The 72,089-nt window shown below is 37.2% G+C and overlaps 1 protein-coding gene and 2 pseudogenes across 1 annotated transcript; 1 reads left to right on the top strand and 2 right to left on the bottom strand.

Annotated features, from left to right (window-relative positions):
* Nucleotides 1–15,141: 15,141 nt before the first annotated feature.
* On the bottom strand, nucleotides 15,142–26,247 carry LOC127164185 (NACHT, LRR and PYD domains-containing protein 3-like; annotated as a pseudogene).
* Nucleotides 26,248–36,225: 9,978 nt separating this feature from the next.
* LOC127164517 (uncharacterized) lies at nucleotides 36,226–44,205 on the top strand. The gene is made up of 7 exons (XM_051108494.1): nucleotides 36,226–36,253; nucleotides 36,508–36,828; nucleotides 36,913–37,227; nucleotides 37,371–37,457; nucleotides 43,777–43,830; nucleotides 43,993–44,073; nucleotides 44,159–44,205. Exons 1-7 carry the CDS (start codon nucleotides 36,226–36,228, stop codon nucleotides 44,203–44,205), a joined length of 933 nt encoding a protein of 310 aa, XP_050964451.1.
* Nucleotides 44,206–63,974: 19,769 nt separating this feature from the next.
* Nucleotides 63,975–72,089, bottom strand: part of LOC127164189 (gastrula zinc finger protein XlCGF57.1-like) — a 9,988-nt pseudogene continuing 1,873 nt past the window's right edge.

Consider the following 72,089-nt stretch of genomic DNA (forward strand, 5'->3'; position numbering starts at 1 on the left):
GTTCAGTGCCTTGCTCAAGGGCACTTCAGTCATTGAAGGTGGAAAGAGCACTGTTTATTCACACCTTCAATTCCTGCTGGTGCGGGAATTGAACCAGCAACCTTCGGGTTACAAGCGCTACTCTCTAACCATTAGGCCATGATTGCCCTAAGTGTGGCATCGGTCACCGATCATGAGCCGACTCAGAGCCGACCTTTGATGAGCTGGCAAAATAGAGCACCGACCGAACTACACCAGCCTATGTCTGGCCGATCCTTATTAGATGTTATAGTTCATGAGGCCGACGTTCTGCTCATGAGCCGATGTCGGCCAGACGTACATGTGCTGTCTGGGATGCTATGCTACCATAATTTCAGACATTTCAGATAATTAAGGAAACATACCATAATCACAGAGGTATAGACTGTGGACTGTGAATAATGTTACTTAACCAGTCTGATGCAAGTGTCAAACTTTTGATATAACTGACAACAAAAGAGAGAAATGTTGGACGTGTCACTTCCTCTCCAGCAGCTGATGTTTTCGCAGTTGCAATGGTAACTCCCGCCACCAGTACTATTCACAACAATACAAAAAGAAAAAAAAAAAAAGTTTTTTTTTCTTTCTTGTAAACATCCTGTGCGTGCAGAGTGTCAGTTGTGGAATCACGCACACTGTGTGTCACGTGACTCACGTCACGATATATATTAAAGGGGTCATCGGATGCCCATTTTCCACAAGTTGATATGATTCTTTAGGGTCTTAATGAAAGTCTCTAATATACTTTGATTAAAAATTCTCAATGGTTTTGTAAAACACCACCCTTTTTACCTCAACTATCGTGGGAGCGGACTCTGTTGGTGTGATGCCACACAGACAGGTATCTAAGAAAGGCTCGATTTGAAAAAGGGAATATTATTTTTACAGATTAAATAAAACCACTGCATGGATTTTTATCATTATAGGGTAGATTTGTACATACACTGACAACACACATTAATGTTCAAACAACATGAAAAAGTCAACTTGGCATCCGATGACCCCTTTTTTTTTTAAATCACTTTATTAAACCTTTAAATAACAAAAGGCATCGTCATCTTTTCATTGTGTCACACACACACACACAGGAGGAGACGAGAGGTGAGTGACAATCCAAACCAGCGTTTATTGAACAAACGATAGAACACAGAGTTTGAGGCAAATGGTAATGAATAGCTTAGTTGACAGTCCTTGTGCAAATGAGCAGATCATAGTCCAGTCAATGAGCCACGAGGGATCCGGAGAGCACAGGAGAGTTCAACGTAGAAGAATTTCATAAGGTCAGGAGAAAACATCACAGGATGTGAACGGTACACCCAACAAGAGAAGAATGCATGAATGTCCTTTATATAGGGTGTGGCTGTGGCTAAGTCAGGTGCAGGTGATTAGAACTCAGGTGATGATGAGCGGGTGGGCGGTGCTCTGGGTGACGTGGCAAGTGAAGGTGGCTGTGGTGAATGCCTGACACATTGTTAAACACATTAACAATAAATCCAAGCAGCATATATAATAAACAAAATAATACTAATATAAATAAAAACAAACATTAAAATAATAATAAAAGCTATGACATTAATTATAACACCAATTTAAATTACAGTTTTAAAGCACTCTTCATTTTTAAATATTTTATGGATTGAAATACAATTCTAAAATCATTTTTATATGACATAAAACAAGGAGAAACTTTGACAAATCTTCATTTGTGTATATAAAACAACATCAACATATTATTGCACAGGAATTCAATCACTTTGTTTTGCACTACATATTAAGCAATAACCATATTTTGATTTGGTGAAAAGAACATTTTATCTCAGAAGAACGTCCAATCTTGTGTCTCACGCTTAATTACATGTAGCAAATTCTGGTAATCAGAACATATAAAGAACGTGTTGGTCATGAATTTTGTGAATGCGATGTTGCACCAATAAGTCATGAAGTTACCAATACATCACCAATAGTGTACGTATCTGGGATGTCCAAGGTAAAATTACGACGTTAGGAGGATGTACTGACAACGTTGTCAGTTGGTAATTTCATGGTAATAAAATTACGGGCATGCATTGCAGTTACGTTGCCAGCAAATCATGAAGTTACCAATATATTACCAGTAGAGTATGTATCTGGGACGTCCTTGGTAATATTACAACGTTAGGAGGATGTACTGACGACGCTGTGAGTTGGTCATTTGATTGTAACAACATTATGGGCATGCAACATCGTAGTTACGTTGCCAATTGGTAAGTCATCCATTACGTAACTGTTACGTCATGTGGTAGCAGGGTATATACGAAGAGTTCAGATGCAAAACCATCTAAATCCATCCGACGTCTTTCTTTAAAAAATGCATTTTTTATCAGGCTCAGATGTATAGGTTTCTATGTAAGTACTGGTACTTCTGATTGGGCTAAGACTGGGATTTTAGTGAGTTTGAAGAAAAAGTATTTGAGGGACATATAATATGTGTTGAGAGAATTTACTCAGTATCAAAATCTCATTTTTGACCAAGATGGCTTTTAGCCGGTTTTGCATCTTAATTCTTCATATATTCATGAAATATACACACACATACACACACACATTTTGTCAAGTAACAATGAAACATGTAGAATAATGCTTTTATTTGTTCAAGGTCATAAATTTAAAAGAGTATAAAAACAACACAATATCACAAAATAATTATAGAAAACAACAACAGCTTCACTGTAGTTACAATAAAGATATTTTATTAAATGCTGTGAAACCGTCCTGGGGCTCGTTTCAGTCAGGATAGAATCTCTCGTCTGTCTGTTCTCATTCATCAACACAGTTTCGCTGATCCAGAACTAATATAAAACCCAGGATAGAGCGGCTGAGTGAATGTGATCTGTTCTGTGTGGATGAGGCTCATTGTGTTTGAGACACTGTAGAAGGACAGAGTTCCTGCACTCACATCCACATACACTCCTACTCTATAGAAATAATTATCATCATCATACACTCCTATTCTACGATTGATGCAGTTCACAGGGAGATCAGTCCATATGTTATTGTGTCTGAATGAGTAACTGGAGTGAGAGCATTTCAAACTCCAGGACTGATCATTACATCCAAACAAACACCCATCATCTAGTCCCTTCCTGCTGATGCTCTTATATGACACTGATATATCCACATTTCCACTCCACTCAATCTCCCAGTAACAGCGTCCACACACACTCTCTCTACACAACACCTGACGCACACGACCAAATCTCTCTTCATGATCAGGATACGACTGCTGCCCAAATGTCACCTTTCTATTCTCCTCAGACAGTCTGAGTTTAGTGTTTGCTGTGTTTGGATCCAGTGTGAGAAAACAGGCATCTGAACACAAGAACAGACACATTTATAACACAACAATCATCACTACAGCTGTGTGTTTGTACCTGGTATTTATCATGTTATGTGGACCAAATGTCCCCGCAAGGATAGTAATCCCAGTAAATTTTGACCTTGTGGGGACATAAAAAATGAGGAAACATGAGGCTCATGAGGCTTACAGTGTGTTGTGTTACGTACATTTCTTCAGTCCTGCTGTAATCCTGGATTCTCCTCCATGATCCACACTAGAAAACACAGAGACAAAGTGAACAAGAGATCTAGTTAAGTCATTTTAAAAGACTGAAGTTTAGACAGACAGATTTAAAAACCTTAAATAGAAATTAGGGAGTTGCTGTCTTGTTGCGAAGGCCCTTGGGGTGGTTGCTATGTGGCTGATAATGTATCCTGGGTGGTTTCTACAGTATTGCTATGTAGTTGCTAAGGTACTTTGGATGGTTGCTAGGGTGTTACTATGCGGTAGAAAGAGAGCAAGATAAAAAGGAAACTACTCTATAGGAGTGTCACGGTTGGGTGTGGTAAGGAAACGCACAAAGACGAGATTAACACTAACAGGAATCTTTAATCAAATCCAAACTGGTAATTCCAACAAGGGCAGGAGAACACACAACCAAAATAACCTTGAGATCGGACAACAGAAACAGAACTGAGAACAACTTATAAAGGGTGGTGATTAAGACAGACAGGTGGAGCAAATGAACTAATCAGGACAAAATGAGGACAGGAAGAACCAAATATGGGCACAATGGGAAAAACAAACATAAACAGTCCAAATGGCACGCAGATCTCTGACATTACTCCCCCCTCCCGGAAGGTGCGACCTCGCGGCGTGGAAAGGGAGTGGAAATAAAGTCATAGTGGGAGGAGGCTCTGGTGGCAGACGGACTTCCGGGAGGAGGACAATAAACAAAGTCCAGGGTGGTGACGATGGAGGGAGGAGCCAGGGAGAACTCAGGAGGGACCCGGAGCAGGAGGAGCCATGCAAGACCCAGACCACAGCCATCATGCCGACCCACGGTGGAGCCGACGGAGGGAGGAGCCATGGCGGAGGAAGAGCCAGAGGAGTGGAGTCCTGAGGCGAAGGCGGGACAACGACCAACCAAGGTGGAGCCGGAGGGACGAGGAAGCCCGGTGGAGCTGGTGGGCCAACGGGCGATGGTGGAGATGAGGGAGCTGAGAGCCGCTGGGTCGGAGGACTGAGGCGGAGTCTGGGACTCAGAGGCCGGAGGTGGAGATGAGGGATCCTCCAACCACGACACTGATGGGGACTGGCAGACCAGCAGCGAACCCTCAGCCCACCATCAGTGCGGTGGGTGAGCAGATGGGCTGCCAGGAGACAGCGGTGGCGGGACTGAGGCCGCAGAAACAATAGACAGAGGGAGGGAGGGAAATCCAGGCAGAAATTAGTCAAATCTTGTTCCAAGTTGTCAGGCAGTTTAGATGGTGGAAGAAGGGCGGGCATGTCTTCATATAGATCTTCAAAGAAATTAATTAAATCTTGTTCCAGAAAAATTAGTCCCAGATCCAGGTATTGCTCACCCTCAGCGGAGGTGCAGTGGGCAGGGCCTTCGTTGGCATCCTTACACTCCACTGTAACTTCCTCTCTTGCGTGCATTGTAGCCGGCTCTCGCACCTGGTCGGACGTGACGGGCTCTGGCTCCGGGGTGATCCTCAGCTGTTTCGCTCCTTTAGGCGATGGCTCTTCGGTCACGCTGGGCTCTGGATCTCTGTCCACGGTGGGCTCGGGCTCATGCTCCACAAATTGAGGTGATGGTTGGCTGGGCTCTGGGTCAAAAGTGGGGCTGGTGTCGTCATCCGCAAAGTCCACGGTCAACGAAGAGTTGCAGGACACCAGCACCCACTCAACATAGGCGGCGAAGCTCTCTCGAGGACCATCCCCGGACAACTGCGCTCGTGTGGTGGTGTTCAGTCCAGCAAAGTAGAAAGAGCAAAGGCAGTTGTCCGGGTAGTGCGTGTAGTTGGTCAGAAACACGAAGTCCGTGGTGTGGTCCTCGAGAGAGCGGTCCCCCTGCTCCAGCAGGAGGACGAGGACGGCCGGGTCATCCATGACGTAAAAACAAAACCAAAACAAAACAAAAACTGACACAAAACGCAAACAAAAAACACAGGGTTAACACACCGCTTACTTTTTTTTTTTGATCTTCTGTCACGGTTTGGGTGTGTTAAGGAAACGCACAAAGACGAGATTAACACTAACAGGAATCTTTAATCAAATCCAAACTGGTAATTCCAACAAGGGCAGGAGAACACACAACCAAAATAACCTTGAGATCGGACAACAGAAACAGAACTGAGAACAACTTATAAAGGGTGGTGATTAAGACACAGACAGGTGGAGCAAATGAACTAATCAGGACAAAATGAGGACAGGAAGAACCAAATATGGGCACAACGGGAAAAACAAACATAAACAGTCCAAATGGCACACAGATCTCTGAAAATGAGTCTATAAATGAATCTATATGACTTAAAAAAAATATTAGATAGATAAACAGATGGATAGATAGATAGATAGACCGATAGGTAGATTAGTTGGAACGAGTTAAAATGAATTAGAAATACATTACATAGAAGATCGGGAAAGGTCTCGCTATTCACTTGTCATTGGTCAGCTGTCAAAAAGGCATTTGATATGGGGCGTTTTTTTTTTTTTTTATTGAAAAAGACGCTCTGAGCTACAGATAAAGATGCCAGTGGTAGCGTTTAATAAAGCACTCAGAACGTTTTTGAAAACATGGTTTACTTCATAGGATTAGAATGCAACATAGACGCTGGAAGCTTAAAAAAAGATGCTAAGTGTGAATATAGCTTAGATGGTTACTCCACCCCAAGATGAAAATTTTGTCATTAGTAAAATATCCCATGTCGTTCCAAACCTGTAAAAGCTTTGTTCGACTTTGGAACACAAATTTAGGATATTTTGGATGAAAACTGGGAGGCTTGTGACTGTCCCATTGACTGCCAAGTAATTACAGTTTTTTTCAATTGCTAACAAGCATTTACCAATACTTGAAGTACTTTTTCTAAACTCTTAACACAGCAACACACCTACATCACACAATTAGCCAAATTGTTCATTTTCTGGCCAAAATCATATTTTGTTAAATAAATATAAAACTCACATTTCAAAATGCTGAATACCATTTTCTACCTACCTATACCAACTATCTAACTATCAAGACACAGCAAACCCGATTCAAAAACGAGTCATTCGGTCAAAACATTAGCACTAGTTTCTATCCAACAGGAACATATAGTCAATCATAGCACAGTGCCTGTCAAAATACTAACATTTGATGGCTTTACAAAAGCTGCATTGATTGTTTCAGTTCTACCCAAATATAAGAGACAATATTTAAATCTATTGTTTTGTTTGTTTGTTTGTTTGTTTTGTTTTGTTTTGTTTTGTTTTGTTTTTGTTATTTGTAATTTGATTTTACCCTAAACAGAAACCCATTTTACATTTGTAGGTGTTGAATGTGTTCTTTCTTGGCAATATACCATCTAAAACAGAACGAGTCATCATTACTTTATAGAATGTACAATAGAAAAAGATAGGGTCCTCTATGCATAAATTCGATTGGAACATTGATTTCAATTGCTTTCCAGTGGGTTGGGGTTGGATGTGGATAGTGCCCTATGATAGCTGATGCCAGTGATCAACAGAAATTCCAACATACGTGGCCTTTAGTTACTATGCAAGCTTGTTTCTGTCACAGAAAAAGAAAGCAAATATGATTATTATGACAATTTTTATCTCACAATTCGGGCATATATTCTTGGAATTCCAAGTTTACATCTTGCAATTCAGACTTTATCAGAATTGTGAGATAAATCCTTGATTCTTTGTGTTGTTCTGCATCCACAAAACCAATTCAAAGAGGTCTTTTTATGTTGATGTAATGGGAAGAGCTTCAACACCTGTTTATTCCTTCATGAGAATGAGAATGGAAATATTTCTAAATATTTCATTGATCTGTTACTTAAAAATGCTTATTAGTTGTTAAAATATTTTATATAGAAATATTTTTCAATACTTTTGTGCTGCTCTTGTCGCAGATGTAGAAGATTTATACTGTATTTAAGGTTTGGAACATTAGATCTTCATTTCTGACATGCTGTGTTTAAGCATTTGTAAAAAAGATAAGAAAGATCTATGATTTTGGTATGAAGTAAGCTTGTGTGAAAAGAAAATTTAAGTATTTTAGAAACTTATAAACTGACTGAATATTGGGTGAAAACAACATGAATTGTGTTAATGATATGGCCACAACAGAGAGATGTTGTGCTAATTGTGTTTAGAGTTTTGAAAATGTGACTACAGAATGGACAAAGGGATGTTAGCAACTGAAAAAAACTGTAACGCTGTCAAGGCCCAGAAAAGTATAAAAGACATTGTCAAAATAGTCCATCTGCCATCAGTGGTTCAATCTGAACTTTATGAAGCCATGACAACAACTTTTTGTGCACAAAGAAAACAAAATATTGACTTCATTCAGCTTCTTCTCCTCCATGAAGCACGTTCGTGTGTTGACAAGTAGATCACAATGTACGTGTACAGACCAAACATGCCTCAGGTCATGCTCTGTCTGTACTAGGGTTCAGCGATGCCTACCAAATGTGGATTTGGCAGCTCTGCATCCAACACAAGCTGCAGGTATCAGATTTAACTGATCATGGGTCAAGACAAAAGTAAGAAGAGATCACTGACAAATCATGCTGCAGGATTTGCTGCTCAGCAGATAATGAGCTTATATCTGATCTCTTAAGATGTGCTCCCTTTATACCCCTTATTCAAAAGAGATTTAAATACTCTGCATACTATAGCAGCTCCCTGATGTATGAAAATTATATTAAATATTAGAATGATTGTGTGAGCAGGCGGTAATGGCCCAAAATTTAGCGGGAGCTGGAAGAATTTTATGAAATAATTTGCAAGACCATGTCATATGTGTTTTTAGAGAAGGCTAATAATGTCACGCCCACAAACGGTCTTTGTGTTTCTTTTTCTCCTGTTTGAGTTTATCCATGTCTCCTCGTTCCATGCAGCAGCAGCCAACCCTGACAAATAAAAGGCTAATAAATTATATAATAATTATATTATAAATATCATTTATAATAATATGTAAGCTCTCCTGCATGCCATTGCCTTATATCTAGCCCAGCAAATTCCCCTTTCATGTCCCTATTGTTCTCATTTGATAAACCTTTCACACCTCTGCCAGGTATGAGACATAATCATCATTATTCCTTTATCATTATTCTTTTGTTTTTATTCAGCCATTATTAGCCTTTATTTTGGTATTCTGGCAGACCCGCGGCGAGCCCACCGCACAGATGGTGGGCTGAGAGTGAGCAGTAGGGCTGTCAGGAGGCAGAGTTGGCATGGCTGAGGCAGGGATGAGTGGATGAGGCAAAAAAGGGATGGTGGGTGGGAAATCCAGGCAAGCAGACAGATGAGGGCAGACAGAGGGTTCAGGATTAGTTGACAGTTCTGATAATGGTGGGATAAGAGGGGGTATGTCTGCATATATGCCCTCATTGAAATCGATCAAGTCCTGTTCAAAATGCCACAGTCCCAAATCCAGTTGCTGCTCACCTTCAGTGATGGTGCGGTGGGCGGGGCTTTCCACAGCACCCTCACGCTCCACTGTAACTTCCACTGTCGTGTGTGATATATCTGGCTCTCGCACCTGGTCGGACGTGATGGGCTCTGGCTCCGGGGCGATCCTCAGCTCCACTCTGCGATGGCTCATCAGTTGCGCTGTGCTTTGGCTCTCCTTATGCGGTGGGCTCGGGCTCATGCTCCACAATGCGGGGTGACGGTGGGCTGGGCACTAGGTCTCGAGTGGGGCTGGTGTCATTGTCCATGATGTCCACAGCTAGATGTGACTTGCAGGACAACAGCACCCACTCGAAGGTGGTGAGTCTCTCTCGAGGACCCTCTTCGGACAGCTGCGTTTTGTGGTAGTGTTAAGTCCAGCTTGGTAGAATGAGCAGAGGCAGCTGTATGGATAGGCTGTTAGGTTGGCTAAAAACACAAAGTCCGTGGTTTGGTCCTCGAGAGAGCGGTCCCTCTGCTCCAGCAGGAGAACAAGGACGACGTTATCCATGACGAAAAAGAACCAAAACAAAAACTAACAAAACACAAACAAAAAAAATGTGGGGTTAACACGCCGCATACTTTCTTTTGTATGGTCCAGTCTTCTGTCACAAATGTGTTGGAAGGACGTACTCGCACAAGGATACAGGTGAAATCCAAAGGCTTTAATTATAATCCACAAAGAAGTAACAGGAAGGCAGCAATACACATGTACATAGACAAGACCAGACGACAAACACTGAACTGAGACCAGCTTATGAACACAGGTGATTACAAAGAACAAATTAGGACACAGGTGAAACGAGTTAACTAATCAGGACACAATGAGGGCAGGAAGAAAAAAAATATGGGCATAAGAGGGAGAAACCAACATCAACAGTCCAAAGGGGTGTGACATCACCTTACTTACCCAGTTGATTGATTACATTGATAATTGCAATCATTTTTTTTACATATATATATATATCAGAGTCAAAATGTTATTACAGAGGGACATTTGGGCATCTCATTTTTTTACTCCATAATTCAGAAAAAACTTAGAATAGACAGAAAGCAATATATATTTTTAAATTTTGGGGTGAATTAAATGTATAAAATCAAGCAAATTATATATGAACAAATACCTCTGTAAAAACCTTCAGGATATAAACAGGAATGTAAAGTTTGCTGTGTGTAAGTACTACTGAAGTGGAGATTTATGGCTTATTGTAGAAGAAAATCTCATTTTTAGAAAACAGCCTTTAAATATACGTATTTTAATTAATCTGCTGATGCAAATAGATAAAGTGCTACAAAATAAACACTTAACAGCATCTTTTGGATGCTTTCTTTCCACTAATCTGAAAAAAAAAAACACTTTGAAAAACCAAAAAGCCCAGAATCTCAAACTTAAACCCCAGGTGCATGAAAAAACAGCTCCCACTGTAATTAAAGACAGGTCTCGCTTTAGTGTGGTAATAATTGCATATTTCATGAATATTTACTTTTAAAATGAATATATTAATATATAAATTGTTAGTGTTACAGAATATGGAATACATAATATTGTAATATTTCTCTATAGAAACATAGGCAAAAAAAACTTTCTTATTGGGTAATTTATTGAACAAGGTTTTAGTTAGAGACTAAAACAGTATTTAACTTAAATTAAAAAAAGCTTAATATATTTATAATAATGTAAAATAAATAATAAAACTTTCTGCTTGACATACTTCAGTTTGTGCAATGAGCAGTTTGAATCCTCTAGTTTTTCAGATAGGAGCTTGACTCCTGAATCTCCTGGGTGATTGTAGCTCAGATCCAGCTCTCTCAGATGTGAAGGGTTTGATGTCAGAGCTGAAGACACATAACCACAGCCTTTCTCTGTCACCATACAGCCAGACAATCTACAAATGCAGCAACAGTCCATGTAACAATCAGCCATCTCTTACACACATTTACACCCATTTCAGCAATAAATTATTCAGATTTTGTCATGTCTTAAGTATTGCTCTGTGTTAAAAATAAACATCTCCCGCATTATAAATGCAATAAACTCTAGATTAACTTTGGAACTTCTGGATATTTGATGTCTTTTGTATAACCACAACCAACACTGAACAGGACACATACCCACTAATTACACAAGCACACTGTTCCCCTAATATTTGATATTCTTTATGCTGCTCTGCTGCACTCTATTACGCACCTATTGGATTTTTGTTTGGATAAGAAAAGATTTACAAATATTTTCATATCAATGCATGAGATGGAATTTGTGTGGAGTAGACTTTACTATGAACCAAGCCACTCCATAACAATGAAAAAAACTGAATCATGAGCTGCTAGCATAAATTAACACAGTAACGTGCTATATATTTACATAAAAATACATCGCAAGCTTTACAAGTTGATAAAAACGCTAAATATTTTGTTAATTTATTTCACTAAAAAACAATTTACCTCAGAATCTCCAGCTGACAGTTTGGACTCTTCAGTCCATCTGAAAGAAGCTTCACTCCTGAATCTTGCAGGTCATTATTACTCAGATCCAGCTCTCTTATGATGGAGTTTGAGGATTGTAAAACTGATGGCAAACCTTTACAGGACTGAGCAGTGAGATTACAACCACATAGCCTGTGTAAAGAACAAAACACACAGCAATTCAATGTATCGGTTGTATCAAATGTATGTATCGGTTAGTGTTTATAATCTGAAGCACATATGACTTCCTAAAACCTTTGACTGCAGTGGTACAGTTGAAGCAATCTCAATAATCAGTGAATACATCTGATTATTGACAGAACTTAAGGCTACAACAGAAAATTAAATGGCTTTCTTTAGATTTTAAATGTAAGGTTCAGTAATTAAACTATTCATAAAACACGTGTCACCGCAAGTTTGTGTTTGTTAAAATAAACAAGATTGTCCAAAAGGTTCCAAAGATGAAGGGGAAAAACAGCTAGCAAACATGCATAGACAATAACTGACCATGAACTAAATAAACCAAGATCTATAAATGCACAAGAAAATGAAGAACCAAACTAGACAATGGGGGAAAACTAATCAGTAACTACAGAAAGAAATGAGGAACAATACTTAGTGACAAACATACTTAGAAACCAAGGAAATAAAGGATACAGGAAATAATCACAAGTAAATAGAAATAAGGGGGTGGGGGGGGGGGGGGGATAAAATATGAGAACAGAAGCAGAATTTCATTTTGACATGAACATTTTACCCTATATTTTATGTGCCCTGGTGTTAAATTACCACTGCTCAGAGTACATATTGTCTCAATCTACATATCCCAGTTGCTTGAAAAAAGTTTAATGTGGATCACAATGATCCAGTGACTCACAGTGATTCATGATTCAGATTCAATTAATGATTCACATTACTAAATCCAGATTGTCAAGTACAAACAGTTAAACAGTCATTATGAGGTGTTTTCTCATGATATTTTGATTCGTTTCATTCAAAAAAAAAGTGTCTCATGTTACAACTGCAATCATTGTTACCAGTCTGAAGCATGTGCACAAACACAAAAATTGTATTGGCTGATGACAGTCTATGGAATCATTACTATAGCACCATAAATATAAGAGTGTGTCTACAATGTACATCATCAGCTTTTTTGTCTTCAGTAGCTGCTTCTTTGTAAGTGCATGTAAGAACGCTGAATGCACTCATTTCATTACATTCATACAAGGCTGGCACAAAGTTTGCAGGCAGAGCAGAATTCTGTGTACTGACCTGAATATATACATGAAGAGTTTCGTTGCAAAACGAGATATATCCATTTTGAGAAATGTTGGTTATTTGACATTATTATTTAAGACATCAACAGTCAAGTTCATTCACAATTTTTGTACATGAAACTATTACTTGAGCTCAGTGAAGGCCAGGGACACAATATTTTTCAAATCCAGGATATTTTTTATTTAATTTTATGTCCATAAATAGTTCATAAATAAGTCAAAAATCATGCCGAAATGCAACATATTTATCTTAACATTGTCAAACATCTTAAATTGGTTAAAAAAACAATACATCATAAATATATGATATAGTATATACAAAAATTTATTAATAATAATAAGATTCTGAGTTAGTTTTGGCCAGAACATACACAACATAACAACTTTTTTTTTTTTTTTTTTTTTTTTTTTTTTTTTTTGCGCTATGAACGTAGCCTACGTGACTGACAGCTCGCCTACAGTATAAACAATTAAATGGTAAACGTTTTTTTAGTTAGCCTGTTGAATCCTCTTTTTAAAAATATATGTTTTTTGTTTTGATATTATCCTTAAATCAATGAGCAAACTCGGAGCACTTCACCGGCATTGACTCTCTTCCCAGGGGATGCTGCGCTCGCGTGATCCTGACGTCTGTCCTAACCACCGCAGCATTTTGATTTTAGCTTATTTCGCTGTGCAGCTCAGTCCTCTTTGCTCATCCGATATTTCCTATTTCTTGTTTGTATTTTCGCGCTCTTGTCGTCGTTGATTGGACCAGCAAACCGAAGCGTACTGTATCTGCGCGCTGCTGCCAATAGGTATCTAAAACGTCACCCGTAGTGTAGTGTTCATGTGAAATGTAGGACGGAGGGGACAAACGACCCAGAGCGTCTCTGACATGATTTGCATGATTGGCTCATGCATCACCGGCCAAACTGGCTGGTAAGTTTTTATCAATACCCACCAAAATGATTTTTAACCCGCATTTGGCGGGTTGGCGGGTGTTAATTTCGAACCCTGGTTATATCGCACTTTGTAAAGAAACTGGTCTGGCGGATATCGCGTTTTGTGAAAAAATACATTTTATAGGAGGCCTAAAATGTACATTCTTAAATTGTATTAATGGCAGCATTTCACACATAGATTAAGGTACATCTGAACAGTGATTTCCAATAATAAAATCCAAATGTCAAAAAATGGCGTTTATCGCGTTTTGCAACCAAACTCTTCACATGTTGATCACAATTTTTTATATTCTTATTCTTTTTCATTTTTCATACAAACACAAACACACACCTCCACAGCCACTTTAATAAGTGTGTCTCACACCTCTCCTGCTCACTGCCAGCAATGTGATTTTGTGTTTTTTTTTTTTTTTTTTTACATTTGTGTTGTGTCACTTTGGTAAAAAAAAAGAAAAAAAAAAAAAGAACATGCTAAAATTTTAAATGTGATTTCATGTTTTGAAAGTGAAGTGATTGTTTTCAGTTACTTACAGAACTGATCTGGATTCTTTAACCACAGGTAACAGATTCTGAAGAACTTCATCTGCAGTATGCTGTGCTCCAATGAACTGTTTTAGATCTAACACATCCATCTTCTGCTCTGATGTCAGCAACACATAAACCAAAGCTGACCACTGTGAAGAGAAGAGTTTGGTTTCTTTTATTTCTCCAGATTTCAGATAATCTTGGATCTCCTCCATCAGTGAATCATCACCCAGTTCATTCAGACAGTGAAACAGATTGATGGATTTCTCAGCAGAGCGATTCTTCCGGATATTCTGTTTGATGTACTCAACTGTTTTCATTTTGTTGTAGGAGCAGATTCCTGTTTGTGTAAATAGTTTTTGTAAGAGAGTCTGATTGAACTCTACTGAGAGACCCAGAAAAAAACGCAGGAAAAGATCTAGATGTCCATTCTTACTCTGTAAAGCCTCATCCACAGCTGTCTGATGTAGCTCAGATAATGAACTGTATTTCTTCTGGTTAAAAATCTTAGACAACAGACTTTGTTTGTTTTGTTCAAATACATTTCTCTTCTTGACTGTAAAAGAGAGATGTGCATATAGAGCTGCTAGATGTTCCTGAAGGCTCAGATGAACAAAGCAGAAGACTTTTCCCTGATACAAGCCCAACTCCTCTCTGAAGATCTGAGTGCACAAGCCTGAGTACACTGATGCTTCTCTCACATCAATGCCACACTCTCTCAGGTCTTCCTCATAGAAGATCAGGTTGCCTTTCACAAGCTGCTGAAAAGCTAGTTTGCCCAGTTTGAGGATCATGTCTTCATCTGTCACATTCTTCTCATAGTCCTTCTCATGTTTGATGTTGGTCTGAAGGATCAGGAAGTGTGTGTACATTTGAGTGAGAGTCTTGGGAATCTCTCCACTCTCTGCTTGACTCAACATCTTCTCTAGAACAGTGGCTGAGATCCAGCAGAACACTGGGATGTGACACATGATGAAGAGGCTCCTTGTTGACTTCAGGTGTTTGATGATTCTTTTAGCCAGTCTCTTTTTACTGATTTTCTTCCTGAAGTATTCCTCCTTCTGTGGCTCATTGAAGCCTCGTACCTCTGTCACTCGATGGACAAACTCAGAGGGAATGAGATCAGCTGCTGCTGGTCTGGAGGTGATCCAGATGAGAGCTGAGGGAAGCAGATTCCCAGCAATGAGGTTCATCAGCAGCACATCAACTGATGCTGATTGAGATATATTACAGAGTTGCACTTTGTCCTTAAACTTCAGAGACAGACGACACTCATCCAGACCATCAAAGATGAACAATACTTTATATTCCTCAAAGGATATTTCCATTTCTTTTGTTTTGGAGAAAAAGAAACTAAGAAGACCTAAAAGGCTGAGTTTTTTGTCCCTCAGCAAGTTGAGCTCTCTGAAAGGAAGTGGAAATATGAGCTGGACGTCCTGATTCTCTTTCCCCTCAGCCCAGTCCAGGATGAATTTCTGCACAGAGACTGTTTTTCCAATGCCAGCGACTCCCTTTGTCAACACAGTTCTGATGGGTTTATCTTGTCCAGGTAAAGGTCTTAAGATGTCATTGCATTTGATCGGGGTGTCCTCTATTGCTGCTCTCCTGGATTGTGTCTCAATCTGTCTCACCTCATGCTCATTATTGATCTCTCCACTCTCACTTTCTGTGATGTAGAGCTCTGTGTAGATCTCATTCAGCAGTGTTGGGTTTCCCTGCGTAGATGTTCCCTCATACAGACGCTCAAACTTCTTCATCAGATCTGATCTAAACAAGTTGAGGACTTCATTGCTTTAAAATAAAAAATGCCACATTATTACAAGAGTACACTAATTATCACAATATCTTACACATTCTGTATCATATCCTTAAGTCATATCTCATATGGAAATGCATAGACACACAGCTGGGCTCTGGTTCCAATCTCTTCTGATGAAGTAAGCTAAAACAGAGAGAAAAGAAGCTATTTCTATAAATTACTGTATCCATCAAATCAGCTATTCTAAAAACAAACAAAAAAAAAGAAAAGAAAGAGCACTTTACAGAGCTCTTTACAGTTATTTCCTTCATGCCAGGGATGTCAAACTCATTTTAGGTTTAGGTAATGGTTTTTTTTTTTTTTTTTGTAAATATTTTTAAGATGATGTTAGCTCATTCTATGTTTAGGGTGTGTAATACTGACACAAACGATCTCTCTATATTTTTGGGGATTTTTTTTATAACAATTAGTATTTTACTGGGTGCATTTTTGAGCTAGTAACTTGGTTGGACTGTCTTAACTGCCAGTAGACACTGGCATATACATTAAAAAGATTCATTAATAAGAGCTTATTCATTTAGAAATTAAGTGACTGTTTTTATGATTGGGCCATTCCCAGAGGAAAAATGTATTATTCAGTGGCTGCTCTTCGTTATTTGTTGTGATTCTCATAAATCTCCCATTTTAATATCAACAGCATTTCAGATGTTTCTCTTAAAATTCCTTAATAAAAATAAAAGTAGACACAATTGAGACATGAGAAATATTTGCAAAAAATAAAAAAATCGACTCCATTTACCATGACTGTCCAAATTAGTAAAATTTAGCAGTGACATTGCCTTTAAAATAAGCCATCAACATTGAGACGGGATTCGAACTTGGGTTGCCACAAGTACAGTTGTGCTACATGTCAGTGCACTAACCACAAGGCTATTGACACAGACAATGTTTAATCATTTAAGGTTGGTTTAATAATTGATGGCCTATATGGAAAACCAAATGTAGCTTATTATTGACTGCATTAAACATAGGCTAACATTGCATAAAACATCAACTATACAAAGCTGTCTCATAAGCATATATAGTTACAAACTAAATTTACTATTCCACACCTTTTTCGCATACTTCGTTTGAAGTGTGTTTTTTTGCCGTGCCCATGTTGAGCATTTACTCGTTGCGTGCATAGCAGTGATTGTTAACAAACCAAGTCCATTTTTGCAGTGCTGAACACACTGTATTAAAGGGCATTGCTCTATTAATTACATCATAGATGCATGTAAAGTAATTTTAGCTATAGGGTAAAGCAAGGAAAAGTACCCTACAAGTACCCTAACCCCCCCCCCAAAAGTTGTGTTTACATGTTTTGCCACTTGTTTGAGCATCCTAATATATAAATGTAATATATAAATCAGTACAAAAGTAAAATGCATTTAAAAATATTGCGCTTAAACATGAATGTCTATGAATGGTAGTATTACTGTCAAAAGATAATCACTAAGCAGAGAGAGAAAAAAATATATACAGCTACGAATTGCACACGGTTAAAGAGATTTCAGTCTTGATTTTTCTTTCCTCTAGGTTTGTTCAAAAACAGATTCATTTAGCAATAAAACATCACAGTGTTGCCAGAGATGTTCTGGATTTGTTTAAAACTATTTTAGTTGGTGAAACAAAAAAAAAAAAAACAACATTAGGCCTAAAATGTAACTTATTACTGACATCACCCTGCTTAGCTTCAGTGGAAAACCAGTCTTGGGCTACAGTGTGACGTGGCTGTGATGCATCTCAAATAAATGGGCAATTTGTTCCACTTTAAATAGAAAATATTGTAGTGAATACACTGTATTTAAATTTCAAAATAATGTTTTATTTATTATTTTATATTATTGTTCAAATCATCCATTAGGCCTGATTGGAAACCTTTATGGGCTGTATTCGGCCCATGGGTTGTATGTTTGACACTCCTGCTTTACACTATGTTTATACATAAACTATGTGTGTGACATTATCAGATACAGATAAGAAAAATAACCACAAAAAAGCATGATCAAATGATCAAATAAATAGCATACTATAAGAATATTTTTATTCAAATTATATATAACTCAGTTATACCTGAGTCCAGGTTGTCTATCTCCACTCTTAAATTTTACTGGCGGATTCATAGAGCAGTCACTCTTCATAGACACACAGCTGGGCTCTGCTTCTGATCTCTTCTGGTGAACTGAACTAAAACAGAGAGGAAAAAAAGAGTTGTTGTTTTTTTGAAGTTACAACATCAAACAAAACAGCTTTTCATTTATCATGAACAAACTCACTTTAAAGAACACTTTATATTAAGTTTTTTTTACACTATGTTTATATAAAAAGTGTGTCACATTATCAGACAGATAAAAAAAAAAAAAAAAAAAAAAAAAAAAAAAAAACAAACAAAAAAAAAAACACAAAGCACAAAGAATTTCTTGTTAAAAACACATCATGAAATAAATAACATACTATTAGAATATTTTTTAATACAAATTATATGCAACTCAGTTATACCTGAGTCCAGGTTGTCTATCTCCACTCTTAAATTTTAGTGGCGGATTTATAGACCAGTCACTCTTCATAGACACACAGCTGGGCTCTGCTTCTGATCTCTTCTGGTGAACTGAACTAAAACAGAGAGGAAAAAAAGAGTTGTTGTTTTTTTGAAGTTACAACATCAAACAAAACAGCTTTTCATTTATCATGAACAAACTCACTTTAAAGAACACTTTATATTAAGTTTTTTTTACACTATGTTTATATAAAAAGTGTGTCACATTATCAGACAGATAAAAAAAAAAAAAAAAAAAAAAAAAAAAAACAAGCAAACAAAAAAACACAAAGCACAAAGAATTTCTTGTTAAAAACACATCATGAAATAAATAACATACTACTAGAATATTTTTTAATACAAATTATATGCAACTCAGTTATACCTGAGTCCAGGTTGTCTATCTCCACTCTTAAATTTTAGTGGTGGATTTATAGACCAGTCACTCTTCATAGACACACAGCTGGGCTCTGCTTCTGATCTCTTCTGGTGAATTGAACTAAAACAGAGAGAGAAAAAAAAAGGTTTTTTTTGTTTTGTTTTGTGTTTTTAAGTTACAACACCAAACAAAATCAGCTTTTCATTTATCATGATCAAACTCACTTTAAAGAACACTTTATATTAAGTTTTTACACTATGTTTTTATAAAAAGTGTGTCACATTATCAGACAGATAAAAACAAAAAAAAAACAAACAAAAAAAAAAAAAACAAAGCACAAAGAATTTCTTGTTGAGAACACATCATGAAATAAATAACATACTATTAGAATATGTTTTAATACAAATTATATGCAACTCAGTTATACCTGAGTCCAGGTTGTCTATCTCCACTCTTAAATTTTAGTGGCGGATTTATAGACCAGTCACTCTTCATAGACACACAGCTGGGCTCTGCTTCTGATCTCTTCTGGTGAATTGAACTAAAACAGAGAGAGAAAAAAAAAGTTTTTTTTTGTTTTGTTTTGTTTTTTTAAGTTACAACACCAAACAAAATCAGCTTTTCATTTATCATGATCAAACTCACTTTAAAGAACACTTTATAATAAAGTTTTTTTCAGACTATGTTTATATAAAAAGTGTGTCACATTATCAGACAGATAAAAACAAAAAAAAAACAACCAAAAAAAAAAAAAAAAAAAAAAAAAAAAAAAAAAAAAAAAAAAACACAAAGCACAAAGAATTTCTTGTTGAAAACACATCATGAAATAAATAACATACTATTAGAATATTTTTTAATACAAATTATATGCAACTCAGTTATACCTGAGTCCAGGTTGTCCATCTCCACTCTTAAATTTTAGTGGCGGATTTATAGACCAGTCACTCTTCATAGACACACAGCTGGGCTCTGCTTCTGATCTCTTCTGGTGAACTGAACTAAAACAGAGAGAAAATAAAATGATTTTTTATTACTAAATGTGATTTAAAACAGAGCAGAAAAGAAAATGATACATTTAGTCCTGGTCACATCTCATGACATCTTTTTCAGTTTTTGGTTCATTTAGATGTTTTTAAAAAATGGCTGCCAAAGGAAATGAATAGGAAATACAAAGAAATATGAAAATACAGAGCATTTGTTGGGGGTACAATCTACAAATCAGCAATCTACAAAAACAAAACACAACAGTGAAAGTGTAAAACTAAAACATCAAGAGTTCAAAACACACACACACAGAGTCTCAGACTGTTTACTAATAAGTTGAGCCAGAAAACACAACTAAGAAGTTGAAAAGTAATCAAAACCAGATTAATCAAGTTCTGATCAAGCATTCCTGTTTATTTTTGTTACAGTTTCATTAAGTAATTAATTAATCAATTTTTTTTTTTTTTTTTTGCATTTTTTAATTTTTTTTTATTCTGCTTGAATGGTTTAAAAACCTTGGCCTGTGTTCACAAAACATCTTAAGTTTAAAAGTAGCTCATAACTTGCAGATTTAGGAGAAAATCTGAAAAATAATGGGTGTGTCATTCCTAAATTTAGGACTCCTATATTTTAAAAAAACATTTAGTGCTTAAACTAGCTCCTAAATCTGTGAAACATTAGGAGTAGTGAAGAGGACAATACAAACAATTACAGAAATTGTAGTGCCATTACAATCATTACAGAACATTACAGGTTTCCTCTAGTATGATATGGGACATTTTCAATTAGAATTTAGTGTGTTTAACAAGTCACTGATAGAAGGTCACCAATTACCAGTGGAGACCAACAAGCACCATTACAGATACCAGTACAATAAAACCAGTACAGTCTTTTTTGGTTTTGGAGGTTATCGCAATTTAAATTTTTTTTCCTTGATTTTTTCCTTGCTTTTATTAACAAGTTGTGCAAGAAGTAATAGCTGTTCTTGTGTCCAGCTTTGTTTTCTTTTATGCTTGCATGTCTTCCTATCAGCCATGAAGGTTGTTAGCTGAACATTAACTTGTTTAACTAGTGATACTTAGCCTGCAATCTTTATTGGAATGTGACAAAATATTTATTTTAAGATCTTTATTTGAATATGGCGACATAATATGGCACTCTACAATATTTCTATGAGTAAATCTCTGACAGAGACCCCTCCCCCTATCAGCCAATCACTGTGTGCATAAGAAAGTATTCTGAGATCATCCATAGCAACTAGGTCAACCCCGCCCTTACTCTTAGCTTAAGACTTCTCTCTGTTCTTTAGTAAAAGTTTCTCTCAGCAGCTTTGTGAATAGGTTTTAAGAGAAAACTCTTAGCTAAAAACCTTTACTGTTATTTAGGAGAACTTTTAGTGGTAAGATAAAATGTTTTGTGAATATGGGCCCTGGAATGTTTAAACTGGCAAAACTTAAAAACATGTGCAGATACATTTCATCAACTGTCCTGAGTGTCTTTTTAAAGCTAAATATAGTAAGTTAGCAGCCTAAGCCATGTGCTGGGGCTCAGCCCCTGACAGCCCCAGCCCAATTTAACTTCTCCGTATACACTTTTGTCCTATAATTTGGATGTGCATATTGTTTCTTAACACAAACTCAAAATAAAAAGAGGTGCCACTAAAAAAACATTATTTAAAATGATTAATGAAGAACCTTCTGGTTCTGACTTGCAGCTGAAATTTTAATATATGCAATATATGCTATTATAAAGTATAAACTAGGGATGCCCCCTAATATTTGACTAACCGTTGGTCAATGAGAAGAGGCTAGGTCGTCCAAAAGGATATTAGTCGCTTAGGTGCAGAAAAAAAAATGTTTTATTTTATGTTCCAGTTTGATTCAGGATTTTTTAATGTTCTGTATTGTATTTTTGTTGTTGTTTTATTTTAATGTGTTAAATGCCAATAAATATCTTTTGGGGAATATATATATTTAATTTATTTAATTAAAATAAAATGATTATACGATTATTGTTCCTGGTCAGTTTTAACTGTGGAAAAACTTGAGTGTGATTCCCATATGAACTCAAAGTACCTGTATCCTGGGAACAAATCTTCATCTCCAGATGTTTGATTGTAATCCATGATGGATCTGAAATGTTTGATCTCTTCCACTGACTCTAGATGGAAGTGACAAACAATCACAAAAACAAATTAGTTAATTAATTACCTAATTAATTAAACAACATTCGGTCCGTTCACCACCAGATGTCGCCATCTCATTACATTCACGTTACCCAAACTGTTGCACCACACCCGGACTACGTTCCCCATCATCCATTGCGGTGATCACCTGCATCCAATCAGAGACTCTATATAAGCCTTGGACTTCCTCTCACTATTGTACTGTATTAGCATCCATATGAAGCCTTGTTCTAGTTACCCGTGTTCTTGTCTAGTTCCCTGAGTTTTGAAACTACGCCTTGTTATCTTGTTTTGTCTGTATCGCCGGCAGATCTTTGGAACTCTAGCCTGTCTTATTGGAATACCCCTTTTGCCTAGCCCTTTGGATTACGTTCGTCATTTAATCGACCCTCACCTGCCTTACGGACTACTCTTTTGTCTTGCTCTAACATACCTGTCTGCCGATGTCTGACCCTGTCTGTTTGACCATATCTCTGTCGAAGTTCAATAAAGCTCTGCAGATGGATCCACCCGCTTCACGTCTCCTTCACTACATTACAATATCATTATAAATCATTCTGTTTAACATTTAAAGAGATTCTGCATTGTACAGAGTAGATTCTCTCTGCTCAAAATGGTGAAATATCAACTCCATTTTTTTTTTGGCCAAAGCAATAACATTGATCTGTTGTAAGTAATCTGGTAGTTTTTACTGGCAGATCAAGTAATACGTTGTACAAATGGGGGATATGTTACACGATAATTTTCTATACCAGGGCAGTTTAAACTTAGTGAAATTATTTATAAAATATTATACTCCCCGGTGGAACTGTTATCGCACAGGACGCGCCTTCCCGGAAGAAGGCGAACAGTTCTTCAACTTTTAGTTTTGATATTTACGGGTGCCCTGGAGGTGGGTCAGGGAGCTTTGGGAGCCATGGCGGGTCAGAGAGTTCAGGAATCTATGGCAGGTCAGGGAGCTCGGGGGAGCCATGGTCGAGCAGACAGCCCTAGGAACAATGGTAGAGCAAGGAACTCAGGAGGCCATGGTGAAGCAGCCTCCATGGCCTTGGGCCTTGGGCCTTGGGCCTTGGGCCTTGGGCCTTGGCCCTTGGCCCGGCCACTGTGGGTATGGGCATATGCCATTTATTTATATGCTATTTATTTATTGTTATTAGCCTATCTATATACATTCATTTTATGTGTCTGTAATGTAATAATGCAATTTATATACTTTTTAATCTCACTCATTTTGTCTTACTCTCCCTGACTTTTTCCGGTTCATGGCAGTTACCCTAAATGTCTTGATCCAGAACACACAGAGTTCAGGCACAGAAAGACAAGACAAGCGTTTGAGATTAAAAAGTATATAAATTGTATTATTTTAATGGAAGGAACAGATTTTTTTTGCTAGATAAGACCCTTCTTCCTCAGCTGGGATCTAATCTCTTTATGACTGAAGAAAGAAAGGCATGAACATCTTGGATGACAAGGGGGTGACTAAATTATCTGTAAATTTTTGTTCTGGAAGTGGACTTCTCCATTAAATATTCAATTAATAATGAATTTTGTCCAGTTTTAGGTAACTTGTGGTGTCATTTAAATTCAACTGTCCAGCAGACAATAAAATAATAATAATAATGATAATGAAAATAATAATAATAATAATAATACAGCTGATGCAGTGGTGGAGGTTCAGTGCTGCTTGGCTGAGTCAAACATTCCAAGAGGAGAGAACCCTCTAAAATACTGGGCAACACATAAAAGGTTTTACTTTTCAATACATCCGGTTGGAAAGTTTCAAAGCTTCATCTCACCATCACTAGTAAGCAGTTCTTAAGCAAAGACGATATAACAGTCCTAGTAAAGAAGAGACCAGACAATCACAGGTGCAGGTGATTGCATCTGTCTATCCTGGAAAAGCTTTCACTTTATATAACTATATGAATATGATTTTGAGGAGAAATCCATGCCTCCGCACCCAGTACTAGAGGGAGTTATGGCTAAGGAGGTGGAAACTTACAAGCAAAATCCAGTGTTACAGTCTATAAACATGATCATGGGTTTATTTATTGTTTAATTATTTTATGAAATGCACAGTATATTTAAACATTTCTGTAAGCAGATATTCATTCATTCATTCTGGCTGCAAGAGGAAAATAAAAGTAAAAGACATTCTGAATGAAGATTACACAATGAACATAAAGATGAGATATTTCCCCCTAAATTAAAAAAGACACTGCATGAGTAATATTTAAGACTGAATTACATTACATTAAAATTATGTCAACCACAGTCAAGGCCCGAAAGGTACCAGAAACATTTAAAAATTACATCCTTACCACCTTGCTGTGCCTTGACTGTGGTAGGACACTTGCTGTCTATGGAGGGTCGGAGAGCTCTCGGATTTCATCAGAAATATGTTAATTTGTGTTCTGGTGTTATGGGTTTGGATTGACATGAGGGTAAGTAATAAATTTATTAAATTTTCTTTTTTGGGTGAACTGTCCATTTAAGGGAATAAAGCAAATGGTGTAGGTTGTAACAACAGTACTTTAATGTACAGCGATTTCATAGAATTTTTTATAAAAGTTTGAAAAAATATATATACAGAATATTAGAGTAAAACTTTTAATTGTAATCCATATAAACTTTTATTCAGAAACCATATTTGTCCATATTTAATCATGTTTTGATGTATGCTTCATGTGTAAGTTAGTATTTTATGGTTACTTGCATTAATGATTATGTTACGTTCACTGCATCTGAAGACTTGACTTTGTTTAAAATCTTAGGCTACTACACTGTGCAAACAATGATAAAAAGTTAAAAATGCTAAAAAAAAAAAAGGGGGCCAAATTATGCAGTAACATACCACTTTCCATTCTAATATAGTTAAAAAATAATGCATTCTGCACAATATTTGTTGTTTGCTACAGAATCAAGCAATACAGAATATACAGCATTCAGAGTCCAAACTCAAAGTCTCAAATCACACCTTATATTCACTATTGCCTACATAAAAGAGTAATAAAATCCACTTGACAGAGTGAATAAAAAACAAGTGAATTCAGACACTGACTGAAGAGTGACATTAGCGATAAACTGGCAGCTAACAAACAGAATCACTGAAAGAACAAGAACAGAAAAAAGAGATGAGCAGAAAAACAACTACAAGTTCCAGCCACACAGAGTGAATGAAATTAACTGAAATTAAATGCAAAACACCTGAACACACAGTCAGAGCAGAGCCCGCAAAGTGCTACGAGAGACAGTGTTGGTGGAGGGTCGAACAGGCTTTTAGATTACCTCTGTTTCATTTAATTCATTTCTGAGACAACCTTACGGTACAAAGCAGATTACAGTAATTAAGAACGTAAACAATTTATTTACAGTTAGAAACCATAGTGGTTTCATATGCTTCTATACACAATTCATAAATAACCATAAAAACTATGAAAGGAACTATAAAACATGTCTGAGGTTTGCCTCATGCAGTCTGCATAGAATCATGAAACACTTCCCTAGAAATCTCTTAAGATCTTACCAGAGCATTATTAACAACTCCACAAACAACCACCAGCTTCACTTATTGCAGACCAGTTTGACTACTTTCATACATTATGTCAACGAAACTTCACCTCTGCTGTACATTATGATAATCTATTTCTCCTCAGTCTTTTTCTTTAATCTTCCGCTGATCATCTTCTCAGACTTCTGATATGTGCTAATTTATGTCAGAGATTACAGAATTATCCCATAAGTAACAGTTTTATTTTCTACATCATGAGTAAAATATTAATTTTAAAATAAATACATTTTGACCCTGCTGATTTCTGTTATTATAACTGTAATCTGAAGATAATATATTTCTTGGTAACATTCAACACAATTGATACTGATGTTGCTTTTGAGACAGTCATGTGTTATGTAAAACTGGAAAGTGAAAATGAGTGGTCGCTACAGCTTACTCAATTACTGAATACACTCATGATTAAACCAAATAGTTTTTAGTGTGCTGTGGCTTACATTTATGTTTCATGTAACACATTTACATAAAAAGGGTATTTTTAAGATTACCTGTAGAGTTTCCTGCATATCAAGTTGTTCCTCTTCATGAAAGCAGTGAGTGTTGGGTGGAGCCAGTGATTTTATAGAGATCAAAGATGACTTTTCTTCTGTACTCTTTCTGTAAATTCAGGTCATAGTACAAACTAACACAAAATATTGTAAAACAGAGACAACTGTGGATTATATGGCTTGATGTATAACTGTTGTGTATACTAAGGTCTTATAATTTTTATTTTATTAAACAAATTCTATTTTTCCTAAAACTCTTTTTATCGATTATTTTCATTTTCATTTTCACTAATTCAGTTTTCTGCTTCAGTGTTCAAATTTCATCAGTATACAAGCAGTATACAAACTCACTGAATCTTTAATATCACTAGGCTGTGGCTGTAAAAAGTTCATATGTAATATCCAGTCTGCTTATTTGCCTGCTATATTCAGTCTGCTTCTTTGACTACAGTAATATTCAGCTGGCAAGTCTGTCTGCTTGATTACATATCGTGTCTGACAAATGAATATGCTGAAGTTTGTTTTTTGTTTCTTTGTTCTTTTTTCTTGAAACACATTTGCACAACATGTGGTGAATATAGGGGCTGTTTTATATTTTTATTTTAAGGTTTTCGGACCCCAAGATTCAACTAATCTCTAATAATATTTAGTTGATTGGAACTTTATAAAGGGGTCATGGGATGCCTATTTTCCACAAGTTGATATGATTCTGTAGTGTCTTAATGAAAAGTCTATAATATACTTTGGTTAAAAATTCTCAAATGCCAAAATAAGCTCTGCAAAATCATCTCATTTTGGTCGAAGCTGCTTTAAATGCAAATGAGCTCTTTAATTATTGCCCTGATGGTGGAAATGGGGATTTGCAGTGGTATTTTCTTACAACCACTTTCTATTTTGTGAAGCACAACAATCTTGTTTTGCACATCAGAACTTTATTCTTTGGTTTTATTCCTTGTGATAGAGGATTAGGGGAATTTGGCCTTTGTGTTCCTCATATTTACAGTCCTGTGGAACAGGAAGTCATGGCTGGACAACTTCATGCTCCTACAGTACCCTTACCAAAAAGTAGTATAGTTCAAGTTCATTTTATTAAGTATATTTCAGTAAAGTTCAAGTATATTTTTAAGTATATTTTATGTAGTAAACATACAGATATTAGTGTACTAGTAGTATACTTGTAATTGTACTATTTCAGTACTCCTTTTGAATAAATTGGCCCACTTTCTAGTGTATAAATGTATACTTTTAGGTATAGTTTAAGTATAACAGTAGAAAACTTTGAGTACACAAGTTTATGTCAAAGTTTTAAGTTTGTACTGCAACTATACTTAAATAGAACTTATAGCTATACTGATAGTGTACTAATTAAATACTTGTAGTAGCATTTTTAGTACAATTTGAAGTATAGTCTCAGTAAACATGATCAAGGTCACGCGGCAGTGCCTACGTGCCTTAGACACGTGGAGGAAACCTTGGTTTCTAAATCAGGGCCCGGTGTTGGGAGCTCCTTGACGCCGTGTCACGTTAGTGACAGATGCATCCCTCACCAGCTGGGGGGCAGTCATGAGTGGTCACCCCGCCCAAGGTCTGTGGAGTGGACGCCATCTCAGCTGGCACATCAACTGTTTCGAGATGCTGGCCGTATTTCGAGCCCTGAAGTACTTTCTCCCAGACCTGAGAGATCGCCATGTGTTGGTGCACACCGACAACACAGCAGTGGTCTATTGCATCAACCACCAGGGAGGTCTACGTTCACGTTCCTTATACAAGCTGGCACACCAGATCCTTGTGTGGTCCCAGGACAAACTCCTCTTGTTGCGAGCAATTCATTTCCCTGGGCATCTGAATGTGGGAGCAGACGTCCTGTCGAGGCAGGGGCCGAGGCCCGGGGAATGGATGCTTCACCCTGAGGTAATGAAGCAGATTTGGAAAGTGTTCGGTCCAGTTCAAGTGTATCTTTTTGCTTTGAGGGAGAATGCACAATGGTACTCACTGACCGAGGCTACGTCTATACGCATTTCCCCCAATCGCTCTGCTCCCGAGAGTTCTGGAGAGAGTCCGCTGGGACAGGGTCAGTCTCTTGTTGGTAGCCCCGTACTGGCCGGGCCAAGTATGATTCTCGGACCTAATTTCTCTCCTCAACGGGTCTCCATGGGAGATTCCCGTCAGGAGGGATCTCCTCTCACAGGCGGAGGGGTACCATCCTGCACCCCCGCCCGGAGCTATGGAAGCTGTGGGTGAGGTTTTTGAGACCATCCTCCAATCCAGAGCTCCCTCTACAAGGAAACTGTATGCCCTGAAGTGGAAGCTTTTTACTTCATGGTGTGGAGACCACCACCAAGACCCAGTTAACTGTTCAGTCGGTACAGTACTGGAGTTCTTACAGGCCCGCTTCTCCACAGGGTTATCCCACTCCACCTTGAAGGTTTATGTGGTGGCGATCTCAGCCTACCAAGCCCCTCTTGGTGGCCTGTCAGTGGGTAAGAACCCCCTGGTTACATGTTTCCTCAGTGGTGTGCTAAGACTGAGGCCTCCGGTATGACCTCATGTCCCCACGTGGGACCTGGCTGTGGTGCTTAAGGCCCTCTGTAGGCCGCCATTCGAGCCTATAAGGGAGTTTCTTACCATCAAAGCTGCATTGCTCTTAGCACTTACCTCCCTCAAGTGGGTTGGGGACCTGCAGGCCCTTTCTCTGGCATCTTTTCATTTGGATTTTCTTTACCCCAGAGCGGGGTGTGTACCTAAGGTGCCTACCGCTACACCACAGCCTGTTGTACTTCAGGCTTTCTGTCCTCCCTTCAGGGAGCCTGACCAGCAGAAGCATAATTGTATGTGCCCAGTTCGTGCGCTGGATGCTTTCATCCACAGAGCTGCCCTGTGGCATAATTCGGACCAGTTGTTTGTGTAATGGTTACCTTTTTAAAGGTAGCAACATTTGTGGTTGAACTATTCTGTCGGACTGATGCAGAATGTTTAATGTGTTTTCTTATTCAAGAGTTTGAACCTAAAGGGGTCATCGGATGCCAAGTTGATATGATTCTTTAGGGTCTTAATGAAAAGTCTCTAATATACTTTGATTAAAAATTCTCAATGGTTTTGTAAAACAACACCCTTTTTACCTTTCCAAAATCAGCTCTGCAAAAATCATATCATACTAAGGGGTTGTTCCTTTAAATGCAAATGAGCTCTGCTCACCCTGCCCCTCTCTTCTCTCTGTGGAAGGTGCATTCCATTCACAAACAGCGCAATCTACTGCATCTTCAGCGGCTCAGATGTCGGGAGTAAATGATGACCACTATGTTATTACATCCAGCAACACCTCAATCGCTCAATCGGAGATATTCTTGTCTAACTTACATCCCTGCCTTGGCATCAAAACATGGAAAGTTACTGGACTGTGACAGCTGGTCTAAGGTAAGAGCTTGTGTCAATCAACTATTGTGGGAGCGGCCTCTGTCGGTGTGACGGCACACCGGCAGGCATCTGAGAACGGCTCGATTTGAAAAAGGGGATATTATTTTTACAGACCAATTAAAAACCACTGCATGGGTGAATTTGTACATACACTGTCAACACACATTAATGTTCAAACAGCATGAAAAAGTGAACTTAGCATCCGATGACCTCTTTAAAATGTTAAATACAACAGAGTTCTTGGCAAAAATAGACTTGTCTGTTTATTCAAGCCCACATTTGAGCATAGTGGGAATTAAATAAATGCATACACACATACACTTTATCCATTCATGGTATACCCAGGCTGATTTGACAGACAAGCAATGCATCCTGAAAAAGGCTATATTCACCATTTACCGTTTGATTTAAAAGAAGAGAGATGTCTGGATATTTCTCTGATAAGTCCTGTTCTGCATGACTCCTGTCTTCCTCAGAGGAAAAAGGGTCTGTTCTAAAAGTAGACACCCAAGTCAGCGATGATCCCAATTCCTGCTCATACATATTTGCCACAACAGGGGCATGGGGCAGCAGCTCACCCAAAATTTTTGATGGACATCCACTTGCTGCAAGTTTATTGGGTGTCCCACGGCCTAAAACAATAAAGCATGGTAAACAAAAGATATCAAATGCACTGAATGTGAATGGACGGTGTTTTTAAAATGCCTTTTCAGAAAAAGACTGTAAAGCCCAGTACATTGTCCTGTCAAAGCATACCTGGGATCCTATGTGCAGTCCAATTTGGCTTAATTGGCATGCCAGGTTTGAAGTGCAGAATTTAGTCATGTTGCCTTCCAAGTTGATGACTTCTTGGTCTAGCAGGTGCACCAGGGCCTGTTTCAATGGGTAGTTCACCTGATTGTTCATTTCAGGCCAAATCCTTTCCACTCTAAGATTCTACTGTAAGGATCCATCCACTGGCCCAAACGCGGAGTCCAGTTGTCTGGTTGAAGGTTTAATGCATGTTCGGTCTTTTCACAGCGCTTCTGCAAAGTCCACTTAGTTTATCAAGGTTTACTTTCAATTTTAATCTAGCTCCATGTTTAATCTGACTCCAATTTCATACGATCGTAAATTTAGGCGGGTTCTCTAATTTAAACTAATCACAAATACAGATTATGTCTTAATTTGGATATTTGATTATTTTGGATCAGACTACACTTTAATCTACTAGAAATAATGATTTCAGAAGAGATCCGATTGAATCAAATATAACAATTTATTTGTCAGGTAAAAATGTATCATGCCAATTACATAGTTTAACAATGAGAATCCAATTTAGAATTAAACTCAGTTCCAATTAAAATAAATACATAACATCAATTACGCAAAGACAAATCTAAGAGTGAGAGATGCATACCTGACCGCATAGAGATACACAGCAGCATGTGAGAGATTTGGAGGCAAAACTCCAGAGACTCTCACACACAGTGTGGGGTTCTTCTGAATACAGAATCCCCCCCGTAATGTTTTGTCACTTCGCTTATATACCAGACCAAAACAAACAAATCTTCCAATCAGTTGTAAAAACATAAAGACCTTTTGGTTTGTCAGGAGATCTCGTGACCCAGGGTCACACCTGGCTGGAGATTCTCACCCGACCCTAAGGGGAAAACACACCCCTCAGCAGCAAAACACAATTCTACAAAAGTGTTCAGTCTTTCTCATAATATAAGTGACTTCTGTGAAATTGAGACCATTTTACCAATCGCACTAAGACCTTTAGAATGATAGCAAACATGAAAGGGAAACTTCAACATATTCACAAAATGTAACACATGTAATATATGGACATTCTTAGTGACTTTCAGTGGAACCTTTTGGGGGAAAAGTGTGAGATGCAGGAAGGGAGAGGAGAGGGAGGAAGGGGGTTGTAAATGAGCAATAGAGGTGGTGTTGTTTGCCCTCTTTGAAGATCTCTTCTCCAGATTAGTTTTATTGTTTTGTTGCATGGCATCTGTTTTTGTCGGGGTTCCTGGACTTTGAATTCATGAGGAAATAATTTAACATCTTACACTACTTACCACAAAAAGGAAAATAAATTACCAATTGAAATACATTACTTTTTTTCCATTTAATTTCATCCTTTAATATTAGTTGTTCATTGTTATCAGCATTTCTAAAACCTCACCCTTGCCAAAGTTGTTTGGAGGTATGGTTGTCTGCTGAGGTTATGTCTGTGTCTTGATAGCTTCTCTTGCATGTAAAAAAATTCCCTGCCACGGTCAACCCAGAGCTGGTCGCACATGCTGTAGTTAACTACAGCAGATCTGAAAGAAAAAGCTGTAGATTTGTTGCATGCGTACATGAAGAAAAATGCATGACATTCAAAGAAAATGACAATATTTTTAGTACAGAAATTGAGTTTGACAGCAATGAGTTTATTTACTGGGTAACACATCAATATGAGGAATGCATTCACTATTAACTATGACTTTTGCCTAAACTCTAATTTACTGCTTATTAATAGTAAGATAGTTGTTGTAACGGTTAAATTTAGGTATGTAGTAGAATAAAAGGATGTAGAATATGGTCATGCAGATTAAGGCATTGATATGTGCTTTATAAGTACTAATAAACAGCCAACATGCAAACCAACAAGCAAATAGTTAAAAGTGGGAATTGGTCCCCATATTGAAGTGTTCGCATTCAATGCCTGTTACTTCCTCTGAACATACTCACCTGTAAACGTCTTCATAAATCACAAGGTTGTTCTTCACTGGCATTGAAGCACTGGCAACAGTTTTGGCTTCTGCAGCCATCAACTGCCAAAACGTGCATTACACCAAACATCCCAAGCTTCTCATTTTGATCAAGGTGTAGCTTATGGCCCATATATTCAGCATGATAAGGGACAGGGTTAAGATTACGAGCACCCTAGACAAGGGGAAATCATTTGATTATTGCAAGTTATTATCTTGGTCCCATAGCTCACGTATTTACCTAATGTTTTTGCTACAAGAGAATTTTTATATAAATGGGTTATATTTAATTAGGTTTCACCCCAAATACTTCAAAGGAAATTAAGTAATCATATTTCTCTAACATTCTTTTCTTGCAGGGTTAACATTTAAATGGTGCTGATAAAATGTGTTAGCACATGTGCCAGTTTGTATGGTGAAGGATTTAACGAAAGGAAACAAAACGCTGTATAATTGGATCTCATGACCATGATTTGTGGAATAAGTAATCAAGAAATCGAGATTTGTTTCTGCCAAGTAATACAGGAAGGGGGGAGAACCAATCATGTTAAAGACTAAAGATATAATTGGTCATGTCACTTTATCATGATTATTTTTATTCTGTAATACACAGCACAAACACATTCGGAGCAAAACTTATCTGTCGTCACATATCATGGTATGGCTGATGAATTTCTCTTAGCATTTTTCCAACTTGACTTTCTCCTGCACACGCTCCCAGTGCAGATAGATAGCCAGTCATGAACTCGCGGCCGTATGATGGCCCGTCTATTAAGACATATAACAATGAGATAACATTTAAGCAATATGATTCTTGTATCCAAGACAACCAAAGACTGAGAAGCAAGATATTTAAACAGTAACGTTATGCATAATGGGACATTTGATTGTGCATCACATTTTTGATATTATCAATAATTTTAGCCTACAGTTTGAAATCGTAATGCTAGGTTAAGGCCTACAGGAAATAACAGTTGATTAAACCTGTAAGTGTGAGCTGTTTACACCGTCCTGTACAATAAAAGCCTGTACAGCGACAGGTCATTAAAATGAACAGACACACAATAAAATGTTGCGCTTAATTACTTAGAACATAGAACATAGAACATAACTTTACATGGAACACATAGCTTATTAGTTTATTACAAGAGAACTGCTAAAAAATAAATATATTTAAATGAACAAACATTACATTTAATTTTGCTGAACGCATAGCTGCCTGTTTCTTGGAGGACTGTGAATGCGCTGTCTTGCCATAAAACACTGGTAGAACAGTAAGAATGTAAATAATAATTATAAGAAAAAGAAGAAGAAAAACGTATTTACCTCGTAAATAGATCCAATCAAAGCTGCTTCCAATACTGTGTCAATTACATGTCTTTTTCAACAAAGGTTGTGTTTCAAACAAATTCGTCTAATACTCCTTTCAGAACATTGCTGGACGTCCATTTGTTGCAAATGGGTGGAAATCTCTGCATGAGTCTTGCCAGTTTCGAATAAATCTTTAACTAACTCAATGTATTGTTCTAACGTGTCCATAGTAAACTAAACTCCCCTGTCATCTGGAATTTTATGGAGGCCTTGGAATCAATCCCATCACTGAACTCAGACTTCTGGGTCATGCCAACCTGGATAACTAAATATCAAAATCAGATTCAGGCTGTAGGCATTTTTCAGATTTCCCATCTGAAATCGAAAATACAAAAAACAAGTCATTATTTATTTTTTTGAATATTGTATCTGTAAATGAATAATGATATAACAAGTCCTTTTTTGATTTTTTCGAATTTGAATTTATAATTGAATATAGAAAGGACGAATGATACACGGATTGTTCTTCTCTTTTTATTATTTTGTGAGTGTTCTTGAGTACTGGATCAGAAGGCCATTGTATCATCATTATGTACTGCTCCTTTTTTCATGAGAGACTACTTCCTACTGCCTGTCATGTGATTGCTTAGTCTCAGTTCTTAAAGACAAGTTAAAAATAGACTATGCAACATGTAAAACCTATTAAATCTCTGACACACAAATGTAGTTACATACACATGAAGTCATTGAAATAAACACTTTAGATAATTAGCGGCAATGAAACTAACAGTGAATTTGTAAATAGATTGCAGCAAACATTTATTTATAGAATAAAGCTTCAGTTGTAGAGTTTCAGTTGTAGAAACCCAGTTAAAAAAAAAAAGAAGAGAAACTGTGATCTGAATGTGTGATTCACAGCATCATCCATCTAACCTGGGTTGAGAGATAGTATAGTTTCACATCTGTGTTTATTCCCACAGATGAAAACCTTTTTTAGTAGCAAACCAGTTTTATCAATAATTTAAAGGGGTAGTTCACCCAAAAATTAAAATTACCCCAATTTACTCACCCTCAAGTCACGTTATAAACCGTAATCTCTAGCTTTTTTCTCCCCTTAGAAACTCTAGCTATACAAGAGAGTGGCATCCACCGGATGACATAGGCGTGATAAGCTCCGGTAAGCTTGTGCTAGGCTCGCAAGCTTTTTTTACAGCAAAGGAGAACCAGTCTCCTTTTGGTTTATATCGCAATCCTCTGAAATCCTCATTTTATACTTCTGATTCATGACCAGTGTTTTGCTGGTCGAAGTCTTTGTGTTTACAGAATGACTGCAGGTTAAAACTCCCGGAGCTGTTAGGATTGTGCTCTTGAACCACAAGTTGATCTTGAGGGACTGTTCCTATAACATTTAAACATCAATGAAAAGGGTATATTATTAATAAAATTTATTTGAATTCAAAAGGGTTTTTTTTTTCAGGAAATATAAAGCAACACTTTTCCATTATGACTGGAATCATGTATAATATATTAACACTTACAGAATATAATCACCCAGTCTGTCAAGTCAGAGGAAGTGATGAATCACAGGAAGTGTGGATAGTATTTAAAGAAAAAGTTACGAGCATGCAATGAAGAGGAAGACTGATAGAAAGAGAAAATGGCTGAGAAGTGTCATTTGTGTCTGATGGGACTGATCATTCTCTCTTCACTTCTCACAGGTAAACACATTTCTACAAGCTCTTTAAACTCCTGTGAAAGAGTTCAGTTTATGCATACAATAAAGTTTAATTTATTAATATACAATATAATGATCAGTCAAATGTCATTGTGTTTCAGTTACCAGTGGAGCGTATGATGCTCATATGTTCATCAGTTCTGGTGACAGCGTCCGTCTGCCCTGTAACAATGTTTTCCCTGACCGGAAATCAACACACTGGATCTATCATAGTCATTTAGCAGGAGCTGAACTGATTGCTGGAGGGGAAAAGAAGAAAGGCACAGAGATCCATGAGAGACTGAGTCTGGGGTCTGACTGCTCCCTGTACATTAAGAACATCACAAAAGAAGATTCTGGATCTTACACCTGCCGACAATATGTGAACGACAAACAACTTGGAACTGATGCTCAGTTTCTTCTGCATGTTCTTCATGGTAATTTTATGATTATGCAGTCAATCTAAAAAGATCAAATTCTTAATTTAAACTTTCATGATGATGGAAAACTGATTTGTGTTTTATTTTGTGTTTCAGTCTCTTCATCATCATCATCTTCATCCTCACAGACTGAGATCAGTCCAGGCAGCTCTGTGATTCGCTCCTGTCAATTGTATTCATATTCATATGATAGTGTCTCTTGTGATGTTTGGAAACGCTCTAAGGGAATCCAGCTGTTCTGGGTGAATCAGGCTGGTGTTGAACTGACAATATCAGACTCCAGATATCAGATATTATTTTCATCAGGACACTGTATCAGCACTCTGAATACAACACTTCTGAATGAAGATGACAACAGAGAGTTGAGATGTGAAGTTACTTACAGAGATCGAGTCCAGATCTCAGCCACATACACTGGCAAGAGTTCAGGTGAGAAAGCAATCTTATGATGAGTTTTGAAATACTCTCTGTTAGATGTGCTGATAGAGTTATTAAAGTTATCCTGTGTAGTAACTAAATACTTAAAAGTAATACATTGTCGATGTTATAGATACATGCCAAAAACATTTCTAGTCTGTACTAGTGTTTTCAGAACTGTTTTTATAACCTTTTGTCTGGTTTTACCTGAACGCACTGACATGAGAATGACCTGCTGTCACAGGGCTTTGTTTATGAAGCTTTATCTATTGATATATAACGTAATGGTCAGTCAAATGTTCTTGTGCTTCAGGTTCCAGTGGAGTGGATGAGAGTCATGTGTTCATCAGTTCTGGTAAAAATGTCCGTCTGCCCTGTAAAATTGTTCTATCTCACTGCAAATCAACACACTGGATCTATAACAGATTGAGATATTCAGCAACAGTTAAACTGATTTCTGGAGGGGAAAAGGAGAAAAACACAGAGAGACATGAAAGACTGAGCGTGGGCTCTGACTGCTCTCTGAGCATCAAGAACGTCACAAAAGAAGATTATGGATCGTACACCTGCCAAAAATATGTGAATGGAAAAAAAGAAGGAACTGATGCTTGTGTTCATCTGCATGTTCTTCATGGTAATTTTATGATTATACAATTATACTATCAATTCTTCATTTAAACTCCCAATAAAAAGTTTGAGATTTGTGTTTTATTTTCAGTTTCTTCATCATCATCCTCACAGACTGAGATTAGTCCAGCCAGCTCTGTGACTCTCTCCTGTCAGTTGTATTCATTTGAAGGAGTTTCTTGTGATGACTGGATCCGTTCTGAGGGAATCCAGCTGTTCTGGGTGAATCAGGCTGGTGTTAAACTGACAATATCAGACTCTAGATATCAGGAATCAGCTCCAGGACACTGTATCAGCACTCTGAATACAACACTTCTGAAAGAAGATGACAACAGAGAGTTGAGATGTGAAGTTACTCACAGAGATCAAGTCATGACCTCAGCCACATATACTAACAGGAGTTCAGGTGAGAAAACAATCTCATCAATCAGTTATAAAAGAGTCTCTGTTAGATGTGCTAATATAATAATAGCTAACACTAAAGTGTGTTAAATATAATTGTCATATTCTACAGTATGATTCATCTGAGCTAACATTCATTCTTTACAGCTCGAGCTGATCTAAAGGCAGCAATGATTTCAGCCCACCCCACAAACTCTCAGGATCCCCCAACTACAAACACACACAAAACTACAGGTACATCATCACTGTCTTTCTACATCAGTGTTTTGCATACTGTTTTCTTCTGTGAACTAGTGCTGTTTAATATTTAGCCAGGAAGTTTGATTTAAAATTCTTTTATTTAGTTAAAAATGGAACAAAGTCACACTTCTTGTACTCAAAAAATGACCACCCTACAAAAAACAGATTATAATACCCACATAATGTTATATGATCATGAAATACTGGATTCAGTCTTTTTATCACCTTGTTTTCTGTTGTTAAACTCATTCATCATAGCCCTCAAATCTTTTTTTTTTTTTTTAATCTTTTTTGAAAAAGACAGCCTGTCATAATCAAAATAGTTGTACACTAACGTGTGTGTGTGTGTGTACTGGTATGGTTTATGAGCACACAAATGTTTACAATGACAAGGGTACTACAACATAAGCATGGTTTATGAGGACACTTCCTGTGTCCCCGTAAACCAAAAGGCTTAAAACACATACTAACCAGTGTTTTGTGAAATTCAGAATTTGCCAATACTTTCCTGTGAGGGCTAAGTTTAGGTGTACTGTATTATGAATGCACATTCAGTGGAAAATGATCACTCAGGACTATAAGGAATACTCTATCTATATTCTAGCACAAGAAAGAAATGATCAGTAGGGGGCAGTCACGTAACGTACTGTACTGAAGCAAGAAGGGTATTCCTGCACAGACTGAGGCTGCAGTTTCAGGATGCATTTCTAGGACCGATAGTTTTTTTTATCATTATTTTAAATAATTTTATTTTATTATTATTATTTTGGTATGTATGTATGTAGGGCTGCACAAATAACCGAAGGCAATTGTCATACTGAATTTTTTTTCAGTAAAGTCGGTTGTGTAAGTAGTAGTAAAGCTCCAGCAGGTGCTTTCAGATGGAGCAGCATTTAATACACAGAGCCATATGCAAGCTACGCTATATCGCATTCATTAATGATATCAATAGAAATTGTTCGCGATAATGACATCTGTTTGCGTAGCTTCTCACTGAACTACAGCTCTGTGTAGAAATGCTGCTACATCTGAAAGCATGTGAAAATACCACATTTAATAACGTTTTTACTCCAAACTTGTTTCATAACATCAGTCGAGTGTTTGAAATAAATCCTTCTGTGAGATGGTGTGGCTTTTTACACAGAATAAGGCACGCAGAGTACTCATAGTATTCTAAGCAGTGATAAAGGCATTGCATTGTTATATACTGTATGTGTATTATATGGAATAATCGATAATTCGATAAGAAGAACTCAGATAAACCATACATTGTCATAGTCGTGTGAACAAAGAAATCACGATTGCGATTTCATTTTCGATTTATCGTGCAGTCCTATATGTATGCATGCATAGATCAGCAGCTCATACTTTATTTAGCACTTTTTAGGGTTAGGGTTAGGAATTTTGTGTATTATTATTTATAAGGAAATATGTTTAATTGTATACACTTAATTATTGTCCTAGCCAGCTCCTAACCCTAAACTTACCCGTTGGTAACCCTTTTGAAATATTTAACCTAATTTATTTTAATATACATAAATATACATTTTAACAGCTTTGAAACTACTAAGAGTTTAAACATGCACTGTTGTAACATGCTTAAAACAAATCCCACGCCTCATAGCGTAGTGTGGCTGCTTTCGCCACACATTGCATTCACAACAATAAACCATGATTTGCCTCACCTGGAATAATTATTTGAATTTCTTTTTCTTTTTTTATTGTTATAAAATATGAAGCATAGTCATACATGAAGTATCTACTGCTAAAGGGCACATTTGGCAGAAACACTTATAGTACCTCAAACAAACAAGTCTCTCACACTGTACAATCCTAATCCCTGGGTTACTGTTATTATTTGCATTTTTGCATTGTAAACAGTAATGACTAGATAAACACAAAACTACATTTAGTTTTGACCATTTAAAATGGGTAAGAGACTAAATTTGGAGTTGCACTGAGATCTCGATATCTCTGGGATTAATCCATGCAGGGTTAAAAAATGAAGATTGCAAAAGAACGGTTTCTTAAGAACCAGAATCAAAAATTATATTAAGATAACTTCAATACTACTTAAGTTACAGCAAAGACTATAGAATACCCAAGACTTGTCACTTGTATAGTTTTGAATGGGGAAATGCAACGCTCATTATGGCCGCCGTGATTAGTAAATTCAGTGCGTCACTGCAGCTGCCGTTAGAATCCCAGTTGCTATAGAAACAGTCACCAATCTGAGATGTGCGCTCAGTATTTATTTTTGGCATTTTCAACCTTTATTACTACAGGAAAGATCAGAATGGACAGGAAGCAAAGTGGGAGAGAGACAGGGTAAAAGGTCCTTGGGATTGGTAAAAGGTCCTCAAGTCAGGATTCGAACACCCACGCCCACAAGGCTTTTGTGCAACAGTGTGTGAGCCTTTGTCGACCCACTACCCATTATGTTTTATTGTTCACGCTTCCACTGAATTTTGTGCCATTATTGCCTGCTCATGCAATCATTCTGTTTTATTTTTCAGGCTTCCACTGAATTTTGGGCTCTTTTGAATGAGCGGCTATACACTTTCAATCATTTTAATATTGAATAAAATTTTTGCGCAAGATCAGATAAGATCAGATATTATCTGCTGAGAAGCAAATCCTCCAGTATAATTTGTCAGTCATTTTTCCTTACTCTTGTCTTGACCCATGGATTGTATGGTTGGATGCAGGGTTGCCAAATCCAGTTTTTTTTGCACTGTATTGGGCTGATTTTAAACTGTTGCAAAGAGTTATTTTTCTTCCATGGTTAAGTTTGAAATATTCCATAAATTATGTGTGATTGAAATCCTTGTATTGAAACATTTTTCATTCTACCTGTTATTAAACTGTGCAAGATGTTACATTTTGTGAAGGCCACTGGTAGGAAGCCTTTTAGCTGTGTTTATGATCAGTCTGCACAAGAGTGACTGTAAAATTAATATTTTAGATAAGGAAATTAAATATTTTGACTTTTGATATGGGATATGGTCCTTGAGCTACTTTGGGGGCTTTTTAACGTTCTGGTTGACTATCTGTATATGAGTATAAAATAAACATTCTACATAGAAATTGAGTACTTTCTGATTGATTTAATTGATTTAAGTACAAAAATGTACAACAATCTCAGGTGTCATTGCTTAGAGTCATTTGGTGACAGCTTGGTTGTATTCAGTTCAATCAAGATTTTCTGAAAAGCTACAAACGTGCACTTGAGATCTGTTGTGTAGTTTAGGTTAAGCTCATTAATCAGTCCAAAAAGCACCAAACAGACTTATTAGACTTAGAACTTCAAACCAATATCCACTGACCTGCACCCCCTGCCTGAAAGACATACATGCCCACTGTTGTCTCTGCAGTCCCAGACCTCTGGATTTTCACAATCCTGGAGGATACACAAAAAGAATGAGTTGTGTCCCAATGCCAATCACAGTGTGATATTCAGAAATTTTAAGGGCACATTGTTTGCAAACTCTGACATTTTAGATATGTAGACTTATTCAAACATACACTGCCTGGAAAAAAAACAAAAAACATTTGGACAGGATCCAACCACATATAATTAATCTATTTGATGGGCGTGCCACCACAACTTCAATCAAAAATTTTGGTTTTATTTAAGACAAGGGGAAAATGGAGGACTGGCTAACACACAACCTAAAAGCTTTGAGACTGCAGGATAACACATGAATTCATTCTTTTCTCTAGTTACACAACCAAAATCATTTACAAACAGTGGCAACTCATTTAGAACCTGCATAGGAAAAAAGATATAAAAACACTTATCTTGGGGGAAGGGGGGTGAATTCCACACCATCTCAGTGCGGTAATGAAGTTCAACAATCTTTCAGCATGCTCGAACAGTCCAACCCTCTCAGTGCAGCGACCAAGTCCAGTAATATGCCAGTGCACTCAAGCAGTCCAACAACATCAGCACAGGGGTGAAATTCAGCAATGCTCCAAGATGCTCCTGCAATCCAGAAGACTCAGTACAGTGACAAACAATGGCACTCCTAAAGCTGTTCTATCCAGACACAGGCTCCCCTGCTCCTTTTTGGTCCATAATCATTTTCAGCCTTTTCCCCGCCCCAGTCAATGAATCTATGGCTCCCCTCCCAGTGTTCCTCATTACCCAATGACTCCACCTAATTAATCAACTACATGACATTCCAAAATGCATTTACAATATGTTAAACAGATGATGAAGACTGTTAAAGGAATTGCGACCCGAAACAAAGCCATTCTGATCGGGTTTCACTAGTTTTCCTAACAACGTATTGACTCTGATGGCTAGTGTTTTAGCTAAGATTTTTTGATCTACATTAATGGATCCTTCCCTTTCTTGTGTATAACTGTGATTACTGTTTCATTAAACGACTGGGGCAATTGTCCCTCCTCCAAAGCCTGGGAGAACATATTATAAGGACTCTTTTAACTGTAATCCGGTCAGCTCATTCTATATAAGAATGAAAAATAATGCATAACAACAGTTGGGCAGTATACCTTTGTATTATTATTGTATAAATGCTTGAAGAGCATTAAAATAATTTTTAAAACATCTTTAAATCATACAATTTTTTATATATCCTACACTCTCTCACTAATAGGATAAGAAACCTTTTAAGTCTTACCCTTTTACTGCCGTTCAGAGTTGGTTTGACATGCAAGCCTTCTAAGAACCAGTTTGATTTTCCATGGGCTAGAGCGCCACCACAGAGCCAGGTTTTGTGTTACTGAATACATCTCATCTTTCCACCAAACAAAACAGCACGAAAAAACAGCACCAAACAAAAACGAGATGCATTGGCATTGCGCAGACTGACTGTACACAACATCAAAGCACCACAAGAGCAATTGGAGAGCAGACGACTCTTGAAGCTTTTGAATTGTTCTTGCAGTACATCGACACCACACGCCGGTCCACACAGATACATCCTGAATAAGCCTAATAATCAACAATGGCTTTACGAGACTATATCGGCACCCAAAAGTCACCCAAAATTTTCTGTCCATATTGTTGGTAAAACAAACAATTTGAAACTAGGCTCTTGCTCCAAACCAGCACTTGAACTGCCTTGGTGGAAAATGGGTATGGGTGACACCTTCTGGTTTCCCAGTTCTTACAGACAGCAAGATGGCTTCGGCCTTTCTGCCTGTACGAATTCCTTCTTGGGATCAGTTGTCCTGGTAGGTTTGACAAGCCATCAGTTTGAACTATTGGAGTAAGCATTGCATAATCCTCTGGCTCTCAAAAAGCCCTATTGGTGGTCTTATCCTCTTTAAGGAGGATCAGAGATCTGCTGTTTATCAGCCCTTATTGTATGGACATCCTTTCTTGTCTAGTGGCCGATTTGAAGACTTATGTTGACCGAAGGCGTCATGGTATGCCATTTCCACAGTGGCAGCAATGCAGAGTAGAAGTCAACCTATGAACGTGAATGTCTCTGTAATGAATGCAGCTTGACTTGTAGTTACATAAAATGCTTTAAACAAATGTGACTTTTTTAATCAGTTTTTGCTGTTGCATTGTATACATAAGTTACAAATTATGAAAATTTAAAAAAAAGTTTTAATTTATCTTGAAAAATTCTTTGCAGAAAATATAGTTCTGTGAGAATCATCCACAAACTTTATCTTGAACTTGGTAAAACATATAAGACGCAACTCAGCATGGGAAGGTTATTGTGGTTTATTTGTTGTCCCAAAGTTCTTCCCCTCTCAAATGTAACAAAACAAACAAGTTGTAAATGTAATGTAATGTAATGTAATGTAATGTTTTGACTTGTGTTTGATATTTGTCTGTTATTTACTTTATGAAATTGTGGATTTCTTAACCTGATCAATTAAAAGGTTTAAAAGGACTTGCATTAAAATATTACTGAGCAATAACATTTTTACCTCTATGCAAATGCATATACAATATTTGTAACTTAAGTAATAATAAAATAAAGAGACAGTAATTTAACAATTTGTTAAAGGGGTAGTGACATTTGTACGGTCTTACAGTTACAAATGGCCCTTTGGGGACAACCATAATGTTGAAGTGGCCCTCAGTGAAATAAGGTGGCCCTGGTATAAAGGCTTAAGTCACAGCAGGTGTATTTCCCATGGTGAACCTGATTTCACCAAGTATCACCAAGTATCACAGCGTCTTGATTCCTATTCACCAAGGTTGCTTACGTAACGGAGACCTTTCCATTTATTAATGTAGTTCACATAGCTTTAGTGAATATTTGTAATTTATGTGACATGCAGTTAGTATTAAGATGATATGTTCACATGTTGCATCTTTGGACAGATCCAGCAGCAGAAACTGAAGTCAGCTGGACAACTGGATCATGGATCATCAGAGGTACGACAAGTCTTTACATGCAGTTCATTAATGCTGCAACAGTTAATCTGCAGTGCTTTGTCAAAAATTGTTTACCGTTTAATATCTTTGATTTTATTCACAGTTCACAGATTGAGTGTTTTTCTCTTGATTCTGTATATCATCTGTACATCTTTCCTGTAGTGATTTTGATTATTCTTGAGACTGCAGTGTTTGCTGCTCCTACTGTGATTCTTCTTCAGATCATCTGTGCAAGAAGAACTGGTGAGGTTTGAGATTATTCATATTGATATGACAATCTGCATTCATGAGAGCTCAGTAAATGCTTTTTTATTTAATTACTTTGCAGGGAGGAAGGACTTGCGGCACAGAGACGACATATCAATACAATATTAATACTTTCTACAAATAACAGGCCAGATTACAGCAACATTTATCTATTTATCTGGGGGGGGGATATGTGCTTTATACTTTAAATGCATTACAGTCTAAAAGTGTGAAAGTAGTCTATTATTGATATAACCAGACTGAAAAAAGTAAAATGGTATCTCTACAACTAGAACTGGACATTATTGTCACATACACACACGGAGATGGAGGAGACGAGAGGTGAATGGCAATCCAATCCAATGTTTTATTAAAACGTTTGAATGCTGAACAGCAGGGTAAATAGTAGAATAAAGAGTACTTAACTGAATGGTTTTGTAGCGTGTTTGAGATGAAACAGAGTCCAAGTATTGAGCCAAGCCAATCTCCAGAGCACAATGTAGTAGTCCACGTGGAAATAGCATAGAGACAAGGAAGTAGCATGTGAATGGTAGACCAGACAATGAGTGTGTGCGTGAGTGTCTCTTAAATATGGCGTGGCTCAATGAGGTCCAGGTGTAACTGATTAGAGTTCGGGTGATGATGATTGAGTGGGCGGTGCTACCGGAGGTATGGCAGATGGAGGTGGCTGTGGTGAATGCCTGACAATTATGAAAGGCAAAGCTGCATATATACACTTTAAATCTAAATTGATAGAAGAGGGTGAAAAACTCGACAATGATCCATTTGCTTCTATTTTCTGTAGCTGTCTACAGCAATCTTAAAAAAACATATCCAGATTATTTTGTTTACTTAGTCAATCACAGCAGTTTTTTTTTCCATTTTAGATGTTTGTGCTTTCAACAGTATTCAAGCAGAACTCTAATGCTGTTACTCAGTTGTTCTGTCATTCAGGAAGTGAAACTACCATGATTCCGCCCACTGTGATGTCATTTGTTCACACTCCAGCTGACAAACATTCACATCTAAACAAGAGTGCTTTGATCTGCTTTTAGGCTCATAGCAGTGTTAAAACATGTAAGAAAACAGAATATTTCTTTAAAGGTCTAAGTAATTTATACAGGTTTGAAAGAACAGGAAACTGAGTAAATGATGACAGAATTTTCACATGAACATGCTTTCCTCTTTATAGAACTTTTGTAAAAACAGAATAATTGGCGAAGTGCAAAGGTGGACAAAGGGCACAAAAAATGTAATGACATTATTGAACAATTCTTCTCCTCCACATCACCCTCTGCCCCAATTACGCACATGTGCTGTTTGAACATAAAAAAGGCGCAGTGCAGATCAAACCACACATGCGCTGTTTGCATACATCACGGTACTCTGTGTAATGGTGCTAAGGTGACACGGAGAATAACAACTGTTGAATAAAGTTGTTATTTTATTTTTTTTTGCACACAAAAGTATTCTCGTAGCTTTATAAATTTACAGTTGAACCACTATGTTACATGGACTAATTTATGGATGTTCTTGGTATCATTCTGTGCTGTGAATGTAGTAGGACTCTTGCTGTCTATGCAGGGTCAGAAAGCTCTCAGATTTCATCAAAAATATCTTAATTTGTGTTCTGAAGATTTTCATTTTTGGGTGAACTCTCCCTTTAAGTTTCACTATTTTGAAGTCTCTAGGGCTTCATTTATGAACATTGTGTATGCACAAAATACTGAAAGTGCTATTGCAGCATCCAGGTTTTTCCCCACTTCTTGTATCTACAGCATTATATGCTCACATAGGTTCTGTCCCTAGCTCAAGAGATTGCAAATCAGTCTTTTCAGTCTTGTTTTTAAAACTTATTGCATGTCATAAAGCAGAGGTCCCTAACCAATGGGTCTTCTTTAAGAGCCAATATCCAAATTTACATTGGGCCCTATTTCAGAAAAATGTTGGTTCCACACTTTAACATTGATGTAATCACTATGTTTGGATTCGTCAATCAAAATGATTTCATTTTGATTCATTTTGTCACCCAGGGACACCAATTAATGTGGTGAATTTTGCTTTCGCCAACCTAGGGAGGTGAAATAGGGTAGTGATAGGTACTCATGTCACAGCTGACGTTATGATTCTTGGATCACATGTCAATTAATGTGGTACATCACATAAAAAAGATTGGTGGTATCTCTAACTTGTAGAACCTCTTCCTGTATTATCAATACAAGGAAGACACATGTTATAATAAAATTGATTTTATTAACAAAAGGTAGACAAGAGTAATCAACAACTACTAAACAAATACCATAAATGAAAAAGGAATAAAGTGCATAAGATGCGTAAAATGCAAGTGATTATTTTGGGTGTTGCTATGTCAGACCTGTGGTATCTGGAAACATAAACTGTTGCAACTGTAAAACAAATAAGGTGAAGAACCTTATTATGCATCAAACAAAAAAGATTTGTTATCAGCTGCAATCAGCTATATAACATCTAATGTAAATTAGAAAATCATATACTGATAATATACAACAATGCCAAGGTATCTGGAAGAGGTTTGGAAGTGATATTTATGTTCGCTGTGGTTGAGTGAGCAGTCTGGTGGCGGTGACTTCTTCCACCGGTTGCGCTGGTGGCAGTACAGTGGGGAAAGGAGCAGGAATCCGTTTTGACAGCCTTGAAGATGAAGTGCTGTAAGATGCTGATCTCCTGGAGCACCAAAGGGTCCTAAGGGGTCAGGGAGGGGCCCCCTTGCCATAAACTGTGCCCTGGAATGTGCTGTAATTAATAAATTAACAAAAAAAAGTACAAAAGTAGTAGCCTATATGAAGAATTTCACTTCATTTTTGTGATGCGCTCTGGAGAAAGTGGCATCCTGTTTGTTTTACAAAACTAGAATGTTTTGTTTTTAATGGTAATGTACACAAATAAAATAAATATTTAAAATAATTTTGAATAATGTCTTATATATGGCCACAAAAGGATTATTGTAAGTTTCCACTTTCATAAGAGGGGAAAAACTCAAGTGACCGCGCCGACACCTCTGGTGCGCAGTTAAGCATTACTAACTCACCAAACACAGCCTGTTCATTATCATAATAAAATATAGTCAGCCAAACATATTGAAAAACCATGCTATTTTATTTCCCCTCACTCCACAACAAATCCTTTAAATTTCACGGTTGAACAGACCTGAATACAAAACAAGAATGAAAATATAAGCTAAGGAGCTTTTTGTATAAAATGAATACATTTTAACTTGCAACGTACTTAAGGTATGAATATTTCTTACCATATATAAAATAATTTTAGATTTTTAAGTTAATAATATGAATGTGATTTTAATTTGGAACTACAGAGAAATGGTGCTTTAATGTGAGCAACAGCATGAACACGGACGCTGTCTATAGGCTAATTTTGTCATGTGACACCACATTTATTTGAGTTAATGCCCCTTTTCTTGACAAAAAGTGTTTCCAAACAAATTTTAGCAACATTTGAGCTATCGATATAGAATTTATATGCTAAAGTTAAACGGAAAAAGATTTTGTCAACACATGAAAAATTTTAGCAATAAATGTCATTTCCATTAACTAATTTCTGAAGCGCTAAATATTTTTTAGAAAAAATCCTTGGATGGAAACCAGGTTAACTGTTACATTCCAAATGACTTACTCTCACATAACAATTCACTTTATATATGCAATTTGATATTGAATAGAAATAATGCTACATGCTAAAAACATTGATGCTAAATGGAATCCACGTCAGACGGGTGGGTTGCAGAAGTTACAAATTTATTCAGAAGTTTTCATAAATGCAAATGAGTAACAAAAATAATCATAATATTAAAATCAAATTTCAGTAACTATGTTTAATAACACAGATTTAATCAAAGTCACTATTAATCAGTCTAAACCAAAATAAGTAAGTATAACTTTTCTGTTTAATCTATAAATCATATAAAGATAAATCAAAAAAGAACTAGGTGCACCCAGCAGTCAGAGAGTAAGAGCAGAGAGAAAGGAGAAGTGAAGAAGCCTGTCAGGGGTGCAGTACATACACTTTTTACACCCTGGACAAGATTAGACAAAGAAAAGGGGTTATTTCATGATTTGTGATTCAACTAAGTACATTGTGTCTGCAATGTATGCAAAAATGTCAGTGTAGTCATGACCAGCAAAATATGATATGCTGTGGTTTGACACCTCTGGGGCCCATGCGAGCTGGACATCCTCTTCTTAAATAAATTTAGACAAGGGCGCCTAGAGGTCTTGACACTTTTGCCACCTTTAGTACCTTTTGTTCCATAAACATCTGTGTCTAAGCTAAGTTAGAGACTACATACAGTGCTGATTAAAAATGAACATGAGCAACAGCATACAATGCATGTTAAAACCATAGATGGACTGATTATGATTCTTATGAATTAATAATGATGTAAAGAATAATTCATTAAATATTTTATAATCAATTTGTAATACATAACTTCTTATATGAATATGTAAATTCTTAATCATTCAAAAAGGCAGCACACCAAACATCAAATACCTTGTCACAGTTGTTGACTTCTTGTTCGACCCTGTTTGTAAGTTTTTCTGTATGATCTTGCATTCTCCAAGCATAGCTATTTTAAACATCACAGGCTGCTCATATATGTATTTGTATATTTGCTTGGTTTGCCAGGCATGTATTGCTTAGATTCACAGCAGCCTCTAAATGACACCAAGCATATTTGTCCAGTTCATCACAGATCTCCCTGATAGCTGCCAATTTTTGTCATTTTCACGTGTTTTGATGTGTGTCTCTGAATTTAACTTATGCACAAAAATTGGAATATTGAATAAAACATTTACAAATAAGCACTGTTTCCATCTGTAACAGAAACAGGTCAATTTAGCTCAAAAGGAATTATTTAAGATTTTATAGGGAATTTGAACAGAATCTCCGTTCTACAGCCGATCACTAAATCGGCCAGTGATTCATGGGACCAGCCATATAACATCAACTCTGCAATGAATATTACTATACAAAATATAGTGAAAACACTATTTATTAGCACAGTAACAAGATCGGTAGTTTAAGACATTAACTTCTAAGCACAAAACACATAGACATGCATTCACACATTCATACAGGTTGCAGAAAGAGAGCGAGTGAGGAAAGAGTTTAAAGGTGAAAATATGAAGTCCCAAGTTTATAGCAACAAGCTTAGACCTGAACAACCATCAATCATCGAATTAAGCCTTGCACTGAATTTCTCAATGAGGTTATTAAACTTTATATTAAATGCACCAGTTCAGCTAGAAGCTGGAGGTTGTGTCACGAATCTGGTCGGTGTTCTGCAGACCGCTCACCACCAGATGTCGCTCTCGCTCCATTATTACACACAGACTGTTACACTGTGTGTCTCTGACTACATCTCACATTATCCACCACGCTGATTGCGCCAGACACCTGTGGCCAATCAGCAGCCCTATAAAAGCCCCAGACTTTCACTCGTTAGTCACCGAGTATTGTGGAGTGTATTGTGGAGAATAGTCTCAGTCGCGTTTAGCTCTCTCCTAGTGCTAGCACTGTTTCCTAGTTTCCCAGTTTCCAGAGTTCCAGAGTTTCCTAGTTTCCTGAGTTTCCGAGTTTCCTGAGTTCCTGGTTTTCCTGAGTTTAGTATTCTCGCCTGGTATCTCGTTTCGTCTGTCTCGCTGCCTGCCTTTCTGGACTCTAGCTCGTTGTAAGGTTTACTCTTCTGTCACTCGTTATGGATTATGTTCGCCGTTGATCGACCCACGCCAGCCTCATGGACTTCTCTTGTGCCTCCCTTCGCTATACCTGTTTGCTATTGTTCTGACCCTGCCTGTCTGACCATGTATTTGTCTCGTCCCATAAATAAAAGCTCACATATGGATCCCCTCGCCTCTCGTCTCCCTCTCCACATGACAGGTTGTACTTGTGTTGCCTTTGTGTTAAGGGGTTCCCTTTGATGACATTGTTGCAGAAAGGGGGTTTCCAAAGGTTCCTGATTGGCTGGAAGATCGTGGTTATTTGATGTGATGACTTGGGTGTTGGCTGGAGATGAGTGCAGAGTTGTGTACGCTAGTTGAAGTTTTGAGGCCATCTGAGACATCTGAGGACACCTGAGATATGGCTTAGTGGCAAAACTTAACTTAGAACACGAAACTCTCAACGGTAAGAAAAATAAACTAAAGTAAAAGAAAGAAAGAATAAGCTGATGAGACTAGCTGGCAGATCTCTTCATAGTTTCAGAGAAGCGGCTGGCATACAAGCCAGGGAGTGCTCAGTGAACGCAAAAAAGCAGCAGCAAAAATGATGGCTAAGAGCATGGCTAAAAGAGAGAAAAAGCCCAGACTAAAAGCATTGCTAGGAGCAATGGCTAAAACCCTAATAAAAGCTAGAAGCAAAACTAAAAGCAATGGCTAAAACCAATAGCTAAAAGCAAAATTTTATGGTGTCCTGAGTTTTTAAACTCAGCTTTTGGTCATTCCAAATGGTGTCTTGACCAATTGGATGTTGCTATGTTTCTCCTCCCAAAACATGAATCAACATGTTATTGTCACGGAGACAGCAGCCACACCCACCTCGCCAGTCACACCAAACAGTATAGAATACCAAGAGGCGAAACTTTAATGCTTTTTTGGTAACAGGCCACCATTTCGGAGTGAAAGTGCCAACTGGACAACAGCACAGAAGCAGAAAGAATGACAACGAAAGAGACGTCAAAGTGGAAATAAAAGAGCGCAGTGACTGCAGGGAAGTAGTGTGTTACAGGAAAAAGTGCAAAAAGTCACTCTACATGGTTAGATTTATTTTATTTTATTTTATTTGTTTTTTCGACAGATCAGAATCCATCACATCTTGCGCACGTAATTGGTGAATCTCACAGCCAAATCAGAAACGCAATAGAAAATTTCTCAAATCAGTAAATTTCATGACTACTACAGTAAATGTTTTATTGTATTATTATATTTGTTTTACGTTATCAGTTGTGGAATCCAGTCATTAATTATACATTTGAGGGAGTTTAGCCTGATTTATTGAATATTTTCATTTTATGCAAGGTTACACTTTACTGTTATTATTAGATACTATTATTGTTACGGATCTTGTCGGTGAACTGCGGACCGCTCACCACCAGATGTCGCTCTCACCTTATTTTGCACCCAAACTCTCGCACTACACCCCAGACTACATTACCCATCAGCCACTGCTCTTATCACTTGCACCAATCAGAGACAGTATAAAAGCCCCGGTCTTCTTGTCACTCACTGCCAAGTATTGAATTGTTTATCATTCGTACAAAGCGTTTCTCCGTGTGATCCTGTGTCTAGTTTTCTTGTTTTGCCTTGTTGTATCGTTTAGTCTGTCTCACTGCCTGCCTTTGATACCCCACGCCTGTCTTGTCGGATTACTCTCTTTGCCTAGCCCTCATCTGGATAACGTTCGCCGCTAATCGACCCTCGCCTGCTTTATGGACTATTCTTCGTCTTGCTGTCTAAATACCTGTTTGCCACTGTTTGACCCTGCCTGCCTTGACCATGTCTTTGTCTCGTCCCTTCAATAAAAGTCTGCAAATAGATCCGCTCGCTTCTCGTCTCCCTCCCACTGTAACAATTATAGGTCTGAAATATATATTGTACATTATACATTATACTGTATGTTTTAATTCCCTGGAACACACTACAAACATGATCTTACGGAACATGAAGTATTGCTGTGTCTGTCATAACTGAATAATTAAAAAATTTTTGGAGACAGTGGCTATGTTTAAAATTTGTTTACATAATCATGTTTTTTTGTTTACAGCAGTGGTTCTCAACCTTTTTTGGGCCAGCGCCTCCCTACCCATTATCCAGGTCCCTCACCGCCCCCCCATCAAATAAATCGTAGTCTAATTGTCCTCACTGAATATTAAAGTTGATTATTATTATTATTTTGTGTTTATAATAAGGACTGTTATTATATTTACAGTAATTCAAATGTATGGGGTCATTATGATTTTTAGGAAATTACTTTATTTCAAGAATGCTTTGAATTGATCAAAAAAGACAGTGAAGTACTTTTTTTAGACTAAATTATTTTAAAGTAAGTGTAATAACATTCACTGCAACAGCTTCGGTGTTGCTGAGATGTGGATATATCTTGTTGCCCCACATTTAAAAAGACTAAATAAAAATGACACAGTAGACATTATTTTGGTGAGTAAATACAACATTTACTCATGCTTTACTTTACTTTACTTTATATTTACTACTTTACTATATTTCATAGATTTTGTGAGAATATTTCAAAGTTTACTTTAAAAAAAAACTAAGTACAACCCTAATTCTAGAAAAGTTGGGACATTTTGTAAAATGATAAAATCTGTAATTTGTTCATTCTATTTAACTTTTATTTAATTGACAAAAGTACAAAGAAAAGATTTCCAAACTTTCCACTGACCGACTTAAATGTATTTTGTAAATATAAACATTTATTTATTTCTTTGTTTGTTTGTTTGTTTGTTTACTTGAAGTATGCATTCCACTCCAAAAAAGTTGGGACAGAGGTAAAGTAAAAGTGAAAAGGTTATAGAATAACCAAATAAACTGCTTTGAAACACAGCAAGCAGGTGAATTGGTAATAGGTGAGGGTGTCATGTTTGGCTATAAATGGAGCTTCTCAGTCTTCGCAATCAAAGCTGGATCATGGCTCAAAATTTGTTTATATTAACAAAATAAAACTAAGTTGGCCAGTGAAAACATTGGATTTGTTATAGTCAATTAAATTTCAAATCTTGCTTTTTTTTTGTCAGTGTGTTGTGCCAGCTATAATAATAATAAGAAATGTTTCTTAAGCAACAGAATAATTTCTGAAAGATCATGTGACACTGAAAGCTGTAGTAATACACTGTAGCTTAGCATGAGAAGAAAACACATTTTAAAATATATTCAAATATTTTTTTTTTTAAATGGTAGATTTACTGTTTTTAATGTAGGCTGTTTTTTAAACAAACAAATGCAACCTTTTTTGTGAACCCATTAACAAATCAAACTGACCTTTTTTAATGCTAGTGTATATTATAGGCTACATTTTATTTATTATATATAGGCCCGTTTTGAAAGCATGTAACTTAACCATAAAACAGCTCATACGTAATATTATTTTTTTAATGTCATTAAATGGCACATGACATTCATCACATTTTTGATTTATCATTTGAAGTATTATCATCAGAAGCAAAAAAACAACGTGGATATATTAGGCTATATTAGGTAAAAGCTAGTTTACAGTCATGCTTTAACAGACATTAACAGACAATACTGAAAAAAACAGTTTACTGTGAAGCTTTTATATTTATTGTCTAACATTTATGATGCTAATACTTGCACTTAAAATAGGAATTTCAACCGAAACTGGTTTCTAGAGAGCAAAGATTTTGTGAAGAATAAATTAAAGACAAAGTCTGTTTTGGATAATCACTGGTCTAGTGATTGTACGTTATTCTGTGCCGTCATCTTTTTTTTTTATTTTATTGCAATAATAACAAAGATTACAGGACATACAAAACATACAAAAATCCTTTCAATAATAAATGACTTATGGTTTAATAGTTAACAGAAGTACAAAAATTCTTAAGAAATAAATGGAAAGGAATAAAAAAAATACAATGGAACATTCTATTGGCTTTCACTTCTCAATATAAGTTCTTTGGTTACACCAGCCACCTACACCCGTTCACAGTCACCTGACTTCTAATAAGGAACACCTGCACCCAGTTACCTGCACCACTTGGGTTTCTTGCCCCAAAATTGACAATCTCCTTCCTGCGTTGGGATTATCAATAGTTGTGTTCATTTGTGTTAATATTGCAAGTTGTTCAAAGCTCTGAAGGAGTTGGTTGGTTAGGTTTATTTCAGGCTGTCTGGAGCTAGGGCCTGATTTACAATCATTCATGTTGTCTCGGGCCTGTTTGTGGAATTCAGACTCGGGTTTCAACAATGTTCTGATCGAATCTTCAATTTGTCCGATTTGCTCTGATACCCTACACGTCCAACAAATCAAAGAGAATAAAATAGTAAAATAGTTACTTCCTGATAAACTCACACTATATATTACTAAGAAAAGTAAGAAAAACCACTGAATATAGTAATTTTCATAAATAATAAATTACTTGCACCTCAGAGTGAGCAGAAAACACACAATAGATGTGATCATTTCTTTGGAAGGTGGATGCCTGCTGTTTGGGAACGCAGTAGTCTAAGACATTTCTGGGAGGCAATTATATAGAAATACTTTGATGACAGACTTTGTTCAGGCATTTCGAAACCACAACAACATTTCAGATGCTGTGGAATGAGAATGTTCCACTGATTAGACTGGTTTTGCAAGTATTCTTTTTTTTTTTTTTTTACACTTTATTAAGTCATATTACTTTTCAATACTTCTGCTTGTGTTCAGGTAAATGTATTTCTTAGGTAGCAGTTCTTTTACTGAAGGATTTTCAGTATTCTTTCCATCACAGCAAGTTAAACCAAAATGTGCATTCCTGTTTTTAGCTGTTTTTTAAGTTTTTTTTTTTTTTAATTCTAGAAATGTGTGCGTGTAAGTCCTTTTTTCAAAACTCTGTTTTTGTGCATCCTTCTCATGTGTATGCACACTTTAAGGCCAGCAGCATACTTTACACAACAATATTCCTGAGTATGCATCTCTGAGGTTAAATGTATATGATGTTTTTCATGTTTAATATCTATAATAATGATCTTGCCAAATTACCAAATTCTCTTGTAGCTCAACATTATCAGAAAGCCAATGTTCAAACTCCTATAGCATCAGCCTGTTCTTCGGAGGTAGCACAATGTCCTCTGGTAGAGCTATGTCCTCATGAGACCCTTTGGTTAACTGCATTATTAGGTTTTGGGTTACAGTGATCTGGGGTGCTTCTCATTCCTTATTTGTGCATCCTCGTTTCCTTTCCTTGCTTCCTTTCCTCAAGTCTTAGCTCCACCCCTTCAGGATGCGACAAGAGAATGGAGGAATCAAAGGATGAACATTGGAAAATCCTTGACCACTCAAAAATCCACACAAGATCCATTTGTTCGCATCCGATCTGAGCAGTTTCCAAATGTGGTTTTAAATCAGATACATATCCAATATCTGGACATCCAACCTACATCTAAACATGCATATCAGATTCTCCTTGTCAATTACGTCATTGTTCCATGACATTGAGGGAAACCCCAGGTAGTGTTGAACCCCCTGATCACATTCTGATGTTCCCCTCCCCGTGGTAACTTCACATACTCGTGGAGCAGCTAGCGTTTTACTGCGAAGTAAAAATCATGAATTGATGTGACACACCAACAAGCAGCTTACTTCGAACAGGTGCGTCAATGTGCAATAGCCAGTCCCCGTGGCCACCATAAGGTAAGGGTGTCAAAGGAGTCAATTTGGTCCCAACACTCCTGCCTCCTTGGTCTTTCCCACAGTAGTCGTGACACAGATGTAGAAGTCTTTGCACTTGACCACCACCTTTGCCTTGCATTCCAAATATAACTGTACCTTTATATGCTCTGTTGCAAATAAGATGATAAAAAGGGTCTAACCTCTCCCCAGTCTATCTCTGATGAAGCTGCTGTCCTTGCTATCAATGCCCCAATGCAGTGATGCTGAATGTGTGGTACCCTCAGTATGGAGGTTAGAACTAGCAGCTGACAGAAGGTCTTCCAACTCATGTAGAAGAGAACCTGTCACAGTTATGTTCTTTTAGTGTATTGTTATGAACTAGTCCACATGTAAATGGATATTTTTTTAAACAATATCATCCACATAAGCATGGTGTAAACATTTTTTTTTTTTAAGTAATGACTAAACATGGTCTGAACCCTTCTTGATGAAATTCTATTGGCTTTGGACATTCCCTTGATTTGCAGACTGTTAAATCTGATTAATAAATGTAAAAGTAAGTCAAAACATCTTTATTTTTTTAAAAAACAAATATAGCTGTATGATTCAATAATTTATCTTCCTTTAGGTCAGCAAAACTTTACCACATGAAGTAGAAGGCATTGCTCTTTGCAGATGTGACATCTCTCTTATTTAACCTTTGACTTTACAGTGTCCAGGAGCCACCTTAGCTGGTTCCTCTTGATGTGGAGGAGCAGTGACTCTACTACAAGCACCTTCAATCTGACAGAGCTCCTCACCCTGTTATTAAGGGTGTGCCCTGCCACCCTGCAAATGAAGCTCATTTCGTCCGCTTGTATCCAAGAGCTTGTCCTTTCGGTCATGACCCAAAGCTCATGACCGCAGGCGGCAGTAGGAATGTTTTCCATTCATCTTTCAGCACCTTCTTGTTTTCTGTCAAATGTTATATACTCATTGCCTTAAAGTTTAGATAATCTAAAATTAATTTTTTAACTACTTTACCATCATTGGTTTTACCTTTTGGTTTGGTCGTCTAAACAGCTCTCTGGATTCTTTTTAAGAAGATGATCCAGATCATTTCTTGAACTCGTCTTGTCAAGGCTTTTAGTAATTGTTTGACAGTATGACCCAGGTCCATTTTTGCATGGTCAGTGTGGCTTTTTTTAACATTTATTTAGTTATTTATTTATTTTTTCATCATTTTCCACCATAGTGGTATAAAGTGTGATCTGAGAATATAAAAAACAAATGCAACAAATATCTATTACTTTAAATTAGAAAGGTAATATTAAACAAAGGTCCAATGGTAAAACCAAGCATCTTCAGTCGATTTTCAGAACCCTTTTTTATGTTTTATATTTAAGTTATAATTTTGAACGATCAGTGACCATCGCATGAGCCGCTGGTTATGATTGCACATTCTTGACAAGAAAACTAATGGATTATGATCTGTAAATGATCTGTCACAGGTAATGGAGATGATCCAACATAAACTTCAAAGTAATGTAATGCTTAAGTCCCAATGTTTCTTTTTTGATGGAAGAGCAATTGATCTGATGTTTAAAGATCTTAAATTTCCATGAAAAATAACAAACAGGGTGGTTTAAGCATCGTTCTCCTGAAAGAGTACGGCACCAGTACTTAAAGCACAAACATCCACTTTCAAGTTTAAATGGACAGAAAAAATTCAGGGCTTTGAGAAAAGATTTGCTGATTAGTACATTTTTGCAAGCTGGCAAGCATCTGCTAATCATTTAAGCACTGTCCTAAGCAGGGTCAGATGTTCCTGCCAATCAGAGGAGTAAATGATCAGATGATCAAGGTAAGCATTGCAGTTCGGTTTTCCTGATAACACAGTATTGACAAGACACTGAAATGTGGCTGGAGCATTTCGTAATCCGAATGTCATAACCTTATACCGCAGGAAATCATCCGAAGTTACAAAAGCAGAAATTTCAGCAGTGCGAGAAGTAAGGGGGACTTGCCAGTACCCTTTTAGTAAATCCAATTTGAGTACAAGATTTTGTGGAACCAAAATTGTCTACACAGTAAGTACTTTACTTCTGCTTTCATTACACACCATTTCATACTATTTACACGATTGCCATGTTGTTTAAATGGAGAATCACAAGTGATCTTGATGTCATGTTGCAACACATTAATTTGAATTAGAATATCACCAAACAGCATGGGAAAATCATTAGTTTTTAATAATATCCTTCTTCTGTCTCAGTTAGATTAGTAAGGAAAACTGGCAGGCTCTGCAGTATTTCAGAATTAGAGAGCCTAGGGCTCATCTGAGTATTACAAAGTTTTTTTCATGTTTTTCTGAGCTTCGGCCTTTGATTCTTTCATGAACATACAGGCAATGTGTAACCACTCTCTGAAATGGCTAACATAATCACAGTATGTTTTCTTTTGGTTTTGCCCTTTCATCCAACATTTAAATTTTTGAGCAGGCCACACTCTGTATGTCCAAACACTAACTCTGCCAGAATAAAATCAAGCGATTCTTGAACAGTTTCACAAATGCCAAATAAAACTAAGCAGACCCCTTCATCCCGGTCTTTAGCGGAGCTTAGACAGTATTTGCGCAACATTGATTTCAGGGTTTGGTGAATGCGTTCGATTGCTCCTTGGCTTTTGGGTGATATGTACTGGAAACTCTGTGTGTAAAGTTTCTGTGTGGTAGTCTGTTGTATGTGTCCCAGATTCCATTGGCCCATCAGTCTGTCTTTCTTCATCCTGGAGGATGACGCCCCGATTCATGCTATCCAGTCATCTCATGCCACCCAGTTTAAAGCTCCGTTACTCTCCCATGCGCTCCAGCTTTTTGTTCACTTCATTCATTAGGTTGTTGTGCTTATACACTACCTTTTTGTGATATGTATATTATCTGTCAGAGATTTTCTTGTATATTGTGTGTATACGTCTTAAAAGTTCTTTCTTAATACAGTGTTTGTACAGTGTACAGTCTTTCTTTTACTGTTCCGTCTTTGCTGTTCCCCACTGTGTATGTAAGTTTGGGAAAGTGTGAGCAGGTAAGTAGGTCACGTGATATGCACTGTACAACACGTAGAATAATTGTTTTGTTTTTTTAGATTTATTTTGGGGCTTTTTATGCCTTTATTTAGACAGGACAGTGTAGATAAGACAGGAAAGCATTGGGTGAAGAGAGAGGGGAGTGGAATCAGCAAAGGACCACAAGCCGGGATTCGAACTCGGGTCGCCATGAGCGCAAATGTACTGTATGTTGGCGCACTAACCGCAAGGCTATTGGCGCCTACCACGTAGCATAATTTTGATGTATTAGACATACTAGGTTTGGAGAGTGCCACATGCTGTACATTTTGTTTTTCAATTTAGTTAGAGTAGTTTAGTTAGGGAGTTGTAACGCCGAAGACTTTTTTCTACATTTTCTTTTTGGTAGTTATCTTAGATTATAAAAATAGCTAGCTGTGTTTTTGTTTTTTTTCTGCTTTGTTTATTTCTTTTATTTGCCACTTTTAAATACTGTCTTTCCACTTTATCAAAGAGCACTGCACAATAAATTTTCAAAAGTAGTTTTGCCAGCATTTTTGCATACGCATACACACAGCTAAATGTTATTTCCCCCTTTACCCCTAGTCCAGCTAATTCTAAAAACTTAAGGTAAGTAACAAACAGGCTTTTTGAGACAAGTAGGCAACTGACTCTCCTACTGGTACAGAAGCAAAATGCAGTTAGAAATTGAAAAAAAAAAAGGAAAAGGAAAATCAGTAACCTCACATAACTCTTAACAACAAACTTTCGCAGCTACAAAGTGAAGAGAAATAATCACGCAAATTAATGCATAAATACATATATATTAACATTCCAATTTAAATAGGGAAACTAGCACATACAATAAGCCTAAAGCTATTAGGGAGAAAGAACAGAATACCAGACAAAAAGACAACCATTATATTCAACAACTCAAGAAACTTCTCTTGATTAATGGCAGATTGCAAACAACTTTTAGGTGAATACTGCCACCTACTGTACAAGAGTGTTCTCATATTCTGCTCATTAGCACTCTGTCATTAAGAAATTTAAATACTGCTTTCCTGGTGATCTTGATCACCCCCTTCTCCTTCAGTTCCCAATGGCCTTCTGCTACCTTGAAACAGTCTTTCCACCTCATATAACATACAGTGTAATATGAAATGCTCAGCATTTTCTTTAACCTTCTTTAACAATTTTCTCAATTTCTTTTCCCCATTAAATCAAGGTGCCATTTAGTCCTGTGATCCACTTTGTTAAAATTTATTCTTGTCTGTTCCTTTCTCTATAATATCCCCTTCCTTTTTTGTCTTCCTCTCATCATTTCTGCCATATTTCAAATACCTTTCTTGTTTATTGCTTTTCCTTTTCCAGGTGATATTGGGTCTGTTATTTCCTTTAGTTTTTCTAAGGGACTAATCACTATTGCTATATTGTAGTAAAGAGAGCATGGTTGCTTTAAACTTATTCACTGTTTATTCTGTTCTCATTCCTATTGACTGTTTAGTTACATCAATCAAGAAAGCCATGCTTTGAGTTACAGTGTGTGACGGAAAGTTTTTAGTTTCAACAACTCAGTAGAAACTTGCTTGCATGCTCATTGCAAACAACTGAGAAGCTGGAGTTCTTGTGCCAGAGCTCTGATCTGCTCATTAACACTGTGAACAGTGAATTTAAATATTGAACTGTGCCACTTGTTCAAGAATTTAAGTAAACACTATGGAAAAGATCCTCTTGTCGTGGCTCATTCCTCCCATGCATCCACGTAGGCCAATGCATAAATTAAATGAAACTAACTGCACGCATAACAATATATACACAGGGCGCTAACAAGCTTAACAACATAACAATACACACCTGGGGAGACCAATCAAGGGAAACCAATGAGCAAACAGACTACAAATTGACTACAAACTCCATGGGAGACAGGAATTTACATAAAAGTCCAAGACAATGCACAGAGAACATGGTGACAAAAACAAGAAAGAGTTGATTTGTGAGGAGAGCTATCATGTTTCTTTTCTTTCATGACAAAGAAAGTTCATGATCAGACCAGCTTCAATATAAGCTGTTCTTAGACTAATGAAAAGGTTGTGAGTTCTGAAACTTACTAGATGTTTTTATAATTCATTGACCTCTTATGTCTTGAAGATGAAGGCTTCAAGGCTTTTGTTAACCTGCTGGACCCTACCTTCATCTTCCTCAGTAGGAAAGCTCTGAAGGTTATGGTAGCCAAAAAGCACATAGAGCTGAAGGACAAGGCCCAGGCTGAAGGGCGAAAGTTTGCAGCAGTGAGCCTGACATCTGACATGTGGACATCAATTAAAGCTGAGGCATATGTGGTGGTGACATGTCATTATGTGACCTCAGAGTGGAAGCTCTCATCTTAGTTCATCCCGATTTCACTTACAACTTAGTTTTTATTGGAAATTGAAGTGATTTTTATATTTTATCTATTCAAAATACAACAAAAGCAATCCCATTATCCCATTCTGCACATAAACATAACGCAATACTAAAAAACTTAGCGGGATATTTGTGTATGTGGTTAGCTGCTCAATGCCGTCTTTTGCCATAATACCTGCAGACTACAACCAACAGAAATGCTTCTCTATAGCTGTGTCCTGCTCCTCACAGCACAGATTGTGAAAGCAGACTGCAGTTTGTCATTTATTATAACAAAGTGTAGAGACAATGTAAATAATAGATTCAGTGTACAGTGTAGAGAGCTTTGTTCATTAAAATGGAAGTTTGTGAGATCGGGATGAACTAAGACGAGTGAGCATTTTAATTATTAAAGGGTTTGCAAATGTGAAATTGAATTTATACAACTGAATGAATGAGTGACTACTGGCGGTTTCAGTTTCATTTTTAAAATATACATTTAAATTGTTTAATGTTTCTGTATTTAAACCTTTATACTTAATAATATACATTATACTTTATACATTAATCTCATAACATTTTTATGAAAAGTATTAATGCTACCTCTGAATCTTGTTACAAAGTCTGTAAATATTCCACATTTGTGCTCCTCTGTGCCATGCATAAGATTAATTGTTGATGTTGATTTAATTTTACTGTCAACATATTCTTTCCAATTGTATTTTATTTTAAATCAATTAGTTTAATAAATTTTTAATAAAAGTTTATAAATCTTTTTTTTTGCACAAAACATGACATTTAATAAAGTTAAAAACAGTATTTACACAAAAAAAAACAATTATTATTAATTTTTTGATAGTTTTTTTTTTTTGAGGATAAACACTAAAAAAGAAATGTAAGTGCAGAGTCCTTAAGTAACATAATGTTCCCTTTTAAAAAACTAGTTGCAAACATGTTTGTAGTAAACTATTAAATATAAATATAAAAAACTGTATTTCTAAATAAAAAGTTTTTTAGGGCTTAACTAAACAGACCAATTAGAGACAACAGAAGCGACATGGAGAAATGTAACCTGTAATCTCATGAAAGAAAACTGATCTTCCTCCAAAAACACCCATTAAACTTGTCATTTCAAACAATTACATACATTTATATGTATATTAAATTCAAGTAAATATAACAAAACCTTTACAAATATCATAAACACTATATAGCCTATTTAATTCCACTCACTCCACAACAAATCCTTAAAATTTAATGGTATTCAGAAGAGAACAAGAATGAAACATAAGTAGCTATAAAATTATTTATTGAAATATGCACTAAAAACATGTTAGACATTTGTTATAAACAGCATGCCAACATCAAGCTACAATGAATTTATTTAAAGCAAAACTGAAACGGCACTGGGCTCACGAGCCTCTCTCATTTGACAAGAATCCAAATAATTACATTTCTTCCATGTAACATTTGGTTGCTAAGTATTCGCTTGTTAATGATGATGTAATGCGTCCAGTGAATTCACTAATGAATGCTATTTCCAGGTTCAAGCCTCAACTTATTTCAACTAAGAATACTATCTCAAAAGCTGTTTATAAGCACTGTTTATTCATATTAAACATTTAAGCTAAATGTTTTTGAACTTACAGTGTACACTACAGTTTCTGTATTCACAGCTTCCCAAACACAAATCATTTTTATATTTATTTATTTATATCGTGACGAGTCAACTGCCTCCCCCTGCTTATTATCGTCACTCCGTCCAGTAATTCACCCTTCACCAAGCTCCCGACAGGGTGGGCATGCGAAAAAGCCAGGTGTGGCGGCATATGATGAGGTGCACCTGATGCAAATGATGAAAAGCCGAGCACGCCTCTCCTTGGGAGACCAGTCTCTTCCCCCTGCATGCATGCTGGTGTCCTCGTGGGTCCAGGAAGATTGCTTGGGGAAGCTGCCGGATCTGCAGTCTGGCGCCGCACCCGTGAGATGGCTGGGCCAGGATGCTGCTGGACCCACAGTCTGGACGAGAACAACACCCGTGAGACGGCTGACAGGCCAGGATGCCGGGCCATTTAATCTCCAGAAACACTGTGGGCCAAGGAGGACATAGCCAACTAAAGGAAGCTGCTGATCTACACCAGATCCCCTGTTTATTTTGAACACTTTTATTCCCTTTTAAATTCTTTTTTTTTTTAATTTTGTTTAATAAAAGCCTCTCTGAGGCCTGCCGTCATGCCCACTGAGTCTGTCATTTACTCCTCCCACCACAATATGTATTTTATATGTATTTTTTAGTGTCTAGGTATCTGGGTTTTCGGTATGAAGATAAAGGGCAGGATTATAATTTTTTTGATAGTATTATATCACATTGTGAGTGTATATTAGCACCGTTTGCTGTTTTCTTGTGGCATCTGATAGAGCATTTGGACACAGAAGCATGTGACATGGACGCATAGTGTCAGACTTAACAAGCAAAATATTATGTAAACAAGAAACAAAGAATGGTATGGTTGAGACGTGGTCTGCAGCAAGAATGTAGCTTTAGTTTCACACTAGCTGTGTTTGTTAACCTTCAAAAGGTGCACAAATTCAAATTACGAATTGAAAATACGCCTTATAGAAACTCGTCAATTTGGCGAAAACTCCCATACATCACAAAACACATACGCCTCTTTCGATTAAATAAAGCCAAAATCCGTCCAAATCCCGCCAAAATCCGTTGCCATGACTTGTTGCGAAAGGAACAAATTACGTTTTAGTCACATAACATTGGTTAATGGAAACACTGGCAATATAATATAAATGTAGATTAAAAAAAGTTTTGCGCAAATCAGTAATGGAAACGCGCCTACTGATATGCATTTTCTGGTGCCATTATAATCTGCCAAGCCATTTAAAACACTTCCCACACAAAGAACACAAATATGGCCTCAGAACTGCTTGACTTTTCAGGTGCATCTGTAAGTTTGATGGCAAAAGAAATGTTTTATCACAAATGTTTTATCATTAAACTGCCTTATTCCAGAGTGAATGTGTAGATGATTTTTCAAACTGCTTCCTTTTTCTTTCCATTTTCACTTGCAGAACACTTTTTTTCCAGAATGTGTTCGCAAATCATGTTTCAGGTTTCTTCTGTATGTGAAGCTTGCTGAAGACACATGGAAGGTTTCTTTCCAGTGTGAAGCCTCGTGTGAATCTAAAGGCTTGTGTTTTGATTTAAACTCTTTCCACAGCGAGAGTAGGTGAAAAGGTTCACATGAAAATCAACACTGGAGATAAACCTAAGGTTTTCTTTAAATCTGAAACTCTTTCCATAGTCATGGCACATCTCTCATTTCTTGACATGTCTCTCGAGAATGATTTTTTTCATGCCAGGTAAGGCGTCTCTTGTCTGGGAATCTCTGTCCACACTGATGACAAATAAACTCTTTTGAGTGACGGCTCATGTGGTAAGTAAGGGTTGTTTCACGTGTAAAACATTTTCCACACTGAGCACACACGAAAGGCTTCTCTCCTGTGTGAATTTTCATGTGATCCTTAAGAGTTCCTTTTAGTGAGAAACTCTTCCCACACAGTTTGCAGGTGAAAGGCTTCTCTCCTGTGTGGCATCTCATGTGGGTATCAAGGGTTGATTTATATGCAAAGCTCTTCCCACACAGTTTGCAGGTGTAAAGACTCTGTCCAGTGTGAAATTTCATGTGTAAATCGAGGGTTGCTTTACGTCTGAATCTCATTCCACACTGATCACACGGCAATGGCTTCTCTGCAGAGTGAAGTCTCACATGAGTTTTAAGGTTTACCTTTACAAGTGAAACTCTCTCCACACTGATGACATTTAAAACCATTCTCTCCTGGGTGTTCTCTCTTCATGTGGGAATTAAAGGTTACTTTATATCTAAAACTCTGCCCACATTGATCACATGTGAATGGCTTCTCTCCTGTATGAGTTTTCATGTGAGTGCTCAGATTTCCTTTTTTTGAGAAGCTCTTCCCACACAATTTACAGGTGACAGGCCTCTCTCCTGTGTGACTTCTCATGTGGGCATCAAAGGTTGCTTTACACGATAAGCTCTTTCCACAAAGTTTGCAGGTGAAAGCACACTCTCCAGTCTGACTTTTCATGTGGGAATCAAAGTGTGCTTTATATGTGAAGCTCTTTCCACACAGATTGCAGGTAAAAGGCTTCTTTCCAGTGTGAAGTCTCATATGAGTTTTGAGGCTAACTTTACAACTGAAACTCTCTCCACACTGTTGACATATAAAACCATTCTCTCCTGGGTGTTCTCTCTTCACGTGGGAATTAAAGGATACTTTATATCTGAAACTCTTTCCACAATGATGACATGTAAAAGGGTTCACTCCAGTGTGACAGATCATGTGGGAATTAAATCTGTGTTTATATCTAAAACTCTTTCCACACTGTTGGCATGTGAACGGTTTCACTCCAGTGTGAGTTTTCATGTGGGTATTAAGGTTTCCTGTGTGAATGAAACTCTTTCCACACTGCTGGCAGGTGTAAGGTTTCTCTCCAGTGTGACTTTTCATGTGGTATTTAAGGTTTAATTTGCGTGAGAAGCTCTTTCCACACTGTTGGCATTTGAAGGTTTCTCTCCAGTGTGATGGTTCATGTGGCATTCAAGGTTTTCTTTACGCGAGAAGCTCTTTCCACACTGTTGGCATATGAAAGGCTTTTCTCCAGTATGAACTCTCATGTGGTTTTTAAGGTTATATTGTTGATTGAACCTCCTTCCACACTGATCACAGGCGAAGTGACCGTTAGATTCAGTCTTTGAAGTTCTTTTTGAGATGAAGTTGTTTCAGTCAATATGGATTTTTCCACAGTCATGAAGTCAAGTCTCTCATATTGATCTTTCTCTTCTATCTTTGTCGGTTCTTGCCTCTCTTCTTTCTGTGCCACCAGGTCTAAAGTGAAAAAAGACAAAAACAAGTTAATGGAACTTTAATGACTTAAAGCAACAGACATCAAAACCAACAAACATTATACAATACCAAAACTGTTACTATAAACCAGTGGCTTTCACTCCTGGTTCTAAGGACCCATTGCTCTGCTCATTTTGTATGTCTCACTTATCTGACAAACCTGATTCAGGTCACTAGACATGGTTACTCTCCTGACATGCGTTTCATTGCACAATGAAAAACAAGATTATAGATGATGTTCTTTCTCACTTTTCTGTTTTTGAGACATGTTTGTTGCTGCCAAATTACCACTATAGAAACATGCAACATCTGGTAGGTGATACTTGCTTACTCTCATTGGCTATCACGGGTATCACGCCAGAGGCAGCCTGATCATGAGTTATAAATATTGAATATATTTGATATTTACATTTTGAGTTCGGTGATGCTCTGTCTTGATCAGAAGTAGTTAATAATCTTAATGACACCACACAATAAAGGGTGCCTGGAATCGGGTCACATCCCTCGATTGTTTGGAGGTGCAAATTGGGCTTAAATTTTAATGAGTGAAATAAGTATTTGATCCCCTATCACTTAGCAAGATTTCTGGATCCCAGGTGCCTTTTATACAGGTACCGAGCTGAGATTAAGGGAGTGCTCCTAATTTCAGCTAGTTACTTGTATAAAAGATACCTGTCCACAGAAACAATCAATCAATCACATTCCAAACTCTCCACCATGGCCATGGCCAAGACCACAGAGCTGTCCAAGGATGTCAGGAACAAGACTGTAGACCAACACAAGGCTGGAATGGGCTACAAGACCATCGCCAAGCAGCCTGGTGAGAAGGTGACAAAAGCTGGTATGAATATTCGCAAATGGAAGAAACACAAAATAATCTCCCTTGGTCTGGGGCAACATGCAAGATCTCACCTCATGAAGTTTCAATGATTATGAGAATGGTAGGGAATTAGCCCAGAACTACACAAGAGGATCTTGTCAATGCAGCTGGGACCATAGTCACCAAGCAGAGATGGGGACTCGAGTTTGAGACTCGGACTCGAGTGCGACTTAAGTCGCACACACAGTGACTTCAGACTCGACTTGAGACTCGTCCTCGAAAGACTTCAGACTCGACTCGGACTCGAGCTGCGGGACTCGTGAACAATGTTTATTTTTAGGAAACAACTGATGAGCTCACTGTTATTCCCCTCCCTCCGTTACCTATAACCTGCCCATGTAACACGCGACCTGTATCTGCTGCGCGCAGACGCGGCCACACATTTTTGATTTTTTTATTTTAGGCGCAGCCGCCACACATGAGAGGACAACGAACAAACATGTCGACTGCTGTGCCATTCATCGTTAGCTTTGGATTTTAAAACTTCAAACAAGACGGCCCAAACAGAAGAAGTGCTCAATGCAAAATATGTGATATGAGGATAAAAGATTCAGTATAGACCGCGTCGTTGATTATAATAGAGCTTTGTGATATCGCGAACTAAGCTTTTACTAATTTTAAGGGAGTTTGTAAATGAGATACTGATTTAAAACAGCAGTTAAATAAACAAGATGTTATTATTAAGTGACTTACATATTCTGACTATAACACTATTGCCTGATTTTGCTCTATTTCGTCGTCAAAAGTAGTCTGAAACAAGTCACAACTGAGCCGCTGCGCATCTCCATTCAAACACAGCGGTGTTTTGTTTATGAATGAACTCGTTTTTAAAACGAATCTAGTGAAATGATTAAATTTCCCATTTCTAAAGACAGTCACTCTTTATTCCTAAATGAAGCAGCAGTTCGAACGAATCAAATGAATGATATGATTCAGTAATTAAATCAATCTCTTGCCGCCACCTGCTGGCAGTTATTTAAATCATTTAACATTTCTGTATTAAAACAATTTGATTTAAAACATTAATCTCAACAATGAATTTAGGAATATGATTGCACTTCTGCCACCTCTGAGCCTCATTAAAAATATGAAAAGGTAAAAACAAAAGTTAAATTCCCTTGTAAATCACTTTAAGGAGTCAAATATCACCTCATAATGGGAAGGCAAATTTTGTTATCAGATTTTTGGATTATTGTTTAGAATGTGCTCCTAAAATTTTGATTGTGCTACTAATTTTTTTAAATTAGGAGCACAATGTGATGTTTGACCATATTTGGTCTTTCTTAATTTTTGCTCTGTACTGTACTGTGTGTTCATGCTACAAGGCAAAATACAGATATTAACTTAAAAGTAAAGCATTCTTGGTGTTTTTGTCATGTTGCAATAGCCTGTTTACACTGATTATATGCCAAAATCAAAGCTGATACTGTATGCTAATAGATAAAGGAGTCATTATAACATATTACATGCTTTGAGTTCCTTATATATAGCTATGCAGTGTTGGATGGGTTGCTGTACGTGATGCAACACTTATTATAACCAGAGACTTAATATAATAAAGAGACTTGAGACTTGACTTGGACTCTAGCTCAGAGACTTGAGACTTGACTTGGACGGTAGCTTAAAGACTTGAGACTTGACTTGGACTCTAGCTCAGAGACTTGAGACTTGACTTGGACTCTAGCTCAGAGACTTGTGAGCATCTCTGTCACCAAGTAAACGATTGGTAACACACCCCGCAAAGGACTGAAATCCTGCAGCATCTGCAGGGTCCCTCTGCTAAAAAAGCACATGTACAGGCCCATCTGAAGTTTGCCAATGAACATCTGAATGATTCAGAGGAGAACTGGGTGAAAGTGTTGTCAGATGAGACCAAAAATCAAGCTCTTTGGCATCAACTCAACTGATCATGTTTGGAGGAGAAGGAATGCTTCCCAAGAACACCATCTTCAATGTTAAACATGGAGGTGGAAACATTATGCTTTGGGGGTGTTTTTCTGCTAAGGGGACAGGACAACTGCACCTCAACAAAGAAATGATGGACGGGGCCATATACTGTCAAATCTTGGGTGAGAACCTCAGCCAGGTCATTGAAAATGGGATGTGGATGGGGTATTCCAGCATTACAGTGACCCAGAACACACAGCCACGGCAACAAAGGACAAAGTCTCCAGACCTTAATCCCATCCAATCCAATCTGTGGAGGGAGCAGAAGGTTTGAGTTTTGCCAAACGTCTTGAAACCTGAATGGAGAGGATCTGCAAAGAGGAGTGGGACAATATCCCTCCTGAGATGTGTGGAAACCAGGTGGCCAACTAAAATGAAATGTCTGACCTCTGTGATTGCAGATCATTTTCTTATTTAGCGGCCAAACTCTGGAATACCTAACATTGTTTGGGAGGCAGACACACTCTGTCAATTTAAATCTAGATTAAAGACCCATCTCTTTAACTTAGCCTACACATAACTAATTTCTATAATCCAAATCTGTTAAAGGATTGTTAGGCTCCATTATTTAGGTTAACCAGAACTGGGAACACTTCTCATAACACTGGATGTACTTGTTGCATCGTAAGAAGAATGGCATCTACGCTAATATTAGTATGTTTCTTTCTTATTCCGAAGTCACTGTAGCCACCAGATCCAGTCTGTGTCCTGATCAGAGGGTCACTGCTGTCCCCCGGATCCAGTCCGTACCCAGCACAGAAGGTGGATCAGCACCTAGAGACGACCTTTACATCTGTGAATGTCAGTGGGGACCATGTCACCTAGGTAGCCCCAGAGACGGACCATCAGTGAGGAATTTATTACCTAGACCAGGGGTGGCGAACTCAGTTCAGCTCCAACCCTAAAAAAAACTCACCTGCCTGTTGTTTTCTAGTAACTCTTCACACCTTGATTAGCTTGTTCAGGTGCGTTTGATTAGGGTTGAAGCAAAACTATGCAGGGCTGTGGTTCTCCAGGACCGACGTTCACCACCCCGACCTAGACAGCTGTCTGCGCAAGACCATGGGAACCAGATGAGTCGTCTGCAATCTGACTTTGCTGCAACATGGAACTTTTGCAATATTGACACGCTATTGTCCTATTTAATACTGTAAAGTTGCTTTGACACAACCTGTTTTGTTAAAAAGTGCTGTATAAATAAACGTGATTGATTGCCAACAAGGGTTTTGCCACCAAGTACCAAGTCATGTTTTGCAAAGGGGTCAAATACATATTTCACTCATTAAAATGCAAATCAATTTATAACTCTTAAATGTGTTTGTGTCTGGATTTTTTGTTGTTGTTGTTATCTGTCTCTTACTGTTCAAATAAACCTACTATTCAAATTGCAAATTTATAATTTTTCTGTCACTGGGCAAATGTACAAAATCAGCAGGGGATCAAATAATTTTTTCCCTTACTGTATATAATTGCTGAAGTGGAGGAGGACGTTGTTTAGTTTTGCACACAGAAAGTATTCTTGTAGCTTCATAAAATTGAACCACTAATGTCACATGGACTATTTTATTGATGTCCTTATTACCTCTCTGGGCCTTTAACATGGTAGGACCTTCACTGTCTATGGACGGTCAGAGAGCTCTCGGATTTCATCAAAAATATCTTTGTGTTCCAAAGATGAATGAAGATCTTACCCTCATGTTGTTCCAAACCTGTAATTAATAACAGAACCACTTTTAGGTGATCTAACCTTTAATTTTATCTTGTTTCTATCTTGTTTAATTTTATCTTGTTTCTAGTTAAAATATTCACAAATTCTTAAATCAAGATGCTAGATAAGCAAAAAGACAAAAGACATTTAGTGTTGTTTCCTGAAGAAAAAAATCTAAATTAAGTGAATTTTGCTTAAAAAAAGTAAAATCCTCTTAAAACAGTGGTACCCAAACTTTTTTTGCTGGGCCCCCCTTTTGCAGAATTAAAAAAAAAAAAAATCAAGCCCCACCCCCACATTTACACATAAACACAACTTCAGAAGGATTTATTTGAAACGTAACAATTAAAATTCAGTGTGTGACAACTTACTGGAAAAAACTAAACAAAGAACTAGTCAATTTTAGATTAGTAAAATTTTAGGTTTAGATTATAGTATCTAGTTTAGCTAGTAAATACATCTTGATTTAAGAATTTTTTTTTATATTTTAAAGAAACAAGACAAATATACTAAGATAACTTCAATATACTATTATTTTACAAGGGTTTTTTTGTTCACTGCTCCTAGCAAGCATAATGTGGAGTTAACTTATGTAAACCATAAAAAACGTTATAAACATGAACACATTAGACTTTTCATGAACTGTTTTTAAAATGAACAGAAGTATTTTGTTGTTTTATGTTTTTTGCCATAACAGAGATAAAAACACGGAACACAACACGTGAACATGATTGAATGAAACCAGGGTTTCTGCAGGATTTTGAAACTCAAATGTAAGACTTTTTAAGCTCCATCAAATTACAAAAGCCGCTTTTCCACTATTGGGCTGAACGGTTCTAAGAACTGCCAGGTACGGTTCCAGTTGTATTTCCACGTCAGCCTGGTATGGTGCGATGTGATTACAAACCGTTCTCAGCCCGTTTAGACAACCGTGCTGGTAGAGTTCATGTGTGTGATGTCACCACTCTGTTGCCTGGCTACCAGTTTCTCCATAGCTGGCCAAGCGGAAGTGCGCTATTTAGGGCTGCACGATATATCGCATGTGATATTCTTGTGCATTTTGTCATTAAAGCCGGTTCTGTAATCAGCAGTAAATCTCCATCATATGCGTGCTTTCAGATAGAGCAGCATCAACATACAGAGCTGTAGTTCACCGACACGCTGCGCAAAACCACACAGGCGATATCATAACAAAGTTGCTTGCGTAAATGCTGCTAAATCTGAAAGCACGTGTAAATACCAAATTTAATAACATGTTTTTACGTTTTTAAAACTCACTTCAGAACTTTAGTGGAGTGATTTAAATAAATCCTGTGAGATAATGTGGCTTCTTACACAGAATAAGGCACGCAAAATATTTTATAGCATTCTAAGCAGTAATAAAAGCAATGTCGAATAGCACTGCATTATTATATACTGTATTATAATGAAAATTATAATAAGACGGCAGATAAACCATATATTGTCGTAGTTGTGTGTTTATTAGTCACGTCAAACTAACGTTAATAAATAGTTTTTTTTATAGTCATGGAATCATTAGATCAGAAGGATTTAATTCATTCAGGAACAAAGCAAGAGGTTTTCTGAATTTAATTAAATCATTCTCTCAGCAGTTTTGTTTAAAACATGGCTTTATTCAGGAATCAAACTTTGCTCGCAGACGCACAACTCTTTAGATGGGGATTTATTTTGCACGCAGTGGTTAATTGCATAGAT

The sequence above is a fragment of the Labeo rohita genome, chromosome 4 (genome assembly GCF_022985175.1).
Source record: "Labeo rohita strain BAU-BD-2019 chromosome 4, IGBB_LRoh.1.0, whole genome shotgun sequence".
In the NCBI taxonomy this organism is placed as follows: Eukaryota; Metazoa; Chordata; class Actinopteri; order Cypriniformes; family Cyprinidae; genus Labeo; species Labeo rohita.

Bases quoted from the DNA above. Each gene is read 5' to 3' on its own strand.
- LOC127164517 (XM_051108494.1), top strand. From the start codon at position 36,226: ATGAGTTTTGAAATACTCTCTGTTAGAT. The intron at 36,254-36,507 runs GTGCTGATAGAG...CTTGTGCTTCAG, and splicing joins TGAAATACTCTCTGTTAGAT to GTTCCAGTGGAGTGGATGAG. The intron at 37,228-37,370 runs GTGAGAAAACAA...CATTCTTTACAG, and splicing joins ATATACTAACAGGAGTTCAG to CTCGAGCTGATCTAAAGGCA.